Genomic DNA, 72,089 nt, shown 5'->3' on the forward strand with positions numbered 1-72,089 from the left:
ACGAATATCTGTCAGATTTTTTAACTTAAACTTCTCTTCCTTTAAGAGGGCAGCATCTGGCTCTAAACTGCACATTTAATTTAAAAATCCTTTAATAACAGCATTAATTCTCCTCGTTTTGCATTCTGGCAGTCTGTGACAAGCAAGCATGCGCTGCGTGCGTCAGGCAACCAGACTGCAAAGAGGAGAGGAGGCTGGGGAAGCCGAGGCGAGAGTTCAGGGAGGAGGCCGGGGAAGCCGAGGCGAGAGTTCAGGGGGCATTGTTTGCCTGGAGCCCTGCTCCGAGATCAAATCAGGGGCCGAGGACATGTGATAACGAAGGAATAAAAGTAAGAATTCTTTTTGTCTAAGCAGAAGGTATCTTTCAAATAGGACAATGCACTTGAAGCTTATAAAAAGCAAGCTGGGCCCTTAAGAAGGAGAACTCAGCAGTGGTGACAAAGGCCAAGAATCCTGATCTTTGGACACGAAGTTAGACTTGGCTTCAACTGCAATTTCTAATGATCTTATTTTTGTGCTCTCCCTTAACCCTGGCTCAGTGCTTATCTTTTTAAATGACTTGTTCCCTTTCGTTGAAAAAGCAAAACTGGGAACCTCTCACAAAGTAAAGGCCACACACCCTCTGTCCCCACCCTAGGGCAGGGCGTGCAAGGAGGGAGGCGCCCTACTAAGAATTGAGAATTTACTAAGAGTAAATTCCTCCCTAACGCTTAGCAGCCTGATTTAGGAAAGAGGGCGGGGTGGCTGTGATCCAGAAGCTGAGGGTGTCCCCAGAGATATGAGGAAGGGGATGTGCTGCAGTGACACACCTGGCTAAGGGGGAGCAGGCAGGAGGGGCAGAAACTAGCTGGGTTGGGGGCTGGGAAGGCAGGAAGGGAAACTGAGTTTGGAAGAAAGGGCCCCTTCTAGTGAGACTGAGTAAGCACAGAAAAAAAAAAGCCCCTGCTTTGTGTGGCCTCCCTAGAGCCTGGGGAATTTGCAGGAGATAAAAGGCCAGACATTTCCCCCTGAAGACTGCAGGGTAGCACCTTTGTTTGTGAATGGCACACACCCTGGGGTGGGGATTCCTTTGCGGTTGCCATGACGGCCTGTCACACAAAGTTACATGTCCTGCTCTCTCCTCCCTGCCGCCCCAGCTGTCTTAAAATGGCCTGGATTTTAACTTCTGCATTCAGAATGGAGGAACTTTGCTTCTTAGGGTTTCTAACGCAAATGACCTAATTTTAAAGTCAATTTCCCTCCGCCGGCCGAGCAAATCTACATGAAGGGTACCCTGAGAATATTTTATCTTTGTATTCAGTGCCTTTTCAAATTTTCTGTTTTATGTAAAGCTGTGTTTGGGGCATTAGCAATGCATAACGATAACCACTTAACAAACACTGCGGAGGGAATCTGAAGTAGGTGGCCTCTAGGGTGGGGGAAGAAAGAACAGAAAGATAATTCTCTGAGACCGAAGAAATATTTCCCTAACTATGATTTCACAGTAAAAGTTTCCTAATAAAAACATTTTGTAAAGGAGGATCTTTTAAAAAGTGGTCTGTGGTCTGACCCCTCTTCAAATTTACTTTTATGACTAATGTTGGGTGACCAAGCAATTATTATACTACTGAAAAATCTCATTAACTGGCTGAAAAATCAGCCAGTAAAGTGGACCATGTCTGGTTTCTGCTCAACCTCATAAAACCTTTGAAGTCCCATAAGCGACCACATAATGACAGTAGAACTGGGGATGCCTCGACAACCTTCTTTCCTTCAGTCCCTCAGCTCGGCTCTAGAAGGCAAGCCCTGAGCACCAGGGATTTTTGCCCACTCTATTCACAGTGTCCCTGGCACATAAGAGGTGCTCAGGAAATATTTGTTAAGTAAGAGAAATTTAATTATTGTGATATCTGAGGGATTAAAGCCAAAAGTTAACCATAATAATATCCTAGACGATTTGAGGAAAATAAAACATTTATGCTGGGAACTTTTTTTAGATAAGATGTTAACTTGTATTTTCTTTCCCTGCATATTAGATCCCTTTTCTTCTCTCTGTTGAAGCCAGTAGCATGGGCTGAGCCTGTTTCCTCAAGGGCTCCATAAAGTCATATCCCAGCAAAAAGCCTAGTATGATGTTTCTAGAATTACCTAACCTTTGTTGCAGACAAAATATCCTTGCAATAATCATGAAGAGAGAAAGATTTTCTCAAGCCGAGAAAGAGATGGTCAAGGCTGGCTGGAGGCAGGCTGGTAAGAATGGAGTTCTGTGGATCTTGGAGCAATGAATATTTGTCAGAAGCAGATCTTTGGGGCTGGCAAGAGCTCAGATTGGGGATGGTTACAGTTTGAGGAACCATGAGCAGCCTAGAGAAGACCCTTATGCACCAAGTGTGGTAGGGGAGCCCCAGAGTCAGGAGCGCCTGTCCTGTGGGCACAGTGAGCTTGAGACAGCTGTCTTGGAAGAAACAGTTGAACAGGGCTTCACACTTCCAAGGTCTTGACCTTCCTCAGACCCCCTGAATACAGGTCTCAGAGGAGGGAAGGGGAAAGTCAAGATACACTGAGGTCAAACGGTCCTGCAAGGGTATTAGTCTGTTCTTATACTGCTGTAAAGAATTTATCGAGACTGGGTAATTTATAAAGGAAAGAGGTTTAATTGATTCGCAGTTCAGCACGGCTGGGGAGGCCTCAGGAAACTTACAATCATGGCAGAAGGGGAAGCAAACACGTTCTTCTTCACACGGTGGCAGGAATGAGAAGTGCCACGCAAAAAAGGGAAACCCTCTTATAAAACCATCAGATCTCACGAGAACACGCTCACTATCACAAGAAAAGCATGGGGGGACTGCCCCCACAATCTCATCGCCTCCCACAAGGTTCCTCCCCCAACACATGGGGATTACAATTTGGATTACAATTCAAGATGAGATTTGGGTAAGGACAAAGAGCCAGACCATATCAGCCAGCTATGCAGGAAGGGGTCCCAAAATACCATTTAAATTAGCTCATAGAAAATATATTGCTCTTTCTTCTGGTACAACGTGAGTTTTTGAATGGAGAGTTGCACGGAGTATACACTATTTTAAAGCAATGCATTTTAGAGCAAACACAGATATACTTCGTATTCATATGAATTTATAAAAGCAAATTCATACTTCAAAGAAACATCACGCTCCCTTGGGCTGTGACTTCTCTCTCACTCAACTATCGGTTCGATGAAGCAGAAACTGCGTTTTGCCTGTAATGTCTTCCCAGGGCCTGACACATCACCTCACTCAGAGGAGGTACCAAACATTTGTTGAAATAATAAATGAAATGCATGACCTCCTTTGCATGCATTCAATAGAAAATTTTCAGATATTCTCAAGATGATGCAAAATATATGTACACACCAGGGACTATACCACTGTCTATTTTTAAAAACATGGTTTTCTTAGGCAGATGTGTATCATTAGCAGGTGTAACTACGAATGATCCTATGGGTCTGATGATATGGGCAGATTAAACACCCTCTCACATTCGTGTGCATTCTCTCTTGGAGCCAGACTCTGAATAAAACAAATATTAACTCTCTGCCTTTTATATGTTGTTTTCTTCTTTAGGTTCTTTCCAGCCATTCTGTGTCCAAATGGCTTTACAGTAGTGTATCTTCAAGATGCCTATTCTTTATACTTTTACTTTCCAACCGTCCCCAATCTGAGAACCTTTTTCTTATCCAGTGCATGTCAGTACTCGGTGAGATAGATATATTTGGTACATATCAGTAGAGGCATATTCTGTTGCTTTCTTCTCAGCACAAATCATAATTAACACCTGTCAGACTGGAGACAGTGATATGTGTACCTTGAGCAAGTGGCTGAAGGAAAGGGAAGACGTGAGTATAGTCAGGGATAGCATCAAAACTTTGTACTCCCTGCAAGGGCAGGGGCATCCCCAATCAGAGCAGTGACCACAGCAAAAGGCACAGCCTCCCCTTAAACTACCAGCACAGCCTCACTGGTGTGCACCACCTGAGCATCCCGCCAGGTACCCGTCATCAACCCAACTCATTACCTCCAAAGGAACAACCAAGAGATGCGGTGTTATCACTGGTAGGGATCTGCTTCCCACCTTTCACCAGAATACCTCCATGGCCTCTCCCTCAGCCCATGTGTTAACTTTGCCTGTCTTCAGCTTTGCTGCTATTTTAAACTTGGCTTTCCTGGTCAGCCTGGTGCAATCAGACCACAGGCATGAACCCTTTTACGACATACCTTCCGCCCACCCCTTCCCCTTCATTCTCCTGCCTCCACCCCAATCCAAGTCCTATCTCCTTGCACAAGAATGACTGTAACAGCTTCCGTACCCTTGGTCTCTCTGCCCCTGGTGAGTCCATTCTTCACACCTCTTGGCGTTAGTCTAATTAAAACCCTGTCTGTTCTCTCCCTCTACTATTCAAAAGATTGTAGTGGCACTAATTGCTCTAAGGAAAAATTCCAAATTCTTTGGAAACTTCCAAAGCTCCATCTTCCATTCATTCAGGCAACAAGTTTTAATTGAGCAGCCACTGTGTTGCACATACACTTTTAGGTACTGGGGATTCAGAGAGGAAAAAGGACAAAGATCCTTCCCCGTTTTATGGAGCTTTATCTACTCAGTCAGGCCCTCACTGGGACAGAAACACATACCAAGCCCATGACTGTTTGGGGCTTTTGTTTGTCTTGTTCCCCTTTCTTTCTGACTCACTTTTAATACTTTAGAATTCATCAGTATCCTTGGAGCAGTGTGCCAACCTTCCCTGTGGAGCAGCTGCCGTTCCCATGGGCTCCCTCCTCACAACAGACCTGTCCTACCAGGACCAGAAAAGAATGTGACCCTCCAGCTGACACTTTTTACCCCTTTTTCTTATTGTACTTAGGTTTTCATACTGCTTGTTGCTCCACTACAGTATAAGCCTCTGCCCATGGGACACGGCTCTGTTGGGCTTGTTCTCTGCTCTGTATCCAGCAGCGAAAACAGTGCACAGCATGTAGTGTGCGTCAACAGATATCTGTTGAATAAGTCAGGGAAGGAAGAATAAATGCATTGCCATTCTTAAATGGCTTTTCTTGCATTAAATGATTGTATTCTAGTTTTCTGTAGGAATATCTATAGGTCATAATAATGATAGCTGATATTTATGGCATGCTTACTAAGTACCAGCCATTGTTCTAAGCAATTTTACCCATACTATTTTACTTCATCCTCACTACAATCCTTTGATGTGGGTTTTGTTATTATACCCATTGTAAAGAAGAGAGCACTGAGGCACAGAGAGCAATGCACCTAGTCTAAGATTAAAATGCAATTGGTTCACCCACAATACAAGCTGTTCCCAGTATAATGGCATGTATATTCATAACCACCTTGTCTTAATTACCTTGGTGTATCATAACAAAATACCATGTATGGGCGGCTTAGAAAACAGAAATATATTTCTCACAGTTCTGGAGGATGAGAAGTCCAAGATCAAGGTCTTGGGCAACCTTATTCACATCCTGATGAGGGCCCTCTTCCTGGCTGGTGGATAGCCACTTGGCAAAGACAGAGAAAGAGAGAGACAGAGAGAGAGAGAGAGAGCACTCTGTTATTTCTCTTTATAAGAGCACTAATCCTAACGCATTAGCACCCCACCCTATGACTTCATCTTACCTTAATCACCTCCTGAGGTCCTAACCTCAATTCCAGTCACATTGGTGATTAGGGCTTCAGCATATACATTCTTTTGTAGAGGGTGAGCAAAAACATTCAGTTCATAACACTGGTTCTCCCTTCAGCCCATAAACATTTCTCAAGCACCTTCAGTGGGTTGGCACTTGAAAAGAGGAATAAATCAAGCTAACTCTCCACCTTCAAAGATATCTCTTCCTAGGGGAGAAGACACATGAGCAAAATTTCAGTATAATGACAGAAGTTCTCTAATAAAATTATGAACCTATGTTCATAGCTATGAGCACAGAGATGGAAGCACACCACCTGCAAAGGTCAGAGAAGTCTTTGCAGGGAGCCACATTTAGACTCTGTCTAGAGCAAGTGTGCCCAACCCATGTCCTGCAGGTCACATGCGACCCAGGGTGGCTTTGAATGTGGCGCAACACAAATTTGTAAACTTTCTTAAAACATTATGAGATTTTTTTTTCTTTTAGTTCACTTACTATTGTTAGTGTCAGTGGATTTTATGTGTGTCCCAAGACAATTTTTCTTCTTATAATATGGCCCAGGGGAGCCAAAAGAGTGGGCTCCCAGGTCTAGAGTAACACAGAACAGTGCCATGCAGTCGATAGGAAGTTAGAGATCCCAGACTTTAGGAGCAGCGTTTGAAAAGGCTCAAGGCCCTGGTAGCATGAACCTTTTAGAACATTTACCATTAGTTTGGTAATGCTTGAGCTGGGAGACCCATGTGAAGGGATTAGGCCAGAATTCCAAGCGAGGGGCCCACATGGACATCTGTATGCCATAGAAAGCATGGACTTCTTCCTGGTGCATTTTAAACAGGAGAGGGATGTAGTAGAGTGAGGTTGGGAACACGGATGGATGGAAACAGCATGAGTAAGTGACCACAGAGAACAGGCCAGGTGGAAGTGCTACACATTCACAGAAGAAATGGTGCCCTAGGAGGCTGAATGGTCTGAATAAGGGACTAAATGCCTTGCCGGAAAGGAAGGAGCAAGAGAGCACCCAAGGTTTCTGGTTTGAATGCTGAATAAGTGAGGGCTCCTTTAACTGACTTGGAAAATATCTTTCAACTGAGAAATGCTACCATCAAGGTAGCGATGGCTTGGAGACAATTATCTCGACTCCACCTGGAGTTTAGGAGTGACTTTTGGAATCAGAATATAGATTTTGGAGTCGTCAGCTAATAAATTGGCCATTTATTAGCAGCCCTAGACAGTGACAATAGAGGGTTAGGGAAGCACCAGGTCATTCTGGGAGTAGGGGTCCCACGTGCCTGGAGGAGTCACCTTCTCACGAAGCCTGCCCTGATGGGGAGAAGCGAGGGAGACAGAGAAATGGAGATTTGGGGAACACAGAGGGCAAAGGCAATGCTCTGGTGGATGCTGAAGAAATGATTGCAGTGAACTCACAGGCAAACAAGAGTCTGCAAATACAAATCACATGCTGAAAGAAAACTTTAGTCTATTAAATATGGGCATTTTCTCCCTTGAGATTATTTTTAACAAAACCCTGCATTAGATTAGGAAGTTTCTTAAATTCCATGTCAAAACGAACATCAGACCCATTATCTGAGCCTCCCAGGGAGGGTAAGCAATTTGTGCTATAACAATAGCTAATATAAGTGAAAACTAAATGCTGGGCCACCACCTCACAGTGATGTGTGGTTATTGCCACGAAGACCCAGGCCAGCAGCCCAGCTCCCCAAGGCCCCGTGCAGCATTACGGAGCTGAAGGATTTGCCAGGGTCCCAGGGCTGGCCCCACTTTACAAGCTGCTACTCAGGGGCAGAGGCACATTTTCTGACCTCATTAGACTAAAGTGTAAAGCAAGAATGCCAGTGTAATAATTTCGGAGAAATAAAGCTGTCACACAGCCTCAATTAGCAAGACCAAGACATTCTGTCCCGAAGGTTAAGCCATTGGACAAATCGAATCACCGTCAGGAGCCTCTTTGTTGAGATACCCCAAAGATTGACTGCATAAGGACCTGATATTCAAAGTAATGTGTGCAGCTCTTTCTCCCTGTATACCAAGCCAACTTATTCATTAACTATGAGAATTTACTGTGGCAGGAACCAAAACACTTTAAATTCACAGGCCTTCCCAGGGGAAGCCGATCCACGATCAGAATCTTCTTGTGAGCACAGACTAATCACCAAGGGGTGAGAGTACTGGGTATTTAAATGGCATCAGGCAAATGTGTGCTGAGCTGCGCATCTCACGGAAGGGACAGCTTCTGCTACTAGGAGATTATTTGGCGAAGCTCCGCCCATTGCCATTGCACTTGAGAGGTTCTTACCAAGGGAGCCAGGTGCTCAGGAGTCCCTCGGCCAGTGTGCCTCTCTTCTCTAGAGGGATGGTAGCAACACATGCCTGTGAGACTCTTCTTCATGTCCATTGCAGACACTGGGTGCCTAATGGAAACATTTTGTTTTTCTCCACATATGGAAATGAATGTAAGCTGCACTGCAGTCTCACAAGCCCTGTGGGTCTGTTGGAGGGTCGTTTTGCACATCTGTACTTGCTGCTTTAGGTGTTGATGTTGCAGCTGAACCTGCAATAGGCAAGCTTATTTCCTTCCTAAGAGAATGTGGCGATGTCTTGCTGTGTCTCTTAACTTTGCAAAATTGTAAAGTGCAGGAGTCCAGGCTGAAAGCCTGGTGTGCTGGATCCTAGTCCCTGGTTCTTTCCAAAACTCGAGTCCCTCATCCGCTCTCTCCGGAGCAGGCTCGCTCAAATGTTTTGCTCAGTTGTCCTTTCCAGCTCTGAGTCTCTGGTCTATAGTTCTGCAGTATTCACTGAGCAGCAGCCTTAAGTATGAATGATTATGAGGAAGAGATTAAAAGAAGAGGAACTATTCTCAAGAGCCTATAGTTTTAAAAATCTGCGCCCTTCAATTCTGATTTAGATTTAAATGTAGCTCCTGGTGTGAATCTTATTTTAAATTTCGTGAAAATTGGAATTGGAAACGGCACGTGCACCGGACGGTGATGATGCTGCCCATGACTTTCCCTCTTCTCCTTGCTGTAGTCCACCCCAGCGCTTCTTGTAGGGTGTTCCCTGGACCAGCAGCCTCAGCATCAACTGGGAACTGCTTAGAAATGCAAAGCCTTGGCCCTACACCATGAGCACAAAATTGGAAAGGCTGGGGCGGGACCCAGTAGTCTTGCTTTAATCACATAGAGCGGCTCTCTACTCTGATTCAATGTGTGACTTCAATGCACACTCAGTCTGAGAACCACCATTCTAGCTTTGAATACTTTAGTAAATATCAGGACTTTAAAAGAATAAGGAAAAATCAAACGAGAGCAGTTACAATAATTCTTTGGCTCTTAGGTGAAGGCGTGGCCATCTTTATGTATACTAGGTAATAGCTGGTTAAAATTAGAGTTTAACTGAAATCATCTGCTTGTTTTCACTTAGCTAAAGAATTCCTGACCCACATGATCTCGGGCTGCAAAATTAATATTCTGGAAAAGTCAACTGACATTATTTGCAAAGGCTCAGAACACTTTCTGATAGGTTTATTTTAAATCCATTGACCTGTTTTATCTGACTAGATAGACCAAACAAACATGAAATAATTGAACTTCCTCCAGTGCCACTTTCTAGCATCCCTTCTCTCAAACCCTGGAGTAAATACACGGATATACATAATTTTATATAAAGATCAAACTCCAATTAAACACAATGAGATTTCTTGTCTCAGTGTCATAGTTGCACACTTCATAGAGAGGAAGTAAGACAAAGGTCCTCAGAAAATAAAAAAATGTGAATGACATAAAAAGGAGTAATTTAATATCATGTTAACTCATTCTATATGATACCAGGTAATGCCGCATCATGGCAACGACACGGTGTAAAGTATTCCCATATGATTTTGGAACCATTAATATGAGAATTCCATATTTCACAACATCAACAAACCAGATGAACCTCATTCACTTAAAGTAGAGAACAGTGGAAAGAACAAATGTCTTGTGAAGAGTGGAAATGAGAACAATGTGTCTGAGGTTAAACAGTGGAAAGAAGTTGCGGATGTTGTGCGTGAAGTAATTATTTCTACAGTGCCATTTCTGCATTTAGTTTATGAGCATGTCAGGGTGTACGATCCAGGCATACTTGAAGAAAAGAAATGCCAATCCACATGACGTGTGGAGAAAGTCACTGCAGAAATAGCAAGTTCCATAAAAGCCTTATTAAAATTGAATCTCTGAAAAAACAAAGCTTATCTGGCCAGAGTATACATATATGAGATGTGCCTGTGACTTATTTAAGCCCACTATGAGCTTTTATGAATGAAATATTTCTTCAACTATTTGATAATCTAAAGGGATTAGGAGATAGGAATTTATATAAAAACCAAACCAAACCAAACCAAAAAAACCTCATACCATTTAAATTGCTACCACGATGAACAACAGTGTCCTAATTTTTATCTAGGCTGATTTTACACGTTCTGGATAGTTATTGTGTAGGCAAATGATGTGTCAGATGCTGTATTAAAGTTAAAAGTCTCTGTTTTTAACCTCACATAAATTTCCAAAATAATGGGCAAAAGTATGAAGACTCATTAGGCACTTAATCTTACAGAGAGAATATAATAACATTACAAAAGTAAAACAAGTCTAGAATTATTTGCACATTAAAAATTAAGGAACTGTGACTCGGACAGGTCTAGTGATTTATTCAAAGTCACAAAACCACATATAGTTGGATTTAGGACATTGCCACTCAATCTAGTACCCATTCTTAGTAGGTGGTAGATTTGATAGAGACGGGTCCATACTGTTCCGTTCCAAGGGATATTTAGGACACAGCTCATAGGGAGGTAAACTGTTGAAGGCCAACTCCTTTCAGACTGGCCTCTTCAAGAGACCCATGGAAGTCATTATGGACTAGTGCTTAGGCATTCAATATGGGTCAAGGTGTGAGCTTGCAGCTGAAACCAGTTTCTGCCACAAGTCCTTGGCTCCAGTATCCTGATCACACCAGTAGAGGGAATGGGGCAGCTCAAGTGACACTGTCCAGTGTGGGGATCCTGGCTGCAGAATCTCAGGGCTGGAGTGCGACATCTGGCCACACTAGGTATCCAGACACTGGCCTAGAGAGTAGTGTGCAACAAGCCCCTGAACTCTGCTTTTCCACTCTCCCTATTTGGAGAATTCACCCGCACATATACACATAATCCAGAATGCCCAGCATGTGGCTGCTTGCTCCTTCACACTATGGCTTCGTGACAATATCATTCCTGTGACGCTGCCATCACTCAAACACTTCCATGTTTGAAATTCCTTCTGTGAATCATTTTCTAAGCTTTTCTTTGGAATTTTGTCATTGGTAAACAATCTTCAGACTTTGTATGTGGCCTTCATTTCTGGATGGGGGGAAAAGGCAATGGCTATTCAGAGCCAAGTTTGGTGAATAAGGGTGAATAATCCACCTGCATAATGTTATTTGGTCAAAATAAGTGCTGTGCCCAGAAGAAATAGATGGATTATGTTTTTAGTTCCTAAACTGACTCCGACAGTAATTCCAAGAGAAGAGTTGTAAGCACATTTGAGTAACATCAATCATTAAACAAATTCGTAATATTAAGGAAGGTATTTGAAGAATAGTACTTATCGTCTGAATAAGTTTTAGGGTTTTGTTAAAAAAATGTAATAGATTCTATCCATATTGCAAAGGCACAACACACGTAATCGCTCAACTCGTGTCTTCAACTCAATCATTCATGTCCTCCTCATCCCCCTAGGAGAAGTTCTATACACATACCTGCTTAGCAAACTGAAAAATTTGAAACCTTGAAACGTTAAAGTAAGACTCAACATAGTGTTTCTATGCCAAAAAAAGAAGTACATTAGGAATATTACTCTTACTGAGTCAAAATGTTTAACAAATCCAGATAATACCCTCTGAATCAGTGCCTCAGTAAATCCAAATGCACGCATGTGACAACACAGTCAATAGTATTAGGTTGGTACAAAAGTAATTGTGGTTTTTGCCATTACTTTTGTACCATGTTAATATTTATAAGGGATTGTCAATCAGTCATTTGTTGAGCTACATTGCACACTGAGGTTGATGAAGCGAGCTGGTTGACCTGTTGCCTGGTGATGGCTGAGCGAGAGGACGTCAGCATGTCTTTGCATCTGGGGTTCCCAGATCAGAGCCCTGAAAAGCAGCCACAGTTGTTCCTGACCCAGTTGTTCCCAAGTTCTCCATTGCGTTTTCCCTTCTGTGGTTTTCAAAGAAACTGAACCGGGAGGAACTGATAACAAGAATGAGAAGACACAGGCAAGACACCACATATTGCACACGTGGATTGCAGTATGGTTAATAACAATAACAAAAGTCACCTGAATCAAAAGTGGTATTAACAGAAGTGGCTAAATATCAGACATCAACTAAGTAAATATAGTAAATATTAAGATTCCCTTTCTCAGGGAAATAAAACATAGAGAAATAGAGAAAGCTTAATGGAATTTAAGTTCTAGCACCTTCAAAATCCCTAACCTACCAATTAATATTCAACGATGCCTTCCTCATTCTTTCTTTTTTCTAATTTCTTTCATATCATTTTTACATTTTACTTTCTCTTCATAAAAATTTCCATGTCTATTTTGTATATATCAAAACCATTTATCATTTAGTTTGTGGTATTTTTGCACCTTCTCTTTTCACAGTAATATAATACCTCTCTCTGTATATTTGTACCTTTATCAGTTAAAATTATACATACTAATTAAATACAATTTTATATAGGTCAATATAATAAAATTATATGAATATGCATATATATATATATATAACTGTGTCAATTAAAAACACATAATTACTCTCAGAAATGCTGATACTCATGCTAAATTGTTCCTTCTCACTCATCCTCTGCAGATGGCGGCCATCAATGTTGATTCAGAAGTGAAGCCAAAACATAATTTCCTGGCACTATTCTGGAAGCAAAATAAGTGAGATAAAGTAAAAATGACTACATAGCCAATTAGAAAAAGCAACTACCACCTCCACTCCAAAAAAGTCATGTAAATAACTTCTAGTCTGTGACTTGTCTTCACCATTCTGTGCACTGGCTTTAAAGGAGCGTTTTACACTCAAATTAAATATTCTCTTTGCGCAAAACTCTATGATTTTAATTTCTAAACATGCATCTTAAAGCAAAGAACTTTACTTTGCTGATTTGTTTTTTCTGTATGAGATCTTAAAATGTCTATTTTTCATAAACTGATAAAAATTAATCCTCCATGAAATTAAAAAGATTCAGTCACACACCATTATAATACTGAATCTTCTTTTTTTTCTCATTTTTATTTCTACTTGGTCCTTCTTTAAATTTGTAATACGTCTTTTTCCAAGATATTATTTGATTCTAAACCCATACACTGATATCAAAATTAATTACTTAACAAAATCCCAAGAATGAATCTTACATCCTTAAGGAGAAGAACATTAATCTGACTCAGACTGACTGAATTTAAAATTTATTTGCAGTTAACATAAAACATTCAGTTTTAAGATCATTGTTACATTTTCAAACAGGCAAATCTTGAAAGACTTGCCTAGATTTGCTCTCAGCATAATTTATATTTTTTTCTCTAAGAAATAGAGTTTAGCTTCCACTTAAAATGCATGATGTACATATCTGCCATATTTTGTTTTATTTTAGAGAGCTAAATTCTACATTAAGTAGAATATGCAGTTTTAGATTAAAAAAACAGAAAACCTTTTAAATGACTTGGTCTCTTTTTTTATGTCCTTTCAACAAAGTGGGCTTTAGTCAGTGGGATGAAAGTAGTAAAAAAAAAAAAAAATTTAAGAAAGGAAGAAATAAAAATGTTAAAAGGACAAGGTGAATTAAAATCATGGTAGCACAAGTTCGTGGTCTACAGGGTAAAATGTGAAGACAAGGCCAGGCGTGGGGACTCACGCCTCTAATCCCAGCACTTTGCGAGGCTGAGGTCAGGAGTTTGCGACCAGCCTGACCAACATGGTGAAACCCCATATCTACTAAAAGTACAAAAATTAGCCGGGCATTGTGGTGCGTGCCTTTAATGACAGTTACTTGGGAGGCTGAGGCAGGAGAACTGTTGAAACTGGGAGGTGGATGTTGCAGTCAGCTGAGATTTTGCCACTGCTCTCAAGCCTGGGTGACAGAGCAAGACTCTGCCTTTGGGAAAAAAAATTGAAGATGATCACAGTCATACACGTTACAGGACAGTCTTCCCTACTATTTGACAAAGGCATAAGAAGCCCTCCATTGTCAGTTTTCTGTAAGGTTAGATTTGAATCAGAGATCTAACTTTCTATGACCATGTTACCCTGAATTCATTGCATCAGGTTTTAGTGGTCACCATAGGAAGCAGAATCTTGAGAGAGTGGAACCTAGAGCAGGCACCTTGTTGATGGGGTTGAAAAAGAAACAAAGAAATTGGAAATATGTGGAGTTTACGTCCAGAGGGGAGAGAGGAAGAATGACTATGTAAGGAGAAACATAATTGGTCAGTGCATTAAAGAAAAATTTCATCAGATGACCATTTTTTCCCAAGGCCAAGTCAAGAGAAGTCATGATTCAGCACAGAGAGTAAGGCTGGAAAAGACTTACAAGAAATGAGAATTATTTGAGTTGCTCATTCCAGTGTCTTGGCCTTTTTCATAGCCATTTTTGCTATTTTCCTATCCTTGCATTTCTCTCCTTTTCTTAACATACTTTTGACAAGACAAAAAAACAAAATGACCTGCAGTCAAATCACTGTTTCAAGTAAGAAAGTATAGAATGATAACAATATTTTAGATATATTGGTTTCAATAAAATATATTATACAAATTTTTTAAAAAAGAAAGTATAGAGAAATCTCTTCTAGCAAATAGTCGACTTCCTTTTTTAATTCCTTAGGATAGGCCCAAACATACTAAGTTCAATGTCTGTCTGGGACATACCATATTTACTCGTGCAGTTCTTAAGTTCATAAGGGATTCCCAATCACAGCTACTGAAATCTTGCCCATTCCTTCCCACCTGTCAGTGGTTTTAAACCTTGGAAAAATTGGGGCGGGGGTGGGAGAATTTCAAAAGAGAAAACAGAAAAATCAAAGAGAACAAAAGAGGAAGGGAAGCTGAGAAGAGAAACGTCAGAATGGGAGAGTGGGTATCTGTGGGAGACACTGCATTCACTCAGGAGGAAGGAAGAAGAACGGACATCACCAAAAATCTATCAGCGAGGCTCTCTCATTTCTTCTCTCCTTTCGTTCGTTCCAAACGTCACACAGGGAGCACGGATCCAAAGTACTTCCATTTTTTTCTCACAGTAGAATAACTTCATAGAATAAAATTCTACACTGTTACAATGAAATCCAGCACAAATTATTTTATTTTGTGACTAACGTTTGAAATGATCCCAAGAAGATAACTTCAGCCAGAGAAGAGATCTCCCTCTCCAATCTTGGATCTGGGAAAAGCACCTACCCTTTTGGCTCAAGATAGGACATAAGAATGGAGGTTTTTAAACTCTCCTTCTCAGTTTTTCCTTTTCTATATTTCCTGGAACAATTCCTGGGACTAGACATTTGAAAAGGTGAGATAAATTATACCAACCTTTTCAGGATCACATATCTACCGTATGTACAAATAATAAACTCATCTGTCATGTTTAAAGCATTCCAATAACTAAGGGTTTGCAATGTCTGACTGGGATGATTCAGAAAATACATGTCTTCCACAACTATTTTTATGGATCCCTAATTTGGATTGTTATAGCTCATCTCCCTCTTCTGATTCTTTTAAACTACATCCAAGCCACATAAAATAATATATTCTACCAGACATTCCTTATTTCCTTCAACACCTTCACTGAATTAAAATCAGAAGCTAAAGAATGCAATGTTTCTTTTCTGTACCCTAGGCATAATTCCAGTTTTGACTCATATGTATATAAAGTACGTAAGCATCTTGATTCTTCCAGATCATTTCCTGACCTAACTTCTTTGAAAACTACATAGAAGAGGTAAAAGAACAGTATTGACCCTTTTATTCTACATGGTAGGGCCCTTCAGAAGTCTAAACAGTCTTTTCTGCAGTTTGTGGTGAAGATTCCTCCTTAATTGCGGTCCTTAAAAACATCTATCAGAAGACTAATAGTTTTGTTAATTGAATTTTTTTCTTTATTCATCTATGTTTCCAATAAATATTTTGTCACTATTATAGTTAGAGAGCCTTTGACCACTTAATGTCCAAAAACCAGTCCAAGCCTGTCTTCAAAGCATTCCAACAGTATCATAATCTACACAATTATGTCTACAAAAATTGGGTTTAAAAACCACTACATTTTAGGTGACTTCTTTTTTTACATTTTTATTTATATTTTAAGTTCCGGTACACGTGCAGGATGTGGAGGTTTGTTACTTAGGTAAACGTGTGCTATGGTGGTTTGCTGCACCTATCAACCCATCACCTAGGTATTAAGCCCAGCATGCATTAGCTATTTTTCCTAATGCTCTCCCTCCCCCCACCCTACCCCCGACAAGCCCCAGTGTGCATTTTTCCCCTACCTGTGTCCATGTGTTCTCATTGTTCAGCTCCCACTTATAAGTGAGAACATACAGTGTTTGGTTTTCTGTTCCTGCTTTAGTTTGCTAAGGATAATGGCTTCTGGCTCCATCCATGTCCCTGCAAAGGACATGATCTCATTCCTTTTTATGGCTGCATAGTATTCCATCATGTATATGTACCACAAACAACCCCATTAAAAAGTGGGCAAAGGACATGAACAGATACTTCTCAAAAGAAGACATTCACACGACCAACAAACATATTAAAAAAAAAGCTCAACATTACTGGTCATTAGAGAAATGCAAATCAAAACCAAAATGAGATACCATCTCATGCCAGTCAGAATGGCAATTATTAAAAACTCAAGAAACAACAGACGCTGACAAGGTTGTGAAGAAATAGAAACATTTTTATACTGTTGGTGGGAATGCTAATTAGTTCAACCATTGTGGAAGATGGCGTGGTGATTCCTCTAAGATCTAGAACCAGAAATACCACTTGACTTAGCAATCTCATTACTGGGTATGTACCCAAAGGAATATAAATCATTCTATTACAAAGATACATGCACACGTATGTTCATAGGTGACTTCTTTTTTAATGAAAACTGGGATATGTGTATGAATTTCAATAATGGAATGGAGCTAGGGAGCACCTGAGAAGCTTTAGGATGAAAGTAGGGCAAATAAATTTACAGGGTTGAATACAGAATAAGGTAGTTTATGTTATAAAAATAAGAGTTATATGGAATATGCCTGTTCAAACTGTATGTAACCCTTCCTCCACCGTCAGAAGGGTATGCTGTCCTATTCCTCATTTAATCCCAGGTACACAATCAGGAGAATGCTCTTATAATCAGGATAAGCCTGTAATGAACAGTCTCCTAGCTATTTACTTGAAATCTGTAGCTCATTCTTTGTTTTCAGGCAAAAACACATAATAGCAATCAACTTTTGAAGGAAATAGGAGATCCAAGACAATGCAAGCATTTGAATCTCAATTTGGACATCTCTGGATTGTGATCCAGTTAAATAATGCCTCCCACTGTAGTTCCTCAGTCCACTGAAAAGTCAAGCCCCAAATGGCTGAATGAAAATCTGAAAGGCTTGGAGAAAATAAATGGACTGTCTGCTTTTCATTATGCTCCAGTCTCAGGATGAGGATACATCTGGTTTTCTGATTACACTTTCCTGTAGTAAAGAAAATTTTAGCCTAGCAGGTCAAACCAGCTGATGACTAGCCAGCTCCAATTACTGACCTGACCTGCTTCTAACCTCAAAGGGGAAAAAAGAAAACCCTCTTTACTCATTCTTAGAAACCGAAATATGGGTGTAGAAGGTTGTTGGTTTTTTTCCCTTGATTAATTAAAGTTGCTTATTCAAATTGTGCTTTAGTACATAGTCTTTAATTATAAACAAAATAATGCCTGACTTCCTTTATAAAACAACACTCAAAGGAAAAGAGAAAGAAAGGCTAGACTCTTTTATTCTTGTAATAAAAAACAACAAAAGCACAGCAATTTCAATATGGCATTTGGAACTTGATTTGTTCTATTTAATGAATAAAAGATAATAGTATTTCTCAAAGGAGACAGTGTCTATTTAGATAAGGCTTTTCAAACACTTTTTTGTTTGTTTGTTTTTGTTTTTGTTTTTTGTAAACGGGCATCATTCTAAGAGCCATTTCCAACTTACAAATAAATATCACCATGGGTTTCAACTAACTCAACTAACTCAACCAGCTTTGCTGGTATATTCCGAAATATGTTCACCAGATCTACCTATAGCTCCACCTGAAAAAATTCCGCACCGCTTCCCAATTTATGAAGGGATTGCACAATAATTTAACACAAATTCTGTCAAGCAATTTAAAGCAACAGGAAAAATCCTTAGCTCCATGTTGAGAGCAAGCTAATTCAAGCCAATCGCTTGCAGGAGAATGCACATAAACCCGCCACTTCTGTTTGCACGTTATGATTTGAAATGTAGTTTGTTTCTTAGGTGAATGTAGCTTTTGTATTAGGTTGAACCATCTGAAATTGCCAATATTTGACTTTTTGAACCTATGAAAATGACAATTTCAGATGGCTCAAACCAATTTTAAAAAGATACTGTATGTAATGGAATAATTATATTCAGTATGTCTAAATAGTCATTTCTTTAAGTCTGTAACCAGACTTTTAAAGATAATTATTTTCCAACTTAGTGGGATGATGAATCACCAGCAACATTCCTAAACTCTATTGATATGAAGAAACAGTCTCTGCAGTGTGTTTCTGCAACGATACTTTACAAAAAAGCAAACTTCATCCCTCACTTCAGAAGAAATACACAAATATTCATTTTGATTTACATTTTGTACCATCCTTGTAAAGCAGGTAGTGGTTTGCCCATTTTAGCCATAAACTAATTAAGAGAGAGAATATAAGTAACAGGGCAAGAATTACTCTGAGTCTGCTTCCAAATCCATCCCCAGAACCTGGACTTAACTCTCTTCTTTGGAGTATTTAAATCTCACTCAGCAAATGAATGCTGATTCTCTGGACACTTTTAATGAGTATAGATCTGAATAGTCCATAGGTGCTTGCTTTAAAGGCTTTTAATTAAATCATGCAAGTAAAAATACAAATAAAAAGTATGTGTGCATTCATGTTATCATGTCTGATTGCTTCTCCTCTTTTTTATTCCATATGCTAATGAACATATTTAAGTTTCAATCAACATTTTTGCTGAATTTTATGTGTCAAACTCGTCAATGGCTTCTGTTAAGTCTGAAAAGTTACTGGGTTAGGAAGAACATTGCATATTAACTAGAATCTGAAAAATCAGTAGAAGAATATTAACGGATCTAATAAACATAATGAACAGCATAGCCTTATAGAATGGTTGGCAAAAACATACACTGCAGAGGACCACGCAACATTCTCTTTAACGTGTGCACATTGAGCACATGATTGCAAAGCTCACTTCTCTTTCACTTAAGGTGAAGATGCTTCCGCTGAACCTCCTATCTGACAGCATTCCCACAGCCGAGCAAACGTTTATAATTAAAAGTTTTTAGCATGCCAAGGCAGGAAGTTGCTCTCTGGGCTGCGCTCCTGCTTTTCATTCTGTTCATTTGCCGGTTTTAAAACGACGTCCTTTCCATTTTGCCGCCTGCAGTGCAATTCAGAGCTGACCTCTTTGTCCCTCTGTGTCCCCCCACGCAAAACAAACTGCACCCACACATTGCTCAGCTGCTCGTCTGCAACCATAAACTACTTTCCCACCCGAGGGAGGAATGTCCCTTTTGTTTTAAAGAAACTGAAATGTTGAATGTTTTCAACCAACTCTACATCCTTTCGTGCTTTTGGTATTGTGTCTACCAGAGGCTGATGGTTCAATACAGTCTTGGTAACAATTATAATCTATCAAAAATAACAATATCAGCAACCATAAATGCTCAGAGGAAATCATAAAACACTACCGGCCTTGCGTGCTCAACAGATAAGCATGCCCACTCTAATCCCAGCTTTAAGCATCAGCATTTTCCCCTCTAGCGCTCTCCATTTTAGGACAAGGCTTCTTAAAGAGCTCGCTGCACTCCCTGCCTCACATCCTCACCCTCCCAAGAGTCTCCTTATCCCACTGCCTTCTGACAGGCCCTGCCACCATCCTTGTTTTAGGGATTCCCAGTGACCTCTATGTAGCCCAACCCAATGGCTCTAAGAAAGTTACCTACTGTCTTTCTTTGACACTGATGAGAATACCACTCCTGAAACTGCCTTAACCAGAACCCCTGACACTATTTTTTTCTTTTCTTTTTTTTTTTCTTTGAGACAGGGTCTTGCTCTGTCACTTGGGCCGGAGTGCAGTGGAGCAATCACAGCTTACTGTAGACTCAACCTTCTGGGCTGAAGCAATCCTCCCACATCAGCCTCCCAGGTAGCTGGGAGCACAAGTGCATGACACCACTGCCGGCCAATTATTTCTATTTTTTCTAAAGTCAGGTTCTCACTATGTTTCCTAGGCTGGTCTCAAACTCCAGGGCTCAAGTGATCCTCCCACCTCAGCCTCCCAAAGTGTAGGGATTACAGGTGTGTGCCACTGCACCTGGCCAGCTTTTCGATTGCCTTTTTTTTTTTTTCCTATCAGTCCTCAGTTTCCTGCATGGCCCCGCCTGGCCTGCCTGCTCCTTGAGTTTTGGTGTTCCTAAGATTCCTGACACGGAATCTCCTTCCTTTTACATGTATTCAATTACTCTGAGCATTCTCAAGGTCAACCACAGTGTCCTTCCCCTCCCCAGAACTTCTTCTCTTCCTGACCAGATGACCCACAGGTAGCACTGCCAAGCCCAAACCTAAATTCACCATCTTTCTCAGCATGGATTTCTTATTTCACATGAAGACACCAGTATCCACTCAGCATCTTAAGCCAAAAACATCAGCATTGTTTCTGACTGTCCCCTCTTCCTCACTCATTACAGTGAATTTGTTAAAGGCCTGTCATTTCTACCTTCAAAATGTCTTCAAACATCCTCAACCATCTCATCATGGAACTAGGACTGACTGTCCTAGTTCCAAGCTATACTCCACACGACTGTGTGAAGGGCGTAGCATGCAATGCAACCATGCTGCCACCCTATTATCACCCCTCAATGGCTCTCCCCTGGTGCTGGAGATGGTTCAATATCTTTTCCACCTACTCCAGGCTTTTCACCATCATATCCCTCAACTCGATTCAAAGCCTTCTTTCTCATGACTCTCGCATGGATCTAAACCCCAGCTATCCTAACTGTGCCATACCCCAATCATTCCAGGATGATGCTTGCTTCTGTGAATTTGCATATGAGGTTCCCTCCACTAGAAAACTCACCTCTCTTCATCTGCCAGATTAATTCCTCCCCAGCCTTCAAGCATCAACGGAGAGGACACTTTATTCAGGGAGTTTCCCACACACAGCCCACATCCATCCACCATTGTCAAGGCTGGATGCTTCCTTCTCTGAGCTATGAGAGAGCACTGTGTGTGAGAGCTTTATTTTTGGACTTATTTTATAGAATTGTAACTGTGAGCGATATGCTCCCACTAGACCAGGGTTTCTCAACACTGGAATTATTGGCAATAGGACTGGATAATTATTTGTCATGTGGACTTCTCCTGTGCCTTGTAGGATGCCAGTAAAAACTTCCCCCAACCCAAGTCATGACAATCACAAATATCTTGGGACATTGCCCAATGCCCCCGGGATAATCACCCCCAGCTGAGAAACTCGGCTGCAGACTGTAGGTTTGTTTCTCTTACCTTATCATCCTTAATATCAAGCACAGGATGTGGAAATGCAAATGCTCAATGCATGTTTATTGAATAATGTTTATTGAATACATAATGAGGTAATGTTCTATGCCTTAAGAATCAGCTACTTGAAAACATAAATCTCAAAGTGGCACTTTGAAATAACTATGAATAGGTTATTCTTTATGTATGTATTATAGACTCATGAAAGGAAATAAAATGATGATGGTATCTTAGTTGATTTGCAAAAGATGACTCAGAGTTTCTGCTCTAAAAGGACAATAACTCATTATATAAACTAATAATAATAAAGGACATTTCTTTATGGGAGTATGTTATTTATTTTGTGGGAAAATGGGCAATTAGAATCAGGATATTTCAGTATGTCATTTCCATTTTCATGCAAAGGAAAGAACACCTTAGCTGAACGTATTATGTTTCAATTGATATTTTTTCCTGCATTCAGTTAACATTAAATCTGGCTAAAGCAAAGAACTCCAAAGATAATGTGTCACACTTGGCATACATTCTCTGCACAACGTTATAACCAATCATTGGCCATGACCCTTATGTTTTACAAGATCTGTGCTTGATTAAATCTTCATTTTAAATCTTAAATGAAGCCCACCAATTTTAAATCTCTTTCCTCTTCATCCAAACCACACAGCCAATTACATATACATTTTCCTTCAAAAGCCTCATCTCTCAAAAGAATCCTGCCTTCCTTTATCCAAAAATTATGATGAGAGGCAAAGAAACATGAGTTTGATTCTCTTCTGAGAGAACTACCACGTAATTAAAAGTTTCATGAATAAAGTATCCACCTATTAGTTTGGGACAAAGTTTGGCTTCAAGCAAAGACCCAAATTAAATTAAAACCCACAGGTAATTGGTAGTAAATGTGTATTTATTGAATCTTATCCCTGGTTTTGATTCTCTATGATCAATGATAACATTCGTTTATGTTCTTTAGAACGGATTAACCAATTAAACCAAGCCCCCACCCCCCACCCCGCCCAACTTTTTTTTTCAGTTTCTCAACTGAAAGTTTTTTGAAATAAAGTTCTGTATGGTCTAGTGGAACACAGTAATATAAAGCTGTCTAATTTAGACATTGGTTAACCACTACTCAGAGAAGATCAAAGCAGTCACTATGAGGCTCTGACACTTTGAGGGTGTGTGTAGTTTTCAAACATCATTAATAGTTTCAAGTTTGAGGCATATAAAGTTTCAAGCTTTTAAAATCATACATTTATTCCTCTAGTAAAGAATAATTTATTGCCCGTCATGGTGGCTCACACCTGTAATCTCAGCACTTTGGGAGGTTGAGGAGGAAGAGTCACTTGTACTCAGGAGTCTGAGAACAAACTCCCAGCCTGGGCACCATAGGGAGACCCTATCACTACTAAAAATAAAGAAGAATGAGCTAGGCATGGTGGTACACCCCTGCAGTCCCAGCAACTCAGAAGGCTGAGGCGGGAGGATCACTTGAGCCTGGGAGATGGGGGCTTCGCCGTGTGCCATGATTGTGCCACTGCACTCCAGCCTGGGAAACAGAGTGAGACCCTGTCTCAACAACAAAAAAAATAGTTTCTTTTTAGCATTCGTGATCATAATATCACCTTAAAAAGTAACTTAAATGTCAGGTTTAATTTTATTCAAATAAGTAGGAATCTTATAAAAGAAGATTGAAAGACCTCTCACATTTTGATAATTCTTCTGCAATAAACAAACAACATTGACATAGCAATTGACTTGGGAGACAGAGATAGATGTATTATAAAATGTAAAACTTGAAAGTTAGGACAAGTAGAAAAGTAAAGAAAGGATCTGAAGAAATCCAAAACATAAATGAGCTATTTAATAAAATTTAAAAATAATGAAAGTACTTGCACTTGATAAAATAAAAAAAGCATGTAATTTCATCTCTGTGTATTTCAGAGGCAATAGCAAGATCCATGAAACCCTCAAGTTCAAGCACTTCTTATAAGGTTATCAAGACTTCGCTGGGATGTGGCCCACACTGAGCAGCTTTCTCCAACACTGTTCCCTTGCCCCATTGTGCTGGGGTTATATTCTATTCCTATGCATGTCCATGCCATCTGCATGTCTCGAATACCACTCATCACACTACAGCACTTGGAACACTGAAACTGTGCTTGAGACCTGAATGTGATCCTCCACAGGCAGGTCAGTTTGAGGAACCCACCTTTAAGCAGCACCTTTGACCTCTCCACCTGTCTCTGACAGCCCGTCTTGAAAATTCCTTTACCGCCACCAGGAACTACAGTCCCCCGGTCTCACCACTGCTCACTCCTCAGTCCCTGCAGCCCTCACTTGTCTCCTTCTTCAGCTCAGGTTCCAGCTCCTCTATGACAGGCACTTCTTTACATACACCCTTCCCTCGCTGTCCTCCTTCTTCTGACTTGGCCAAACCTCAACCCCAGGTCAATCCAAATTCCCGTTCTTTGCCAGGATAGTGAAGGCAAGTGGAGAAAACACACAAGGAAGGTGGCTGGTCTGAGTTTTCATTGACGACCACTAAGATCAAGGGGACCCTCAGTGCTGTCAGTATCCTCAACATTTCCCGGGCCCATCTCTTATCTCAACTCCTAAATGACAATTCTCACCTTCTCTGTCCTCAAATGCCTAACATTGCACCTCCTCCATCCTTTCAGTGCATCCTTGATTTCTATTTCAATGAGAAAATAAAACAAGCAGAAAAGTACTTCCACTTGCTATCAACCAAATTTACAACCCACTTCATCTGTGCCCACATACTTGCCTTCATTTTTGTAACAAAGGATGAGCATTTCTAGCAATGTGAGGCCAAGTCTTCCATGTGGGTCCCAGATTCCACACCTCTCACCTACTCAAAAACATCACCCTAGGAGGCCTTTTCTCTCCTGCATCATTGTTTCCCTACTAGACATTTTCTATCAGGAGAAAAATGCACAGGTATGGTATCAACCTAAAAACAAATCAAAACTCCAGCATTCCCACACTCCCTTCAGCTACTGGGTTATTTCCGTGATCGTTTTCACAGCAAATGTCTTTTTAGCATTCCTTGCTTTTCATCCATATCTCCCTGCTATCTAAATGGTCAAGAAAACCAGGACCCAGTCCTCAGGCCTCTTCTTCACCTACATTCACCCCCCATGAGGAGGCTCAGTGCCTTAAATACATCTATAAGACCAGCTTTCTTTCCATAATTCCAAACCTCTTGTCCAAGTGCCTATTTACACATCTCCTGGAGTCTCTAACAAGCAACTCAAATTTCATAAGTCAAAAATGAAACTCCCAATTTCCCCTGACACCCCAAAGTAACTCTTTCTCTTAATATGTCCCCATCTCAAGTGATTAGCAAGTACATCCCACCAGTTGCTCAAACCAAAAAAAAAGAATGCATACATATATACATTAATAGAGAGAGAGAAATCAGCTATTTGTTCTTTGATTATTTATGAGAATATCCCTATTCTTAGGAAATATGATATATTTAGGAGTGAAGAGCCATAATAAACGTAATTTATCCATTAATGATTCAGAATTACATGCATGTGTGTTCATCTGTGTCTGCATTGCATAAACACACATATATATGTATAGCTGTGTGTGTGTGTGTGTGTGTGTGTGTGTGTGTGTAGAGCTCTAGTGACAGAGAAATGATGAAGCAACTGGGGTAAAACATCCTCAGGTGAATCTAGGAAAGGGTATAACTGACGTTCCTTGAACTATTTTGGCAGCTTTTGTAAGTTTGAAATTATTTCCTTATAAAAACCATTTTAAAGAGGAATTACACCTGACTCCCCTCTCTCACCTGCACCCAGGTCATCAGGAAATCATGTTGACTCTGTTTTCAGGTGGAACCCAGGGTCTCGCCACTTCTTGTCATGTTCTCCACGATGACATCCTAGCCAGAGCCCCACTTTTGCAACAGATTCTCATCTGCCCTTCTTCCTCCTTCCCCTCCAGCAGTGAATGGGATTGCGTCCCTGCTGAAAGCCTGCCTGTGGCTCCTCACCTCACCCTGCCAAGGCCAAGGATCTCTTCTGGGCCTGGCAATGCCCTGTGTGATGGGCCTCCTCTCCTATGACTTACTCCAGGGCACTCACTGCCCGGGCACCTTCTGGAGCACACCAAGCTGAATCCCTCCCCGGGCACTTTGCCTTTGCTTTTCTCTTCCTGCCTAGAGTGGTCTTCCCCCAGGTGTCCACAGGGCTGCTCCTGCAATTCCCCAGGTCTCTACTCAAATGTTACCCCATCAGCACAGCTTCTTCTGATCAACCTCTCTAAAGACAAATCGGTCCTCCTGTCCCTCCCCAGGGCTCACCACTCCTCCCTTGCCTGCTTTATTCTTCTAAACTGGGGCTAGCAAACTTTTCCTTAAAGGGCCAGAAAGTAAATGTTTTCACCTTTGCAGGCCACATGGCTTCTGCATGCAATTATTCAAGGCTGTCACTATAGCGTATAAACGGCCATAGGTGATACATAAACAAATGAGCGTGGCTGTGTTCCAGTAAATCTATTTACATAAAAAGGTGGCAGGCCAGATTTTGCCAATAAGCCATAGTTTGTAGACCCCTGTTCCAAATAAAGGCTATTCCATGTTTACTTGCTATCTGGGTTCGGTTTTGTTGGTTTTTTCCGATCTCTCATTATGGAATCGAAGCTCCACTAGAGAATGCACACACTTTTCTTCACTACTGTAACTTCAGTGCTCACAAGAGCAATTGGCCATGAATTCAATATTCATTGGATGAATGAATGAATTCACCAACATGATACACTTTATTTCTACTATCCTTCATATGTCTCCTTCCTCCAACGCAATAGATACTCCTTCTGATCAATCCATCCCCTCAATATTGTTTGCTTATATTTTATTCTAACCAGACTTTGCTCTCCTTGATGGCAGAGGTGAGCTTATTCCCTTCCTTAGGTCCAATACGCATCAGACGACCTAACAGATAGAACCTACCCAACAGATTTGTATTGAATGAAGGATTCTATCAAGATAACAAGACCGACGTAAGAGAAGGGAAGCCTAAGCTGAGGTTGGTGACAGGAGCTTATAGGAAAAAGGGTATCTTAGGAGGGTAATTGCTAGCAATTCTCGCTGATTATAGAAAATGGAGATGATATTCTGTTCTACTTTTTGCTGCTCAAACAATACCTGGAAGGCTTTTTTCCAACCCAAGTCCCCATACTTAAACAAACAAACAAAAAAATTGTGGCAGCATATGATGTTTTAGAGAAATCCAGCCAGGATAGTGAAAGGAAGGAAACCTGACATGCGAAGAACAGTTGAAAAACTGGTGATGGTAAAAAATTGAGACTGCTTAGCCTAGAAAAGAAGAGACTTAGAGAGGTACATGCGAGCTGCCTTCCAATACTGAAAAGGTTGTCAGATTTAAGAGGGATTAAATTCTCTACGAATTCTCTAGAAATCGAATAAACTTGTAAAATTACAGGGAGGTAGGTTTTAGTTCAATATAAGAAAGAAATTTCTAGGGATTGGAGCCATCCGAAAACAGAGTGAGCTGTCATCAGAAGATGTATTTTCCAACACCAGAAATTTTCAAAATGAGATGGACAACTTGACCCGGGCAACCAGGAAGAGCCTGGAGGGATGTGGGCATGACGTCAAGGTCTTTGCCCAGGTAACAAGTGTTATTTTCCAACTGAGATTATATGATTCTCCAAAAAGCTACGGAGAGGAAGAAATGCATCCAAAAGTGGAAGTGATGACCCAACATGCTAGCCATTGTCTCAAAAGGTCTTTGGGGTCATGATACAGGGCTTCAAACTGGCCCAGATTTAGGCACTTTATTACCAGCTGATATATCCCCATCAGAGAAAATTTTTTAATGGATCATCTCAAAGCTAAAACAAAGAGCTGGGTAGTTTAAGAATAAGGGACCTGGGCCAGGCGCGGTAGCTCATGCCTGTAATCCCAGCACTTTGGAAGGCCAAGGAGGGCGGATCACGTGAGGTTGGGAGTTCGAGACCAGACTGACCAACATGGACAAACCCTGTCTCTACTAAAATTACAAAATTAGCTGGGTGTGGTGGTGTATGCCTGTAATCCCAGCTATTCGGGAGGCTGAGGCAGGAGAATCACTTGAACCCAGGAGGCAGAGGTTGCGGTGAGCCGAGATTGCACTATAGCACTCCAGCCTGGGCAACAAGAGCAAAACTCGTTCTAAAAAAAAGAATAAGGGACCTATTCCAGTCATAAGAAATAAAGTGTTCAAGATGCCCAACATTCACTGCAGCCTTCACAGCTGCCTGTTAATTCCTCTGTCTTCACTGTGAACAGAAATTCTAACTCCTACTCACGGATGATGCAAACTTAATTTTCTTCCTTAGAATTTCCACTTCACACCTCTAACCCACTATTTTTCAATAGATGACTTTACCTCCTACTTCTCAGAGAATTAAGTGGCCGTCAGAAAAAAACACCATCTACTTTCTACCAGTGTTTTGCAAATCTCATTCCTACCTACTACTATGTATCTTATATCAGTGAATTTTCCATCATGTGCCAACTCTTCAGCCAAGAACCTAGCTTACATTCTTGATGTTGCCCTTTCTTCCTCCCCAACACATAAACACTCGGCGAATTGCGCTGATTCAGATTAATTAAAATTCCCAAGTCAATGCATTTCCTCCTGACAGTCTCCGAACTCTTTGTAGCCTCGAGTCCTTCCTATTTCCTGAGTGACATTTCTCAAACACAAAAGCATATCACTCCCCTGCCTAAACCCATCCAGGGCTCCCCATGACTATCAGGATAAAACCCACACTGCAGAGCAGGGGATAAAATGTTCTCCTCGCCTGCCTCTCCAGTCTCACTGCTACTGTCACTGCACTTTCAATACGTTCTTCGTGTGTATTAATTTTCTGTTGTTGCTGTCACAAATTACCACAAACTGAGTGGTTTAAAACATCATACATTTGTCTTCGGGTTTCGAAGGTCAGATGTCCAACCCAGTCTCCCTAGGTTAAAATCCAGGTGTTGGTAGGGACATGTGCTACTCTGGAGGCTCCAGGGGGGAATCGATTAGGTTGGTGCAAAAGTAATTGCGGTTTTTGCCATTAAAAGTAATAGCAAAAACTGCAATTACTTTTGCACCAATCTAATATTTCTTTGCCTTTTCCAGCTACTAGTTGCTGCCTGCATTCCTTGGCTCCTGGCCCCTTCCTCCATCTCCAAAGCCAGAATCAACAGGATGAGTCCTCACGTCACATCCCCCGACCTCCTCTTCTGCCTCCATATTCCACTCTTAAGGGCTCTTGTGATCATATTGAGCTCACCTGAATAATCCAGGAAAATCTCACTATTTTCAGGTCAGCTGCTTAGCAAACATTCCATCTGTGACACAGATCTGCTTTTGCCTAATATGTAACCTAATATAGTCACAGGATTTTTTTTTGTGACCATGATTCTGCCAAACACACAATTCACACCTAACTTGTAGTCCCACATCCATCCATGGGCTATTTCACATACTGGTCCCCTACCTGGAGAGCACCTTCTCTCTTACATAAGCCCACCCCACTCCCATTGTTTGACTAATTCCTATGGCCCTTCAGGATCCAGCTATCACATCCTTCCTTCTCTGGCAAGCCTCCTGTAAGCCTGTGAGGTTGGGATGAGTAGTTCCATTCTGCATTCCAATGAGCCCTCCATGCTTACCTGTAAGGGATGCATAGTAAGCCATTACTTATTGTACTCTCCTAGAGAAACATTGTCCCATTTAACTCTATATCCAGAGTGACTAGCCCAATTCCTCTCATCTAGTATGTCCTCAACACAGACCTAGCCATTCAGATCCATTCCAGTCTGCTGTATTTAACTCCTGGGTTAAACTGCACTCCCAGGACCTCCATAATCAACCCAAAGGTTCTTTTTCTTTTCTGTTTTTCTAAACCACTTCTCATTTTTTCTCCACTTCCTTGCTTGCCTTTTATGTAAGCATATGTGTATACGGTAATGATTTTTTTCCTCTTACTTCAAGTGATTTATCTTTAAAGGCTAACTTCACATATTCTCTGTGGATTCCTAGCAATAACCTAGAAAGCAGATAGGCAATCCCTTCAGAGTGTCAATATTTATTTATGTCTACATTTTGTTGACTAAATGATACAGATTCTAAGCCTTCAGGGCAGAGCTCTTGGATAATGTGCTTTGTTTACCTATTAGTGCACCAGTGACAGTCTACAAAGAGCTACAATGATCACAATATATTATTTGTACAGGCCAATGCATGCCTTTATTATTATCACATTTGTGGCAAATGTGATATTTGCCAGAGTGGTTAGCACTTAAGTCTAATGGTCTAGAAACAAGGTCATGTTATCAAGTTTCAGAATATCTTGTTAAACATATGATTCAGTTTGGAAGCATTCTTTTCTTTTCCCTCCTCCTCCCAATATTGTAATACTTCACTGAACTCAATTTATTAATGATGTATGAATTAATAAATTCTGAGAAATATAAACAATTAACATTAATAACAATGTTACATTCCTCAAAATATCACTATTCTGTATTTTATTCCTCACAAAATCAAGCAAGAGTATAAAGAGATTATAAAGCTACAGATCAACAAATGTAAAACATTGTAGAACAACCCAGAAAATAAATGCAATGATTAATGTCAGCCATGTTTAAAATGAACATATAATTGTATGTATGCTGAAGAAAATTGGGAATAATCGTATTAGAATAGAATTACATCTAGAAATTTTTTCTCAAAGAAAAAATGTTCCTCAGGAGGTAGAGTTGTGGAGTAGGGCTGTGGGGTTGAGCTGGGTATTATATTATTTAATGACCAGAGAAATAAAAAAAAGAGAAGGAGCTAACTCCATGCATGAATCACATGTCTATAAAGTTGGAAAATACACAAAAGCACCATAGGTACAGAGAAGGACTCTGAGAAACTCTCTTATGAAATGCAAATGCATATTATTGAAGAGCATAAAGAAATAATGTTAAAGAAGTATTAGAAAACCTATTATTTAGACGTTTGCATTAGTCCATTTTCATACTGCCATAAAGAACTACCCAAGACTGGGTAATTTACAAAGGAAAAAGGTTTAATTGACTCACAGTTCAGCATGGCTGGGGAGGCCTCAGGAGACGTACAATCATGGTGGAAGGCAAAGAGAACCAATGCACCTTCTTCACAAGGCAGCAGGAAGGAGAAGGAATGCAGGAGGAACTACCAAACACTTATAAGACCATCAGATCTCATGAAAACTCACTCACTATCATGAGAAGAGGTCGAGGAACCACCCCCATGATTCAGTTACCTCTACCTGGTCTCTCCCTTGACATGTGGGGATCATGGGGATTATAGGGATTACAATTAAAGATAAGATTTTGGGTGGGGACACAGCCAAACCATATCAATGTTGTGTTTAATTTTTATGTAAATGTTTATTGAACATCTACTAATTGTCCTCATCCTATGACAAGGCAACCCCTCTTCCTATTCCATGCCTATAGTGTTGACTTCACAGGGCAAACTATAATGAGAGCCTCATATTATGTAATTGATTTGTAGAAGTTGAATTACAAGACATTACACTTAATGCCATTAAATTTTATATTTCTGATTTTGACCTATCACTGTACCTATTTACACATCTTTTCCACCTTCTGATTTAGCCATCCACTGGATTAGCACCTCCCTGCTTTGCGCAACCCACAAATGTAAGCGTGCGTTCTTTGGCTTTGTTCAAACATCAGTGAGAACATGAAATAGCACGTGGCTTCTAGTGCAGGCTCTAATCAGGAGGAGAAACACACGATGGTCTCCACTGACAGTGAAGCCCTCAGAAACAAACAGTTGCCTATTCTGCTGAAACGAGCAAAAGGAAGGCCCAAAGAGGCAGCAATCACTGAAGAAAGAGGTCAGTGCACCCGCAAACACAGGCACTCTTTTTTTTTTTTTTTTTTTCTTTGAGACGGAGTCTCACTCTGTCGCCCAGGCTGGAGTGCAGTGGCGCGATCTTGGCTCACTGCAAGCTCCGCCTCCCAGGTTCATGCCATTCTCCTGCCTCAGCCTCCCAAGTAGCTGGGACTACAGGCGTCCGCCACCACGCCCAGCTAATTTTTTTGTATTTTAGTAGAGGCAGGGTTTCACCGTGCTAGCCAGGATGGTCTCGATCTCCCGACCTCGTGATCCGCCCACCTCGGCCTCCCAAAGTGCTGGGATTACAAGCTTGAGCCACTGCACCCAGCCCACTCTTTTCTTTTCTGAGAGACAATCACTCATTTAGGACCCCTTCCCTCAGGAGAAACTGTTCCCTCCTTCTGGGATAACATTCCTTAGGCCAGTATGTCTAAGGCTCAATAAGAAGTTCCTTGCTGCAGGACTGACATTCCTAGATTATCTTGCACATACTTTGCAATATGGGTTGAAAAGCTTGGGATTCTATTGTTCTTTAGTAGACGACACCTTTTCTATAAGCCACAGAGCTCAGATCTCAGCAGGACCAATCATGCTTCTGTCCTGAGCACCCGAGGACTCCTCAGTTTGACATCAGGTAAGAATGGATCCCAGAACGGGATCCAAACCTGGAGGAATTTCTGAATTTCCTTGCTCCTCAGCTATAAATTTAATACCTGTTAACTCAGAACCCTTGAAAAGGTCTAAAACGGACTTGATTTTTTTCTTACAGCTCCTCAAACCAAGGAGAGAGGTGAAGCATCTCACCTCTGAATTATAATTGGCTGTTCAGAGAGAAGGAATACAGGGTTACATTACTATCACTAGGTCTGCATAGCTCTATTTTGCCCCAAAGAGTATCTTAAGAACTTTCTTAAACATGGTCCAAAAATTACAATATGCAAATTCAACACGTTAAAAATATAATTTGTCTTCAGGCAAGACAACACCTAAACCATTATTGAAGACCTCCGGATAAGAGTTCACCATCTCCTTCAATAAGTAGTTTCAGCATTTCTTAGCCTTACCATCAGCCAACTTTTCAATCTAACTTCAGTCCTGATTCCTGGTGTTTATGTTGGGGAATATCCTTCTATGAAGCAATTTTAAAGTTAGAATGTTACTCATTAACCCAGGTATGACTGCCAGTGATTAACGACACACAGAAATAGCTAAAGCTTGATGCTTTCAAAAATATGATTCCACTACTCACATCTTCTACAGCCAAAGACATAGATAGCCACAAGATATTATTGTAATGTACTGAGGAGACCAATCTGGCTCTCAGATCCAACCATGAGACCTAACTCCAACTTCACACTAATCTCAGTTCAGCCAGCATGTTTCAGAGAAGCAATCTCTACGTTACCATATAGAATACAGTGTTCCTTACTTTGTGAATCCCTCAGTGTGGTGGTGAGATGCTTACACATGCCAACTCCTTTTGAAGCTCAACAGAGCACTGTGTGGATGGTTATTTAGCACAGAGTCACCAGAATTTCTCCTGGGAAGCCTTTGGAATTAGAGTCCAGCTCACTATTTGTTTTCAGTTCATCTAAATGGGCCTGTGCAAGGAATATTATTCTGTTTGCTTCAAAGTCCCCTGGTGTAAACCAGGATAGCATCATCAGCTTTTCACAGTGTTTTCACAGTGAGAATATCCTTAGCTGGTGTTCTTCACAAAATTCTGAAAGAACTAATATCTATAAACCAGCGTTGCAGTGTTCGGCAACCATCCTATTGGCAAATAAATACCACTTGTAATGTTTGGTTCTACAGCTGTAATAACAGGGGCATTTTTATATCAATGTATTTATAAGGGAGTCTTTGCATATTTCCATGCAACTCTGCAAGCAAGAAAATTGCACAAACCCTTTCGGTAGGTGCTAAATACCATCAACATGTGAATCATCTTTAAATCATTTCCTTAACAATAGTACGTTTTGAATGCTACAACTTACTTGGCTAAAAGACACAAGGAGCAAGGCAGCCAGCATACTGGTAAACTTACAAACTCAAAAGAAGTCAGTGTGACTGTCACTTCATATATGCTCAGCAGGGGGATGCTTACACTTATTTCTGGGGTAAAATGACAGGTCAAAGTTGACAGGACTGCTTATTGAGAAGGCTCCTCAAACCAGAGAGTCCAATATTCCCCTGCAGGAACAGGCCTGTTCAGATGGTCTCTCCCCACCCTACCACTCATCATGGTTGGCATAGACAGAATAATGCTCCCCAAAATGTGGCCTAAGCCACAGAACCCTTGGATATGTTCTCACAGGAAGAAGAGACTTTGCAGATGGAATTAAGGGAAAAATTTTGAGAAGGGAAGAATATCCTCAATTACCCAGGTGAACCCAATGTAATTACAAAGGTTCTTTAAAAAGAAGGAAGGAGATTAAAGTCAGGTGAGCTGTGACAATGGAAGCAGTGGTTGGACTGATGAGAGGAAGGGGCCGTGAGCCAAGTGATGCGGGCAGCCTGTGATGCTGGAAAAGGAGAGTAAACAGTGTTTCCCTGGAGCTTCCAGAGAAAGCACAGCCCTGCTACACTTTGATCTTAGTCCACTGAGACTTCTGACTTCCAGAACTGATATGGTTTGGCTGTGTCCCCATGCACATCTTGAATTGTAGCTCCCATAATTCCCATGTGTCATTGGAGGGACCCAGTGGGAGGTAACTGAATCATGAAGGTGGGTCTTTTCCATGCTGTTCTCATGATAAAGTCTCAGGAGATCTGATGGTTTTATAAAGGGGAGTTCCCCTGCACATGCTCTCTCTCTTGCCTGCTGCCATGTAAGATGTGACTTTGCTCCTCATTCGCCTTCCACTGTGATTGTGAGGCCTCCTCAGCCATGTGGAACTGTGAATCAATTAAACCTCTTTCCTTTATAAATTACCCAGTCTCAGATATGTCTTTATTAGCAACATGAGAACAGACTAATACAAGAACTGCAAGGCAATAAGTTTGCATTTTTTAAGCCACTGAGTGTGTGATAATGTATTACAGCAGCAACAGGAAGGTAATACAATTGGTAAGATGAAGTGCTCACAGAATAAAAACACAAACTGGACATTCATACAGACAGACACTGGAATAGTGTCTTTTTCAGAAAATTAAAAGTTATCACATGACCTAACTTTTATTTCCATGTTTTCACTTTTCTTCCTTGTGTTCAGCTAACTCAGTGTTCTGTGATCTTAGACCTACCCACATTATCTAAGATGACGATTTGCCCATCTTCTCACACTCCACAAACAGGAGGCAGTAACGCAAAATTTTATTCAATGTCAATTTATTACAGTTGCATTAAAATTTCCCAATGGACCACGTTAAAATCTCCCACTTATCCAATAACTTTAAAATGCTGAAAGATACCTCCCTTCCCCATTAAAAGGAGCAGTATAGTTTAGAGTAGGGGGAGGCAAACTGTAGTCCACAGGCCCCATCTCCTTGTTTTTATAAATGAAATTTTATTGAAGCACAGCTGCCCCACTCATTTCCATGCAGTCTATGACTGCTTTCATGCTACAAGCACAAAGCTGAGTAATTGTGACAGAGACACTGTGATACATCAGTACCTGTATAATAGCCTTTATTTTGCCTTACAGACAACAAAGCCCAGAATATTTACTATCAGGCACTTTACAGAAAAAGTTGCCTGACTCCTACATCATAGGGCTAATTTTGGAGTCAGGCATAAAATCTAGTAACAACTCAACCACTTATGAGCTATGCTATCTGGCCAAAGTTTTTCTTTGTAGTGAGCCTCACTTTTCCCTATTTGTAAAATGGAGATATGAGCACCAACCTTCAAGAAGATTGAAGCCTAGAACTTAGTACATGGAACATCTGTCAAAATAGAACAAATATTTCCTCATTTATATCTTCTCACATATTATCTTGCAATTCTGTTAAATATTAAATGCCATCAAAAATTAGTTTACAAAACATAAAGGTACATAACAGATGAGTGTTTCTAATAATAACATGCTAGGCAGTAGATGCTCAATAAGCATTTTTTGAATGAATAGTCTGAATTTTCAAGCCGTGAAATGAAATCATGCAAATATTAAATTATGTTGCGACATTAAAAGTCATCTGCCCTAGATCTTCACCCAGCAATATCAACATTCAGGAACTCGTCCAGTATCAGCAAATAACAATCTATCAGTAAGTATCAACATTCAGCAATATAACCCAGCAATAGCAACTTTCAGAAACTCCTCCAGTATCAGCAAGAAACTCTTGGTAATGAACGGCAACAGACTGCAGTAACGTCAAGGGTCAGGAACTTTCTTAGGCAGATCATCTGAGAGAATTGCAGGGATAACTGAAGGCATTAACTGCCCTACATGAAGTAGCACTATACACCAGCAATGTCTTCATGATTTATTTATAGATGCCCCTCAACTTACAATAGGGTCAAGTCTGATAAATACACAAATACATTGTAAGCTAAAAATATTGTATATTGCTTTCAACTTACAATATGCTTAATGTATAATGGGTTTGTCAGAACATGACCCCATTGTAATTGAAGACATACTGAATGCATATTGCTGTGGCCCCATCATAAAGTCAGAAAATCATTAAGTTGAACTATCTTAAGTCGAACCATGTAAAGTCAGGGACCATCTGTGTATCATTTTAAGAAAGCACAGAGTGTTCATGAGTGAGAAGGCTAATTATGCCAACATTATATGGGGAAGGCAACCATTTCATTTTAATTCCAAGAAATCACTTATTGAATTTTTTAATACTGAAATGTGTCCTGATTGGTAAAAACTGTTTTTTCTCAATTAGAAATTTTTTCAGATTGATTGGGCATTAACCATGACTCTTTCCAATGTTTAATTGCAATGTTATCATTTTCTGGGCATGCCCTTGATCATCGCTGGTGAATAGGGTCACTTGGGCTTGCAGTCAGAACATCGCAGTCTGAAATTCATTCCTTAACTGTCTACTGTAGTTGCCTTAGGCAAGTCCCTACATTTTCTTAAATTTCAACTTTTTCATCTGCAAAATGGAGCTAAAATACTTAAATCTTGGAATTGTTGTAAATGCGGTAGTGTATATTAAAACATTGATAAAGCACTGTTTTGCATGTCTATTATTAGAATAATTTTATGGTGGAAATTAAACGAGGGAAAAATCAAATACACTCTGTAAACTCTAAAGGGCAACTCAAAAGAGGTTTCAAAAAGTTCGTGAAAAATGAAATTAAAAGATTAAAATATAAAATATAAATGCAACATATGCTCCATCAAGTTCAAGACACTTCTGTAAGTGCTGATACCAGCCATTTAGTCCATCCCTAAAGAACTGAGGATCTTGGGAATGTAACCATGTCAATGCAGTCTTAGTTACACTATTACCTGAAGAAAAATGGGTGTCCTTCACAGATTTTTTTAAGATTAAGAAACAAAAAGAAGTCAGAAGGAGCCAAATCAGGATTGCAAAATGAATGCCTAATGATTTCCCATGGAAACTCCTGCAAAATGGCCCTTGTTTTTGAGGCCATTTTGGCCTCAAAGAAAGGAATGAGCAGGAACATTGTCTCGATGGAAAAAGACTCTTTGGTGAAGCTTTCTCAGGCATTTTTCCGCCAAAGCTTTGGCTAACCTTCTCAAAACACTCTCATAGTAAGCAGTTGTCATCTTTCTTTGTCCCTCCAGAAAGTCGACAAGCAAAATGCTTTGACCATCCCAAAAAACCATTTCCATGACCTTTGCTCTTGACCAGTTTGATTTGGCTTTGATTGGCCCACTTCTACCTCTCAGTAGTCATTCCTTTGATTGTTCTTTGTCTTCGGGATTGTACTGCTAAAGCCATGTTTCATCTTCTGTTACAGTTCTTTAAAGAAATGCATCAGGACCTTGATCCTGCTTGTTTAAAATTTCCACTGAAAGCTCTGCTCTTCTCTGCAGTTGATCTAGGCATAATGGTTTTGGCACCCCTCAAATGGAGAGTTTGTTCAACTTTAATTTTCATTCAGAATTGTGTAAGCCAAAACAATTGAGATGTCTGTGGTATCGGCTATTGTTTCTGCTGTTAATTATTGGTCCTCTTCAATTAGGGAACAAATGAGAACTTTTTCCTCACAAATTGAAGTGGGTGGTCTGCCACTGGGGACTTCAACTTCAACATCATCTTTTCCCCTCTTAAAATGAGTTATCCATTTATAAACTGATGTTTGCGGGGGGGAGGTCATTGTCTTTATCAACTTTTTATGAAGCATTAGTGATGTCACCAATCTTCCATATAAGTCTCACCATAAATTTGATGTTTGTTCTTGCTTCAATTTTAGCAGAACTCACGTTGCTCTGATAGGGGCTCTTTTCAAACTGATATCCTTCCTAATGCCCCAAACTAGCTCCTCTTCAGACATAGTATAACAACTTAGAACAAGTTTATTTTGGTGCCAAAAAATTGAAATCCATGCACAGTTTTTTCATAATATACATTTTCCACAAACTTTTTGAGGATGCCCCATATAAACATTAGCCATTTGTATGTAGCAGTATATAGAGTAGAAGTGATAATACTTCAATGTGAGTTAAAAAGTCATATTAGAAGTCATCTGATTGTCATAGTTCATAGAAGCATTTCTCATATGAGATGAAAACTAGGAAAAAACCCAGAGACTCATCAACTGGTTAAGTGGATAGATCAGTGTGGGATAGTCACACTATGGAATGCAACTCAACAATATAAAGGGATAAAGGGCTAATAATACATGCAATAGCAGGAATAAAGATCCTAAACATTACGCTAAAGTGAATGAAATTGAACACAGAAATGTTGTATGATAGGGAATTTCATGTGTCAACTTGACTAGGCTATGGTGCCTGGTTGTTTGGTCAAACACCCATCTAAATGTTTCTGTGAAAAATTCTTTATAGATATGATTCACATTTAAATCAGTAGACTTCGAATGAAGAAGATTGCCATCCATAATGTGGGAAGAGTCAGCCAAACATTTGAAGGCCTTAAGAGAAAAGAATGAGGTCCTCCAAAAAAGCAGGAATACTGCTTCCACCTGCCTTTGGTTTCAGAAGTGCACTGTACCATGAATACCTGCCAGAATTTCCAGCCTGTTGGTCTACCCTGTGGATTTCAGACTTGCCAGCCACCATCAAATAACTCTATTCCTTAAAATAGACATATGCACATACATATATATATATACACATATATACATATATACACATATATACATATATATACACACATATATACATATATACATATATACATATATACACATATATATATACACATATATACATATATACACATATATACATATATATACACACATATATACATATATGTGTATATATATATACCCACACATTTTGTCTTAATTCTCTAAGAACCCTGAATAATACAGGCTATATATTGTATAATTTCATTTACATGAAATTCTAAAAAAAAAGGAGATTGGCAGTGACAGAAAGCATATCAGTGGTTCCCTGAGGCAAGGGCAGGAGAAACTTTCTAGGATAATGGAAATGTTCCATGTGTTTGTTGTGGTGATGATTAACTGACTGTATCAATCACCAAAATTTATCAAACTGTACATGTATATGCATGTTTAAAATGAATCAATTTTATTGTATTTTAAATTAGCACAATAAAATTTGAGAGGAGGAAGTCACACTACAAACCATATAGCAATCTCTAATATGATTCTCTTACACATCATGGAAAAACTTAACTGAAAGTTATTTTGCAGGTAAGTTTATTTTTTCATGAATATGGGAATACTGGAGTTCACTGAATTGGGATTATTGATATTTATCGAATGTGCTCAAGGTGAGCAAGCACTGACTAATGTATCTGTCAGGCAGAACCAAGAGTAACTCACATATTTATTATTATGAACAAGTTAATTAAAGTCATAATACTAATAAATTATAGCCACTAAGACCATTATTGTATTCATTTCTGATTTATATACAGTCCCTCTCTTGAGTAAATGGGAATTTTTATGTGGCTATAAAAACTTAATAACTAATGCATCAATTCATAGTAATCATCATTCAAAGGCAACTGTGACGAAATTTAGTCCCTAAAATATCAGGGAAGGGCAATAATATCAAAAATAAAAGTGTTTATAACTTCAAACATAGCAACTGCATTATCAGTTCTGACACAGTTCCTTTCATCTGTGGCTCTGAAAGCATTTTACAGCAGTTCACAAGTTATCATCAAGAAATCATACACTCAGGACAAAGTATTTGATGAATGTATCAGAGCAGCGAATAAACAGCCCTAAGCCTTTGCTCAGGAGTTTCACCTCTGCTCCCTCAAATGACCTTTTGTCTCAACAATTCCACGAGAAACAAATTGATCTACCCTTAGCTTGCCCTCATATTTCCTAGATATGCGTCAACTAGCAAAATCTCTAAGTGCTACCATGAATAATATTGCAATAAAGCATGATCACCCTGTGACTCAAGACGCTGCGGGTCTTTCTGCTGTCAATACAGGAAGCCTATCTAAAGCTATTAAGTAGTTCATTATTACTATTGAGGTTTACTCAGAACATAAGAAAATACCAGAAGTAGAGAACAAACTCCATGTCTAAAAATGTCCAGCTATGTAGTTTACAGTATAAAGTCCATCTCCTCACTGGCAATATAGAATGACGGGGAAGACACAGATTTTAGAGACACATTTTGATTGTAACACCAATTTTGGCACTTTCAATCTGTAGAGTTCTAGATTCTTTCATCTTTCTGAAACGCAGCCTCCTAATCTGTAAAATAAGAATGATTATACCCACCATTCATGACTGTTCTAATGTTCAAATAATGTTTGTAAAGGCTCTCTTCTAATACCCAACATATTGCAAGATCTCAATAATAATGAGAGATATTATTTCTATTATTATTATTATTTGAGATGGAGTCTCGCTCTGTCTCCCAGACTGGAGTGCAATGGCACAATCTTGGCTCACTGCAACCTCTGCCTCCCAGGTTCAAGCGATTCTCCTGCCTCAGTCTCTCAAGTAGCTGGGATTACAGCCATCCACCACCATGCCCAGCTAATTTTTGTATTTTTAGTAGAGACAGGGTTTCGCCATGTTGGTCAGGCTGGTCTTGAACTCCTGACTTTAGGTGATCCACCCACCTCGGCCTCCCAAAGTGCTGGGATTAAAGGCGTGAGCTACCGCACCCGGCCTATTATTGTTATTATTTTCTTTCTTAGTCCATTCCTGCTGCTATAGCAAATTACTTTAGGCTAGGTAATGTATAAATAATAAAAATTTATTTCTAACAGTCCTGGAGCCTAGGAAGTCCAGGATCAAGACTCCAGAGACTTCATTTCTGTTCAGGGCTGGCTCTCTGCTCTGGATGTGATGCCTGGTTGTTGCATCATTCAATCGAAATGAACACTGTGTCCTCACTTGGCAGAAAGACCTAAAAGGGAAAAACTCACTCCCTCAAACTCCTTCATAAGGCTTTTATAATCCCATTCATCAGGGTAGGGCTTTCATTGCCTAATCACCTTTCAAGGGTCCCACCTCTCAGTATCATCACCTTAGGGGTTAAGTTCCAAGTTATGAATTTTGGAGGGACACGTGCATTTAAACCACAACATTTTCTAAAAAGCTACATTAGAAAATTGGGGCTGGTATTTGATTCCTGACACAACTGCTGTTCTCCTAAAACAGTGGACTTACACCTTATAGATCCTAACAGGTTGCTATTAAAGTCACTGGAATATTGGCTGGACGTGGTGGCTCACACCTATAATCCCAGCACTTTGAGAGGCCGACACGGGTGAGTTTCTTGAGGCCAGGAGTTCGAGACTGGCCTGGCCAACAAGGCGAAACCTCATTTCTACTAAAAATACAAAAATCAGTCTGATATGGTGGCATGGATCTATAATTCCAGCTGCTTGGGAGGCTGAGGCATGAGAATCACTTGAACTCGGGAGGTAGAGGTTTCAGTGAGCTGAGACGGCACCATTGCACTCCAGCCTGGGCAATAGAGTGAGACTCTGTCTAGAAATAAAATATTACAATAAAATAAAACAAAACACCAGTGACCTAAATCTACACCAAACCCACAATTAAAATAAATAAATACGTAAAGTCATTGGAATATTGAACCAACTTTATATGGAGTTGTGCCAGAGAATGCTCTTTCCTCTGAAGGAGGCCAACATGAATCTCCGAAGTGCAGGGCTTTATTTTACATATAGAACCAACCATCTCACACGCCTCTCAACACCGGTTCCCCAACATGCCAATTTAAACTTTCATTTTCAAAGACACTAAATCAATAGATGCCCACTGAGCTTGTGACTGAACTAACTCCTAATAGAAGAAAACTTAAAAGGGTTGACAGGTGTCAATAGGTGCTGATTGACTTTTAAGAGATATATTAAAAAATGAGGGTGCCAATTTATTTTCTCTGCCAGTGACAAATAAGTTTCAATTCCCTTAAAATACAGTTGCATCCCTTTCACACACCTCTTTGATTGTTCAGGGTTTCTGTACCTCTCTCTTTTTCTGCTATTCTTTTTCTCTAGAACGTCATAACTTCCCCAATGGATAAGAGTTATGTCTTTATCTTCTGCACTGAAGCCCACTTCTCGGAACTAAACAACATACCATGAGTTAACTTACTTATCTGGCAATATCTATTATGTTAAGTGTGAGAGCAAATCAAAATATTAAAAGTCTTCTTTATAAAGATAGTAAGTCACCTGGTGAAGGTTATATCTAAAACTATGCATAATAATGCGTGAATGTGACTCATATTAACATTTAAATATTTTTTATAAAAGTAAAATACTATTTTGTAATAAGTAAAAGATATTTTGTCCTTTCTCCTGTATCCTGGTTTCCAATCTTGTCTGTTTCTTGATGGCTTCTGTCTTCACTTTTATCTTTTTCTATCTCCATCATTATAATATATGTATTATAATACTGTTGGATCTATCTCTTCTTCATTCAATTATGGACTCAATTTCTACCCTCTGAATGCCTATGTCTCCCCGAAATTTATAGGTTGGAATTCTAACCCTAAAGGTGACGGTATTAAGAAGTGATTAGGTCATGAGGGCAGAGTCCTCAGAAAGCTCCTTTGTCCCTTACACCAGGCCCTGAGGACTCTGCAAGAATGCACTTTCTACAAACCAGGAAGCAGGCCCTCGCCAGACACTAAATCTGCTGGCACCTTGATTTTGGAGTTCCCAGCCTCAAGAACTGTAAAAAATAAATTTCTATTGTTTATAAGCCACCCAATTTATGGTGTTTTGTCACAGCATCCCAAACAGACTAAGATATAAATATACTATAAGCTCTTTCAGGGTGAGCGTATTATCTTTATTTGGGTTCATGGAATTAAAAAAATACCTGGCACAGAGTAAGCGTTCAGTCAACATTTGATTAAAAAAAAAATCAGCCATGTCTCCCACTATATGTTAAAGAATGACAGAGAATGAAATAACTTTTTTTCTGTCAAAGGGAAGATTTTTGAAGAATGTACAGCGGAAAAATCAGTGACAATATGAGCGCAGAGCTGCTTGGCCTCTCTCTCATACTTGTCCAATTCCTCTGAAGATCCCGCAAGGGTCAGAGAGAACTACTAAAGCTAGTTTGTATCTTGGGTGACTAAATTAATGGGCTATATGTACAGAGAACCAAAAAATAACATTTGAGATAGAAGTAGAAAATGTATAATAATTGCAGCTCTCTGGGATCATGGAAAACAATTGATTCAATCTTTGAAACGACTGATATTCATGACTTCTTTTCAAAGTAATTATTAAGGTCAGTTTCCTATAAATTATTTATGTAGTGAAATTCACAAGCACTGAAGTAATATGGAACTTAGAAACAATCCTTTCATTTGCTACAGCTAAATTGCACCTTTTTAGTAAGTTCTTATATTTCCCCAATATTTAGAATTTGAACATCTTAGGGTGAATTATATATAATTAGGTGTGTCTATGTGCCTTCATTTTTAACCCATCACAGGCACATCCACTGATTGGCCTGTGATGTCTTAGACTTCATGTCACATCAAAAACCCTAGTTGAATTTGCCTCAACTGGAGAGAAAAGGAAAACCATTGTATCCCATCAAGATGGTGCACCTTTTATCTTATGTCTTAGCCAATGACTCCCCTATTCTCAAATTAAGAGATCCTGACAAATTTGGGGTACAAACCTAAACATAGGTAAAATTTAAATTACAAATACTTCTACCTGGGGTCTTCAGTATTTTATAATTCCTTCTTAGAGCTAAGCATAATTTTAAGTGCTAATAATGAACAAAATTATCCTTATTGCTATTTTTATCCTTTCATCTAATATCCAACTTCTAGCAGTGGGTTTTACATATCTGGCCAACAAAAAGTTTGAAGAGTAATCACAAAAGCATGTATAAACACCAAGAGGTTTAGCATGTGTATAGAATATGAATTTGGAAATGTTTACATATGCAAATATTTTGAGAGCTAGAATTTTATTCTTGGCATAGAAACTAAGGGTTTTTTTCTAAGCACATTGCTACAGAAAACCGATATCCTGGAGGGACTGTTTACTCGGAAGAGGCTTTGGGATAAGAGTTATACTAGCATTTAATGATGTTGATCTAATGTTATTTTATGGTTAAAGGAGCTGCAGAATTTTACCCTAAACTTTTACCTTTTATCTAACTGTCTTTTTTTCCACTTTAATAGTAAAAAATAAATAAATAAATTGTAGTATTATAACACAGAGTGCACTTCTTTCTCAGTTTCATTGATGCCAATGAAGGCAAAATGGAATGAAATGTCACACTGACTTGAGTCATTAAAAAAAACATGTAATTTTAGTGTTTAGTCAGTAAATGAATTCAATAATATTCACACACGAATCTTTGAAAGAGTCATTTGGATTGCTTTTTAATAAAATAGAGCCAAAGCCTCCAGCCCCAATGGCCACAGGTAAACCTCAAGGTTGCCATCAAAATGGGCTGCAGTCTCCAGCCACTGGGTTCTGTCATGAGATTTACCATCACTGTGTTTCCCTGTTTTGACTGATCACTAAATACCTGAGGTATTTTGTTTTATTCCCAGGCACTAATTTAATGCTACCTTTGAATGTTCAAAAAAATTTTGCTGGTTATGTATTTGATGTTTACCTACTCATATGTGAAAATAAATACTTGAGATTCCATTTGTGAGCTACTGTTTGAACTGGGTTTTTCTGCAGGAAAACCTGCTCAGCCGGTTTTACCAAATCCCTAGAAGAATGTTTTCTGATACAAAGAACGGATTGTTACACAGGACAAGATAGGTAATTATGAGATCATGAATAAGTTTGTCTTTCATTGTGAAAGTACATAAAATAGGAATAGAATGTGTGATTACTGATTACAGAAGTTCTTTTACTATGGAACTTATAAGAAAAAAAAAGGAAGTTACCTAAGAGGGCATTCAAAAAACGCTCAGCTTGTTGTAACCCAAGCTAATGAAAACAAGGAAATTTATAGTTAAGGCTGACTTCCAATACCTAGGCACCACAGGGTGTCTTTTCAACCACTTCCTTTATGTGGCCCTTTGAGTCCATGGATGGGAGGTCAGCTTAAACTGTGAATTTCCTTATTATTAGTTTCTAACACAACCTTAAAGTACTTTGAGTGTACTCTGAGACTTTCTGGTTAGTGCGTTTAACTTCCTCTCTTTAACAACATTGGTATGACCTTGATGGGCTAAGCTACCACAACTGAGATTCAATGATTGCCAAATGGAGATATTGCTCTAGTTTTAGTTCCAAGCCTGGTGGGTTTTCCTTCACTATCCAACACCACTGATCACCATGCATGGGGCTTTTCAGAAGTGACATCTGCATAAAATTTTTTTCCTGATATTAACTAACACGCAATTTATTTCATAATGTTAACAAAACTTTTGGAAGGCTTTCAATATCCTTATTGTTTCAAAAACAAGTTCAAGAAAGATACCTTCTGTGTAAAATTACTGCTATGATTTACAAGAAAAGATCTTCTGCAGTCTTCTGTGTTAAGTTGAGAGGGTGAGATTCCATTGGTGACAGGGAGGAAACAACGAGGCTCCCCTTTCTCATTACTGTCCATTTGAAACCTCTCTCTACAGACTTTGATCCTTAGGTGGCTGCTCAAATAGGTCACATGGTGTTTCTGGTTCGATAAGGGAAGTCCTCCAGTCATTTTTAATAGTCCAGTTTCAGCAATTTTATTGTCCAACCAACGCAACTGTCAAAATCCTAAACTTCACTTGGAGTTCTTGTTTCCCTCCTTCTCCCTCCCACCCCTTGGGCCTGCTTTGTGGAGACCTACAGTGTATTGGAGCTGGGAAACCAATACCACCAAACTGTGGTCTTCATACATGTTGAACTGACAAAGAAGCCTCAAGGTCTCTCTGACCTTCCTCCATCCCCAACTATCTCTCCCAAAGTATAGGATGAAGTCATTCTCTGAAGCTCCCTTATCTGACTAAAGTCCAGACCTACCAAAGAAGAAAAAATTACCTCTGGTCCTCTCCATAAGTTTTCATTAACTGAACTAATTTCACAGGAAAGAGGACTAAAGTCTCTCAAACTTGAACAGACTGTGTCACAAACCATTGTTCACTCTGTGGGCCCAACAGACTTTGATTCAGACCATCATAGGTTCTTCAAACTCATTGAATTCTCCCTAGGAATTATGTATTGCCCCTCAACAGAATTCCTCTTCTCCCCTCTCCTATAACCTGTTTTGCCAAGATCCAAGCCCCCATTCATTCTGTAACTTCAAGATGGTTTGTAAGCTTCTGCACCCCAATGGGAGGTGGCTTCTTCATTCTGAATGCCCGTCACCCAAAACTATGATCAAATAAATTTCTGGGGCTCTTCTCCCATTAATCTGTCCTTGGTGAGTTGATTTTCTAGCAAACCTCCTGAGGGTGAAAGGGGAACTTTCCATTTGCCTCTTATAAGTGGAAGCTTCTTCCTTTCAAAAACTTCTCCTTTTCTCACTTTACCCTGTCCCCAGTAGGCGGCCTTCTGGCTCTTCCCGGATTGGAGTGGGCTTGGGGAAGAAGGAGAGGGGAGTGGACAGAAAACCTCTATGTTCTCTGGACTTTGCTCTCTGAACTTTGGGGCTCTTCCAGGATAACTCTTTTTGTCTTCGGATGCATTTGTGAGTTCTCTGGAGACACCACCTCAATGCATGTGTCCCATTATGTTCCTTTAATGAGGTCAACATTCTTTCTCTGGCTGCCACTTAACATACCACTCAGGTTCTGTATCAGTGACACCCCTCCAAGCTCTTTCTGCTCTTTCTGCTATCAGTAAGTGTGTGCTTCCAGATGGGGTCACTGTGACAATGACCCTCCAGCTGGTGCCTTCCCCAGGGCTCACCTCTGTTCTTCTAGCTCCCCATGTAGCTATGGCCTTCAATGGGACAGGCTGCATGATTTGTAAGGCCCACTGCAAAATAAAAATGCAGGGCCTCTTGTTCAAACACTATTAAGAATTTCTAGGTGGTGACAAGAGACCATTAAACCAGGTGTGGCCCTTCTGGGTGTGGAGCAGTGTGTGACTGCACAGTCTCAGGCCTAGCTCTTCATGCTGTGACTGGTAGGGCTTCAACACCACTCCACAATGTCTCCTAAGACCTAAGTAGCTCCTTTGGAGTCCTGTTCAGTAAGCAGAGAGCCAGGAGAAACCCCCATGCCCTCTCTTTGGATTGAGGAGGCAAATGGTAAGTACTAACTTTCCTTAAGAAGAATGTGTTGAGCATACCAGCATCACTCTTTGCTACTGTAGGAGAGAAACAGTATTTTTCTCACCCATCTCAAGGTCCATGACTGAGGCCTTTACAATAAAATACAGATTAATAAGGGAAAAGCATAACACATTTATTTAATATAAATTTTACATGTGTGGCAGCCTTCAGAAATGAAGACTCCAAAGAAACAGGGCAACCTGTGTTTGTTTCTGCTTAGGTTGGAGGAAGAGGACAGAGTCGTGCAGAAGTAGGATTAGACAGAGGGGGATATGAGCTACCTGTAATAAACTGGGGGAGCTTAGCAAGGCCTGTTTGTTTAGAGTCTTTGTATTAGTCCATTCTAGCACTGCTATTAGAAAACAAACAAACAAAAAACCCTGAGACTGGGTAAATGTGTAAAGAAAAGAAGTTTAATTGGCTCATGGTTCTGCAGGCCGTACAGGAAGCATACTGGCTTCTGCTATGCAGAGGCCTCAGGAGACTTAAAATCATGGCGGAAGGTGAAGGGGACGCATGCACATCTTATATGGCCAGGGCACAAGGAAGAGAGAGAAGAGGCAGGTGCTACACACTTTTAAATGACTAGATCTCATTAGAACTTAATATTGCAACCAAGGGGGGTGGTGCAGAACCATTAGAAATGACCCCTGTGATGCAATCACCTCCCACCAGCCCCCACCTCCAGCATTGGGGATTACAATTTGAAGTAAGATTTGGGTGGGGACACAGACCCAAACCCTATCAGTCTCCTTGGCATCTCCATATCTTCATTCCTTTCCTCCAAGTGTAGACAGGAGAGGACCCCTATGGAATAAGGTCTTATGGGCAATGCTTCAGGAACAAAGGTGGAGGAGAAGGTGGGCTTCCTGTTTGTGCTGTTTCCTCATATGACAAGGTGCCCTATTTGGGAATAGCATGTCCTAAACCTTGTCACTACCTTTAAGGTGAGCCTTGAATCAGAGGTTGTCAAAAATCTTCTAAGTACTTGCCTAGTCTACACAGCCAGAACTGTCTTCTAGCAGCTGCACCCAGATCCTCTCCAGGAATCCCCCAGTGCACCACCCCCAGGCCACTTCCCTCCAGTGGCCATCCACCTGGCTCCCTATGGAGCATGCAGCCCAGCCCCCAAGCCCCAGCTCCAGCATGCTGCCTTCCACGACAGGGGCACTACAGGCTGTGGGAGCTTTGAGAGGGAGTACCAGGAAGGGGACCCTTGTTCTCTTCCCACTGAGAAAAAGCAATTATGTGACCTGCTTTAGAATCTAGATGCCACCATGTTGTGACTACAGAAGTGAAATCAAGGCCTGGAAGTAGAAAAAAAGGCTGAAAGCTGATGATGTCTTCTGAGCCGCTGTACCCAGACCACACAGCTCACAGTCAAATGAGCCAGAGGATCCCCTTTTTGCTTAAGCCAGTTTGAATTAGGTTTCCTTTAATTTACAGAAAGGATCTTAACTATTAAATTTATCAATACTACCCTTTTGTATTTCATCATTTCTGTTTTATTCCTAAGTGATAATAACTGTAAATATGAACTTTAAAATATATTAAAATACCATGAGCCTGGGAGACATGGAGAAACCGTGTCTCTACAAAAAAAAAAAAAAAATACAAAAGTTAGTCGGGCATGGTGGCGTGCTCCTGTAGATCCAGCTACTCAAGAGGCTGAGGCAGGTGGATTGATTTGATTATGATCATGTCCCTGCACTCCAGCCTGGGTGACAAAAGGAGACCCTGTCTCAAAAAAAAAAAAAAAAGTCACGTATTTTTACCATTATCCCATCTATATCTTCCCAATGTTTTGTTATTGTTCCAGGCCAGGTGACCACACTGCTTTTTCATACCCAGGCGAAAGGAAACCAACATTACACACATAACTACAACACAAGGGCACATATTGGAAGTGTGACATTTTGGAGGCAATGGTAACAAAATGTCTAAGGTCCTTGAGCCCCTCAGAGACCTATTCTAGAAAATACCAATTTATTAATGTGAACAGTGATTACAATTCATTATTTGATGTTAATGAACAAAATAGAATTTCATCACGTATATAACATTTAATGTTTTCATAGAACTTTAATAATATATATAACTTTTTTAAAATAATGGTATTTAATGTCTCTTGAATTGTAGCTATGTCATTAATAACTGTCATTTTGAAGTAAGCAAAAGATAAAGGACATAGAGAAAAAATTATTAGCAAAAGCAACAAAAAGAATATTTGAAAGCTTGACCTTCTATTTCCTCCAAATCAGTGTAACTCATAATGAATGTTAAGGGAAAACTGTAATATATTTTCTTCCATATTTTCTATCTGTCAAAGACACTGATACCTATTTTTCCTCATCAACATGAACAGTTCACTGAACGACAGCAAATCAAGCCTTATACATATAACCGAAAAGCAAGGGAAAGCCTGTTCTTAGAAGAAACATGGTATAGATGGCCTTCTGTGTCTAGAAAAGCTACTGCCTTTACTATTTCTAACCACGGGCTGACATTGTTATTTTAAAGACAAAACTGGAGGAGACCACAGTGGTGGGGATAATATTTTCAACGTTCTGCAGCTGCATTCATAAAGTGAACTCTCTTTGAAGTATAAAATTAATAGTTGAATGATACACCTCAAAGAGTGCCCCCAAAAGGTGACCAGAGCCTAACTCTGCAATTTTAAAATGTGAACATTTCCAGAGATGGGAACACATGGGTGCTGACAGCATCCCCATCTGGGGCCTATTTCTCCTGCCATCCATCTACACGTAGTCTTCTTTGAAGTCAAAAAAACCTCTGAGGGAAATTGTTCCAGGATAATAGGTTGGAGGTACTCTTGGCAAATTGCTCTAAAAATAAACAAACACAAACAAAAGACTGTGAGTCACAACTGTATTGTAACTTAAATGCAGCATTTTCCCCATGGAAACCCTGAAAGACTCTCTACAGATAGATATAAATGATAGATATATACATGTAGAAAGAAAACTTGTATATATACACATACGTAGGTATATTGTCTTAACAAGAACAAGTTAATCCTCATGAATAAGGTATCAGTTTTGAAAGTATTTCTGGAAAAAAACAGAGGAAAGAATAAGTGCTATAGTTGGGTGCCGTCTGGGTGGAGTTATAAATAGTGGAATAATTTAAAGACAGTGACAGGATTAATGATCAAGGGGCCTGAAGTCTCACAATTTCTTCACACCAGGCCACACATATACAAATTACCAAAAGGCTAGCTGGGTAACACATAGGTCTAAGTGGGTTACTCCTCTGGTTAAATCTGTAAGTTAGCTCCCCACAGCCTACAGAACAGAAGTAGAGGTATTTGGCATGGCATACAGCATCTATTTGAGGCCAGGCATAGTGGCTTACACCTGTAATCCCAGCATTTTGGGAGGCGGAGGCAGGCAAATTACCTAAGGTCAGGAGTTGAAGACCAGCCTGACCAACACAGTGAAACCACATCTCTATTAAATACAAAATTAATTAGCCAGATGTGGTGGTGCATGCCTATAATCCCAGTTACCTGGAAGGTTGAGGCAGGAGAATCGCTTGAACATGAGAGGCAGAGGTTGCAATGAGCCGAGATCGTGCCATTGCACTCCAGCCTCGGCAACAGTCTCCGTCTCAAAAACAAACAAACAAACAAACATCAACAAAAATCTATTCAAGATTGCACCGTGCCTTTTTAAAAGAAAAATTCCTTTCCTTACATATCCCACCCTGCTTTGCACATGCACGGCACACACACACACTCACACATTCACACAGGCTCACATACATCTCACTCCAATCAAGCAAAACAGCTTGCAGTTGGGCCTTTGCACATGCTGTTTTCTCTAGCTCAGGGGTCAGCAAACTTCTATGTAAAGGGACAAATACCAAATATTTTTGGCTATTGAAGGATAAAGGTTCTGTTTCACTACGATGTTGTTGGACATAAATGAATACACATGGCTGTGTTCCAATAAAACTTTATTTATGGATGCTGAACTCCAAATTTCATATACTTTTCATGTGTCATGAAATACTTTTCTCCCTCTCGCCACCATTTAAATATATAAGACCATATTTAGATCCCATGTCACACAAAAACAGGCAGCAGCAGCGGGCCTGTTTGGGCCCACAGGCCACAATTTACCACCCTGCTTCAGTCCTGCAGTCTTAGTTTATTTATCTCCAACGTGTTCTTTAAGGCAGTCTTGGGAGCCTTCCATGCCCAAGCATAGTGTTGTCAAAGCCTCTTTAATACAGCTCTCTCAAATCATTTGTTTCAATATTTTAAATATGTTGTACTATCTTTCCTCCCAACCAGGCTCTGAGTTCTTTATCAGCAGGAAAAGTCTTTTGTAACTGTGTATCCCATCAAGCTCTCAACATGTGGCAAATAAATAAATAATCACGGAAAGTGAAAGGATAGTAATTTCTATACTCCTTCTTTCTCTTCTTCTGAAAAATATTTCTTATGAGTCATTCCTCTATGGATAAAAGGCATTCGGTACAGTGGTGCAGGGAGACAGTCTACTTGGCAAATCCAAGCCCTGTCAATGTCAAGTTCCAGGTTCTTTGTCAGTGATAATTGCTCATGTACCCTGGTTCAGGGTGTGGCTGATGGTATTCATCCCACAAACATTCTGTGGCTGCTGGGTATCAGGACTGCAGCTGGGAATGGGACAAAGAGCTTCCTTGCCCTCAGGAATGTACAGAGTGGTCAGGAAGAAAGCTTTCAAAAGTCCGTCTGAGGAGAGAGTGAAAAGAAAGAGCTACAGGAGCACAGAGCAGAGGAAGCCGTTCTGTGGGAGAGAAAGAGGTTAGGAAAGGATCCCTACGGGGGTAGTCTGCACACCAAGATCCAAAGGTAAACTGGGGTTGGCTAGGTAACAGAGAGAGAGAGAGAGAGGATAATGATATGGTTTGGCTCTGTGTCCCTACCGAAATCTCATCTCTAATTGTAATCCCCACATGTCAAGGGAGGGAGGTGATTGGATCATGGGGGCAGTTTCCCCCATGCTGTTCTCATGATAGTGAGGGAGATCTCACAAGATTTGATGGTTTTATAAGGGGCTCTTCCCCCTTAGCTTACAACTTTCTCTTGCCTGCTGCCTTGTAAGACATGCCTACTTCCCCTTCCACCATGATTGTAAGTTTCCTGAGGCCTCTACAGCCATGCAGAACTGTGAGTCAATTAAATCTCCTCTCTTTATAAATTACCCAGTCTCAGAAATGTCTTTATAACAGTGAAAATGGACTAAGACAGGTGTCTAAGCAGAAGGAACAGCTTGGACAAAGGCTCAGAGGTAGTAGAGCCAGAGAGGAAGAAGGTTGCTCAGCCACTCCCTTTAGCAGTGTTTGCATTGGGCCACATAAAAGGTGTTCTCAGGGAACTAGCTGCTGTCTGGCCTGAGTAAACCATCAACTGCAAATGGAGAGCAGTGAGTTAAATACTGTGTATGGTCGTTCGTGAATACATTTTTTCTAGATGCTGCCCTTATTATTTCAGGACCCTTAGTGCTTTTTGTTTAATGAGATGTTCTGTGGGTTTGAACCCTTGTAGTCTTTCATTTGGGTTTCCTTCTCCCTCCCTTAGTTTACTGAGCACCTTAAGGGATGAGTTTGTTTGTTTTTTTGTAGAACTTATTTGACTTTACATACCTATAAGATTTCATTCTTTCAAGAAATATCTACTAAGCATCTTTTATATTCCTGCACTGTTCTAGGTGCCTGGGATACATCAGAATAAAACAGACAATGATCCCTGCACTGGAGAATCTTTCATGGGAAAGAAGGACTGAGATAAAGTCAACAATACTCACAAAATAATAAATGAGCTAATGATATACTAGACGGTTGTGAGGAAAAAAGAATGTAAGGCAAGGTAGTGGAGAATGTGAGGCTGAGGGGTGCAATTTAAAGAGGAATTTAGGAAAGTCTTCATGGTGAAAGACACTTTGAGCATAGACGATGAAAGGGAGGGAATTGGCCATAGGAATATTTTCAGGAAGAGGGAGTAGTCAATGCAAAAGGCATTGGGCAGGAACAGGCATCATTCTATCATTCTGAAAATTTCAGGTAAGACCATGTGGAAAAGTAGTGAGGAGTTGCAGGAAGTGAGACCAGGCACAGGCTGTGGAGGGTCAGATCCTGAAGTGTCCTGGGGAATCCTGTACCCACTGTGGCTTGTATTACTGTCTCCAAAGAAGAGCCATTGCAAGGGTTTGAACAGAGGCATGACATCATAACCCCACCTGTGTGTTGGAGGAATAATTTTGGCTGTGGGTTGCAATGAGATGGTAGGAACAAGAGCAGATCTCGGGAGGTGGCGAGGAGTCCCTTGTAGCAATCCAGGTGAAGCATTGTGCGGGCTCAGACCGGGGCAGGAGAAGGACAGATGCTGAGAAGCATTTCTGGAGAGCTGCGGAAGCAAAGCCAGCGGTGCCTCCTCATTGGTTGAATGCAGCATGTGAGGGAAAGAGAAGAAAGAGTCAAGGATGAATCTAATTTTTTGCCCGGAGCAACTGGAAGGTCAGAGTCAGCACTGACGAAGATGAGGGAGTCTGCAGGGGAGCACATTTTGGAAACAGAGCAGAAGTTGGATTGGCTAAGAATTCATTGTCTCTTAGACTTTTATGTAGAGATATCAGAGGCAGCTGAATATGAGTCTGTAATTCCAAAGTGAGTTTTGAGCTGGGGATATAAACTTGGGGGTCCTCTGCATATAAACAGCAAGCAGTGCCAGGAGATGGGCTGTGGCCACAGAGGGGATAAATGAAGACAGAAGAGAAGAGCGTCCTGAGAACTGAGGTCTGAGTCTCTGACATTAAGAGTGACTTACTGTCATTGTTGCTGAACGGATCCACTGGGTAACTCAGGTAAAAAAATTCAACAGTTCAAGTCATACATTAGATATGTATGTCATTGCCTTTTTGATATTACCATAAATGATATTACGTATTATTGAGAATATGTTTTGCTCATGCTACACTGGCAAAAATCAAAACAACCATCTTTCAGCAATGACTATATACAAAGTAGAAATTACACACATCTATTTCAAAAATACATATATATTTCAAAATAGTGCAGAAAACGCTACTGAGTTACTCCATCTCTAAACTCTAGCCTAACACAACAAGAACAAAATACCTAGGTACAAAAACAAAGGCTGAGTCAGACAAGCACTAACCTGCTGAAAATGACTTGCATTTGATGAACTCCAAAAGCTGAAGACTAGGAAGAGGTCAAAATTCTTGAAGAACTTTGTCTCACTATAAAAATAGATCATACAGGAATCCTAACCTTCATAGCATCAGAAAAAGAAATTATGTAAAACTATTTGCAGGAAACATTTTCCATGCTCAAATAAGTAAGGCCCAATAGCAATGTGACAACACACACAAACACAACCCACTGCCAAAATGTGAGTATTTCAACCCATTATAAAGAGGGGGCACAATTCCAGGGCAGCAGAGAGCACTGGCTGCCTGCAGGCTCAGCTCACCCTCTCCTAGATCAACTTCCTTCTCCTCTGGAAAGAACACTGCCCTTTCCACTAATGCACACTGCAGAATGAAAGGGGGAAAGAGGAAGAGAAAAGCTTGAATGTGAGTTCTCTATGCACTTAGAGAAAATTGCATGGTACTTCAGCAGAAATCTTTGAGCAGTACTCAAAGATATAAAAGCAGTATGTCCTACTAGAATCCTAAACCTTTCAAATGAAAGTTGCCTTACTTTTTTTTTTCTTTTCTTTCCTTTTTTTTTTCTTTTAAAGTATAACCCTGCAATTTACTGGAGCTGAAGGCCCCTTTTTTTTCTGACATGGCAGATTACTTTTTTTTTTTTTTGTAGGGGGATTGAGGGTTGTTGTTAGTTAGAATAAAGGCCTAGACACAAATTCTCAGGCTCTGTTCCTAGTTCTGACCATAGTAATGGGGAAACATCATGTATTGGAGCAAATAAATAAACGCACATAAATGCATCAGTTCCACTTAAACCCTGTAGGAATGCTGCTATCTCTTGGGAGATACCATAATGACAATGCATACAAGGCCAGTTGTGATTTCCAAAATTCAAAGAAATACAATAGAAGTTGTAAGGGAAATGCCCCGAATGGGAGAAACTGTGTTCACTCTGGGAGTAATTGCTTAAACAACATTTATTTAATCAGCTCCATGACCACTCATAAGCTACAGTATCCTTCAGAATAAACTTCAAAGCTCCATATTGTATTACTACTTTCACTTCAATTTTGGAAAAAGAGGTATACCAGTAGGTTTTATGATGCTTCCTTATTCAAATGAAATACAATATTATCCAAAAAATTCCTTGAATCAGTTGCTAATTAACTTGTCTACTTCATAATTTACTTTTGAGTAACAACCGCATACTCCACTCTGCTTATACTTTTTTACAAATACTATTTTATTGTGTAACTGGTGCACACGTATCATAACATATGCACCAACAAAACGAGTACTTGCTGGAATTTTTCCCATCCAAGTACTAACAAGGCCCGACCCTGCTTAGCTTGTGAGATCAGACGAGATTGGGCATGTTCAGGGTGGTTTGGTGGTAGACACATGTCGGGGTTTCTATTTCAATCAGAAGACAGAAAAATAAGACAGGGAGCATGGGAAATCACCTCCAAAATGGAAAAGGATTCTCCTAGGGTGTCTTACTCATTGTCAATTTCAGGAAATTCCCCAAGGGATATTCCTGAATGTTGAGTCCGTCTAGCTTAAAATGACTGAAGTCATGTAGCAGTTCTCCCAGAATTCTGTTTCATAGACTATTTCTCATGTTCACTGGAATCACAAGAACTGTTTTTTCTTTAAGATATGAATTAATATCAACCAAAATTTAAATTAACCTAATACATTTCTTCCACGGTCTAGCCTCCAACATAACTTTCAAGCATAACTAAGACATTACTTTATTGAATTCCTTAAAAATTGAAAAATTAACTGATGCTATTTTTAATAAATGTCAAGTCATAAATGGAGTCTACATTGTAGACATTGAAAACAATTTGATTTAAAAGGCATAAACTAGCTTTGGTCTTTCTGTTTAATCCCTTTAGTGTAAAAAATGTCCTGTTCCTGACTCGTTTCTACACTATATTCAACAAATAGCTTGGAAAATAAATTTTAATGACTCCTTTTGTGCTTGTATATTTTTCTTTAATATCTTCTTATTCATTTTTGAACAAAGAGAAATTGACAGAGCCAAAGACATGACCTTTAATTTTAAAAGAATTTTCTTTTCTTACAAATCTGCTATCATCGTAATCCTAAAAGCACAAAAGAAAGCTGAATTATCTCTCCTTTTTTCTTTGACCACAGCAACTTTTAAAATTTAACTTTGATCCAGATTAAATGATAGTTCAGCCAAAAATGTCAAGAGGAGCCTTCTGGAGTTGGGTCCTATGTGTGAGTAGGTGGTTCATGCTGTTTAAAAGGCAGGACTGAACTGCAGTGTGGGGTTGCTATGTAAGGCAGTAAATAATGATTATAAAATGCATTGTAAACATTTTTAATGTGACACATCAATGCTCTATGATAAAAGCTAAAATTCTCCAGTAAAGTATAAGGGGACCCTGTGCTGGCAGAGGCGCTGGCCTCTGGATGAGTAATAGCCACTATTAGTAAAACCTCATAGCTCCTTTGAGAGAGAGGGATTGTGCCATCTTGCTACACTTGTTACCTCCAAATATGGGAAAGTTATTCCTTATTTCCTTTTCAAAGCTTGACTACTGATTGAGAACAGCGGTGTAAATACTTGTTCTCTTACACCAGCCCAGTGAGTCACAGCCACAGAAATTACAGGAGTTAAGAAAGTGCATCATCTCCTTCCTTGGAGAACACTGAGGGATGGTGACTTGCAGTATGGTCTGGTTCTCAAGCTCACAGTGCACCTCTTTTCCTCAGGGCGTCTTCTTCTGTCTATTCATTGCTTATTAAGCTGATACTCACTTAATGTATTTTCTGGTCTCATTGTAACCTATTCTGCTAGGCCTCACGAAATAACTACCTTTAACGCCATGTTGCCTTTCTGAATGAAAGCAGCCATCTATTCTCACAAACAGTACTCTTAGACCATGACATCTCACCTAAAAAATATTTCTTTATTTTTTTTAATCAATAGTTTAGCATTTATCCCTATCAAAATTACCTCTCTTCAATTTTATACAACCAAAGTTTGGACTAATTTTTGCTTACTGTTCTAGATTGTGCCCTATTGGTAAATTTTAAAAGCCATTGTTCCCATATCATTGCCTCTATTTATATAAAGCCTAATATAACTTGTCCCATGATATATTGTGTAATACAGTGATGATATCTGTCGTAAACTTTAAACAAATGGCCTATCCACCCATATCCCATGCTGTTTATACCACATGTGCCCTGTTTTGTTGCTTCATATTTTTTCATAGAATCAGTGAACCTACTACACTACTACATTTCTTATTCAAACTCTGTCGTGATTGGGGTCAGTCTGCAATTAGTACTCTCATATAGGTCCTGGGAAAGGGAAGAGAGGAAAAAGTGGAGGATGAGGGTAGGTGTATGATTCTTTGGAAGGCACAATATTTTGATTTTCTGGGACATGTTTTCAATACATGCACAAACCACATAGATTTTGATACGCTCCCCATTTTGACTCATTTGTCAATTTGGGCAATATGTATCTAGCGTCTCCTATAATCCAGGCTCTGTCCTCCGTACAAGTGAACGTCATTAGCAGAAACTGGAACTACTGAGAGGTACAGGCCATAGGTAAAAACCAGCGGAAGGCCCCCTGAGGCCAAGCCCCATCAATGTCATTGATTTTTATTTCAGTGTTTCTCTGCCAATTGTTCATCCTTCCTGAAATTTATTTTCCTAAAGAGAAGAGAGCTTGGATAAGTCATGTAAAATCTCTGGCCTTTTGTTTTTCTTAGCTATATAATCAAGCAGTTGACTTGTGAAAAAATATTCAAATATGGACCACATAGAGTTGTATTTGCCAAATGCTTTTTTTTTTTTTTTTTTTACATCAGGCTAATCGGTCAGTCTACATCGCTATCTTTAACACAGAGTAGCTAAATTATCAATGTGCCTCAAAAAGCAGTGCCAAGGAGGCAGCAGTGTGAAATAGAGCCCCCCGCATGTGGCAGAGTTGGGTCAGACCACCTCCCAGGGTCTCTGCACATAATTCCACATACGCTGAAATGTTCTAAACACCCACCTAGCCTCTCACCTTTTCCTTGCACTGGAAAAGGATGAGCTATATTTTGGTCAGCTCTGGAAAAATTAAAACAAGTAACATTGTTGAGTGCTGGGAAGGATTTACGGAAACAGAAGCCCCCAGGCAAACTGGCAGGGATGTATTAGTCATAGCCACTCTGGACAGCAATTTGGCAATATTTAGGACAGTTGAAAATGGGCATGATCAATGATCAGGAAACACTAGGGAAACACTTGGAAAATGCACGAGAATATTTACCGTGATGTCCTCTGGAAGAGCCAAAATCATAAATGAACATTTAGAAGGGACTATCCAGAAAACATGCGGATTGTGCACACCATGTCTCACTGCATGATGGTGAAAAAGACCAAACTAGGCCGTGGGGGGTGGCTCACGCCTGTAATCCCAGTACTTTGGAAGGCTGAGGCGGGCAGATCACAAGATCAGGAGATCGAGACTATCCTGGCTAACACGGTGAAACCTCGTCTCTACTAAATATACAAAAAATTAGCCAGGCGTGGTGGCGGGCGCCTGTAGTCCCATCTATTCGGGAGTCTGAAGCAGGAGAATTGCTTAAACCTGGGAGGCGGGGCTTGCAGTGAGCCGAGATCGCGCCACTGCATTCCAGCCTGGGCGACAGAGCGAGACTCCATCTCAAAAACAAAACAAAACAAAACGAAACAAAAAAAAAAAAAACACCAAACTAAAGGGCTGTGTGTTTTGTCTCATCCAATGATGGTAAGTGAAGAAGTCAAGTGTCAGGATGACCCATCACACGTGACATTGAAACACATTTAAGACGACAGTGCACACTGTTTATGGATATCAGTGCACAGGTAATATTGAAAAAATTCTCATCAAACTCAAATTGATTGTTGTTTTGTTCTCAAGAGGAAAAGAAGGAGAGGAATAATATTGTAATGGTGGTCAAAAGGAGCTTGGCTTTATCTACAAGGTTTACTTCCTTTCTCCTTTCTGCCCTTCTGTTAAAAGAATAAATGCATTTGTTTTCCTTTTTTGTGCCTCCTTTTTCTCATAGGAAAACCACACACACATACCTTTCCCGTGTAGCTTTGAAAAAATATAAGCAGAAAAAAAAAGCAGCAAATATTACATAAGGTATTCAGTTTTAAATGTGGGTGGTGAGAATATAGCTGATTGTTACATTATTCTTTGTCATTTTTCCGTGTTTTTCACATTTCTCCAAATGAAAAAAAAAAAACTACTCTAAAAGAAAGCAACCAACGCTCTAGTCTGTGTCACATTCACACAAACACACACGCACCTACACACACAGCCCTCCACTGTTCATTAGCTGTGAGATTTGGATCACTTAACCTCTCGAGGACCTGGGTGCCTCTCGGGTGTAATGAAGCCTCACCCAGCTGAAAGCCAAGGGCTGGACTAGACAGCCTCTTGGGAGGGTTTAGTTCTCAGCGCTATAATATTAGCTTTACCTGCCTCTCCAGAGACAGAAGTCAAAAAGCGCATGAACCTCCCCTACCTTCATTTGCCATTTAGTTCTGGGACCTGTCACGGTGTGCATCAGAGAGCCTGGAAATGCAGCCCTGTTCCAAACCGGCTGTGTCGCTGCTGCAGTGACCCCTTGCCAAGCTCTTCTTCTCGACCTGGGAGGGACGCTGGAGCCAGGGCTGTGCGCATGAGGACTAAGAAGGAACCTTCTCCACCAGACAGGCGCAACAGCAGGCAGTTGGTGGACAGCGGGTAACAGTCAGGGACAAAGGGGAGGTAAAGTCAGCACTGGGGGCAGATGGAAACCAGGGAGAGGGAACAGTGAGAGCAAAGGAGCAGCTGTGGGACCAGCACAGATCCAGACGTCAGGAAACGGGGACGTCAAGCCAGAAAAAACACAGCTCTCTAGGTTGACATTCCAGCAAGCATGTCATCTCTGGATGGGAACACGATGGTTATAATAAAAGGGAGCTTGACTAGTCAGTGTCTGAGCAAAAGAGATAAGAACCGTCCAAAATGCATAGACACTATTCTTACTGGCACTGATTCTTTCACAAGAGCAAACACCTGCATGCTTTGTGCATCTTGGTGTGACGATATTAACAACTGACCAGTAAATGAACCATTCATCTCCTCTGTCTGTACTCTTCTCATTTCGCTCCAGTACCATGCCTTAAATTTAGGAGAGCAAAATATCCCCTGCTGTAGCTGTGGTACCTAACGCCATGATTAATTCCAATTGAGAAAATTAGCTCCTTCAGATCTTATGAACAGCTCTATATTTTTTTTTCACCCATTCCACGGAGTAGGGGAAAAACATGGAATAATCACTTTCTGTTACATGTTTTTAAAATATCATCCTTTTATATAAATATGAAAATTTGCTATTTCATACTTTTAAAAAAGCTAGAACATCAATCTCTTCCCACCCCACCCAAATAGGTGTGTTGGTTGCAGTGGCAATTGAGTCAATATGAATTTCTAATCACCTAGAATAAATTATTAGACTAAGCAAGTATTCAAAGAACTATTTCTTAGCCAGACTTATACCAACCTCTCTTTAGCAGCAACCTCTCTTACTGTATAATATGTAACAGTAAGAACTAGACAGGAGTTATTTCAACAAATCCCAGGTGATTGGCCTCAAGTGAGTGTTACAAGTGAAATTTCACAACATGGAAGCTTTGCTCTGTGAATTGGCTTTTCTACACTGATTTAAAAATTCTTTTACCAGATGTAGGTTTTAACTACACTTAGATATACCATTTTCATATATATAATTTTCCCTTAGTTCTCAAATTCCATCATAAAATGGGAAGGGTGATACAGACACTGTTTCTCTATGTGGAATTTAATATGTAAGATAGAGGGTTTCTTTTTTTTTCCTTCTGGAAAAATGTGAATCCACATTGTTCCAACAGTTGGAAAATTATTCCTCTCATGCCAAACCTATAACAGGGCAATAAAATGTGTAGCAGTTGGGTGGAGCTCCCCAGATTCCAGAAGTCTCCGAAATTTAGGGGCCCCCAAGTTTAAAAAATAAATGCCTGTTTATTTTGTTCTTAACACATTTCTAATTTGTTTTTGCAGATTGTTCTTTATTAACAAGAGAAAGCTATTTTTGTATTGTTGCCAAGAGACTTCAGAAACCAACAGCCTGATCAAAATAGTAACTTCCTGTAATGAGCAGTCTTGCTGGTTCAAAGATATTTAATTCTATAATTTTTTTTTTTTTCTGAAAATGTAAGTGAAGGGCTTTTAGCATTAGTGACACGACTTGCTGCTGTGGAAACCTGCCCGAAATCAGCCTGGCCTACTTTCATTGCTATATCAGGCAAGTTAAGAATAATGCTTTTCTCTTTAAAACACTATAGCACTTTTGAATATACTGACAGATTTATGTATTAGTTCCAAATGCTATTTGCTTGAAGTTTCTTTAAAAATGATAGGCTAACAGAAACTGTAATACAAAAAAAAAAAAAACACAAAACCCTGACTTATTGACAGTATAATGTAATTTACAATCCATTCTAAAATAAAGTTTGAAATTTAAATTTTCCTTCATTTTTTCCCCTGAAACTTCACATACGTAAAATAGAAAATAAGTTACCAGTGACACAAGCTATGCTATTATTAATTCTTTTCTCACAAGAAAATAAAATACATTTCTTGTGGTAAGTTTTCTGCACTAAGTATGCTAGCTCTTCTAATATATACCAAGTTACTTTGTGAGATACAATCATTTATCTATTGTAATTGTAAATTGTATTGCGGTGAAGTTCTAAAGATACTTAACATAGAATTTTCTCTTTAATATTCAGATAGACTAATTTTGTGTGTTTGTTTTACTGTACGTTTCTCTAAGTTTATTTGAAATATGCTCATTGGCTCTGTATCAGTTGAGAGGCAGTGCTATGAGGCAGGAGAAAAAGGCAAATTATAGTGTAGAGTACCTTTCAATGTCAAATGATAAGTTAAAAGCTAAGCAATTGGAAAGAGATAGTTTGGGGCCGGTGCAATATCAATATGCAATGATACCAGAGAAGGGATTTTATAACCTTAGGAATGGCTCACCTGGAATTACTGAGGCATGGAAAATGTAACAAAGTGACACTTGTTTCTCCACGGACAATCCCTGCGCCCTGCCGTCACTTTGGTATTGAAGCAAAAAGGAATATTCACCCAAAGTATTTTTAAAATTACAGAAAAGTACTGTCATTAGAGGTTGAAGAAATAATTGAATTTATTTTTTTGATCCAGGAATCCCTTTCATTCAGAGGGTCTTTCTTTTATGAAGTCAATGAAAATTAATCCTTGGAAATTCATACTGTTTTTTTTTTCTTTTGCAAACTTATTATATGAAATCACAACTTTATAGTCCGGATTAGACTATGTCTTATCCAAATGTCTGTGAAGTCAGAGCTGATGAATACATCTTCTCACCTCATTTTCTCTAAGAAGGTATTCCGGTCCTAATTCAAAGGGCCGTAACAAAAAGTTCTAGCAAATTGTCGCTATTTTTGAGAGTAGTGAGTAGCTCCACTGAGACCCAGTCTTGGAACAGTGATTCTCACGGCACCTGAGAGCTTTGCTCCTGCTCCTGCACTCAGAAAAATGACACTGACCAGCAAATTATTACAATCTAAAGGCATCATGTTTGTTCAGTATCTGAAGACACTAAATAACATTTAAAAGGAAAAATTTTGCCATAGGACCACCTTTCTTTATCCAAAAAGTTTAAAAATTGACTTACCAGCCATAAGCCATGTCAAATAAAGGAGACATTGAAATCAATAACATTGGGGAGACTGGCTATTTGGAAACCAAATATGTTGAGCTCCTTATCCCTCATCATACATTAAAATTAATTACAGGTGGATTGGAGAGTTTAACATATATTTGTTTTCTAAATTAAAAAGCTGTAAGATATATTTTAATATTTTTCTGACCTCTACTGTAAAGAGAGGAAACTTTCTAAGCACAAAGGTGATATAAGAAATTAAAAGAAATTAAAATTTTTGACATTTTAAAATAAATTTCAAAAAGATCACTAGCAAAATTGAAAGACTAACACACTAGAAACTACATGCACAATAAATATTCAAAAATTCATTATTTATAAATGGGTTAATATTTTGAATTTTTAAAGAACGTTTATAAATCTTTAAAAAGAATCATAAGACCTCACATGGAAAAACTGGCAAAATTACAAGCATGAAAGTTACAAAGGAGAAATACAAATGGATGATAAACAAACGTAAGCAAATGTTCAACTAATGAAGATGGAAGAAATAGGAAGTAAATTGCAATGCATTCTTTAGCTAGCAAATAAGCAAAGAGTTTGTTTGCATAATGACACTAAGCAATACTGGTGAATATTTACTGAAAAGTATATGTTATGGCATTATTAGATAGAATGCACATTAGCAAAGTCCAAGTTTAATAACTGGGTTAGTATGAGCCTGACCAATCAGAACGGACACAGGCCACGGAGGTGGGGCGAAGGTCCCAGAACTCTTGCTATGATTCAGTTCCTGGCCATGGGGAAGTCTGATAATTCCCAGAAAGGAACAGGATGGCCTGGGGCACTGGAGGAGAGGCTTGTCCAGCGGCTATTTACACACTGATAGAGAAGAATTTTGATTTTTGAAAATAAATATGGCCATCCCAGTGTGTAATAGCTGGAAATCAGTTCAAGCATATATTTTTTAACTTAATAGCCATTTATTTAAAAGAGACAAAGCTTAAGTCACTGTTTGACATTGTAAATGTGTATGGGAATTCTTTTTTTAAAAAAATACCTTTTATTATTATTACTATTATACTTTATGTTCTGGGATACATATGCAGGATGTGCAGGTTTGTTACATAGGTATACACGTGCCACAGTGGTTTGCTGCACCCATCAACTCGTCACCTACATTAGGTATTTCTCCTAATACTATCCCTCCCCTAGCCCCCCCACCCCCAACAGGATCCATTGTGTGATGTTCCCCTCCCAGTGTCCATGTGTTCTCATTGTTCAATTCCCAGTTATGAGTGAGAACATGCAGTGTTTGGTTTTCTGGTTCTGTGTTAGTTTGCTGAGAATGATGGTTTCCAGCTTCATCCATATCCCTGCAAAGGACATGAACTCATTCTTTTTTATGGTTGCATAGTATTCCATGGTCTATACGTGCCACATTTTCTTCATCCACTCTATCATTGATGGGCGTTTGGGTTGGTTCCAAGTCTTTGCTATTGTGAACAGTGCTGCAATAAATATACATGTGCATGTGACTTTATAGCAGAATTATTTATTATTCTTTGGGTATATAACCAGTAATAGGATTCCTGGATCAAATGGTATTTCCGGTTTTAGATCTTTGAGGAATCACCACACTGTCTTCCACAATGGTTGAACTAATTTACACTCCCACCACCAGTATAAAAGCATTCTTATTTCGCTGCATCCTCTCCAGCATCTGCTGTTTCCTGACTTTTCCAGGATCGCCATTCTAACTGGTGTGAGATGGTATCTCATTGTGGTTTTGCTTTGCATTTCTCTAATGACAAGCGATGATGACCTTTGTTTCATATGTTTGTTGGCCACATAAATAAGTGTCTGTTCATATCCTTTGCCCACTTTTTGATTTTTTTCCTTATAAATTTGTTTAAGTTCCTTGCAGATTCTGGATATTAGCCCTCTGTCAGATGGATAGATCGCAAAAATTTTCTCCCATTCTGTAGGCTGCCTGTTCACTCTGATGATAGTTTCTTTGCTGTGCAGAAGCTCTTTAGTTTAATTAGATCCCATTTGTCAATTTTGGCTTTTGTTGTCATTGCTTTTGGTGTTTTAGTCATGAAGTCTTTGCCCATGCCTATGACTCAAATGGTATTGCCTAGGTTTTCTTCTAGGATTTTTATGGTTTTAAGTCTTACATTTAAGTCTTTAATGTATCTTGAGTTAATTTTTGTATAAGGTGTAAGGAAGTGGTCCAGTTTCAGTTTTCTGCCTATGGCTAGCCAGTTTTCCCAACACTATTTATTAAATAGAGAATCCTTTTCCCATTGCTTGTTTTTGTTAGGTTTGTCAAAGATCAGATGGTTATAGATGTGTGGCATTATTTCTGAGGCCTCTGTTCTGTTCCACTGGTCTATACATCTGTTTCGGTACCATGCTGTTTTGGTTACTGTAGCCTTGTGGTATAGTTTGAAGTCAGGTAGCATGATGCCTCCAGCTTTGTTCTTTTTGTTTAGGATTGTCTTGGCTATATAGGCTCTTTTGTGGTTCCATATAAAATTTAAAGTAGTTTTTTCTATTCTGTGAAGAAAGTCAATGGTAGCTTGATGGAGATAGCATTGAATCTGTAAATTACTTTGAGCAGTATGCCCATTTTCATAATATTGATTCTTCCTATCCATGAGCATGGAATTCACCAAGGTTGACATGAAGGAAAAACTGTTAACGGCAGCCAGAGAGAAAGGTCAGGTTACACACAAAGGGAAGCCCATCAGACTAATAGTGGCTCACTCTGCAGAAACCCTACAAGCCAGAAGAGAGTGGGGGCCAATATTCAACATTCTTAAAGAAAAGAATTTTCAACCCAGAATTTCATATCCAGCCAAACTAAGCTTCTTAAGTGAAGGAGAAATAAAATCCTTCACAGACAAGCAAATGCTGAGAGATTTTTGTCACCACCAGGCCTGCCTTATAAGAGCTGCTGAAAGAAGCACTAAATATGGAAAGGAAAAATTGGTACCAGCCACTGCAAAAACATACCAAATTGTAAAGACCATCAGCACCATGAAGAAACGGCATCAACTAATGGGCAAAATAACCAGCTACCATCATAATGACAGGATCAAATTCATGTACAACAATATTAACCTTAAATGTAAATGAGCTAAATGCCCCAATTAAAAGACACAGACTGGCAAATTGGATAAAGAGTCAAGACCCATCAGTGTGCTGTATTCAGGAGACCTATCTCACATACAAAGTATTCTTCTATTTAAATAAATAAATTGCAAAAACTATAAACACAAAATGATGGCTGTACTCTTTGATCTAGTAATTGCAATGCTGTATATCTAATTTAGAAAAGTTGACAGAGATTTATGAAAATAGACTTATCATGGACTAATGATGACATAATAATAATAGCTTGATTTATGATGTGCTTAGTATAAGCCAGGTGTTCTGAGTGATATACAGGTCAGCTCTTTTCATCCTAGCAAGGATGCTGCAACATAGGTTTTATTGTATCCCTATTTTATAGATGAGGAAACTGAGTTATGAAAAATGAAAGCAGTTTTCACAAGGTCCCACAGTTAATAAGTGAAAGAGCTAGAATTCACTGACCTTGAAGTCTGCATTTACCCACTAGTGTGGAGGTTAATACCATAATTGTGTGTGAATTAGCAGGCTTCATCACTTCTTAAATAAAAAATGATCATAATTAGTCTGCCTAAATTATATAGAGTCCACTTAAATTTTCATTATTTGGCCGCATTTGCTAATGTTACCTCCTACTCACATTATTTTTATGCTATTCTCACACATTGTCTCACAGCTATTATCTATTAGAAAACATGATACTTTATCTATAAATTGTGATGTGGTTACAATTCAAACTAGCTGCCTACAATAATGCATTTCTTTTTGTTCCCAAGAAAATAGTAAACATATTACTATTAGATTTATAATGAAAGGGATCAGAATCAAGTTTCACTAAAAGCAATAGCATAGACACCATTATACTTTTAAAAAAATGTTTTACATATACCATTGTGTTTGAAGCTACATTCACAAAATTGGCATTTCCTTTTCACTCAACATTTCTGTCACACTGTACCATTTTCAGCCCTGCACAGAGATAGGGAGGTACTCTGGCCTTTTGTCTGTTAACTCATTTGTTTAGAAACGCCAACCGTAACAGTGATACAGTCTAAAATCAGATGGTTTTCCTACACCCTAACGTATGACATATGGTTTTCACTGAGATGGTCCATATGACCAATAATCTCCAGGTCACTAAATTAAATGGGCTCTTTTCAGTGTTTCAATGTTGTGAACCACCCAATGACTGGAAACACCTTTCTCCCTTGGACTCTGAAATGACCCTCCCCTGCCTCGCCTCTTTCTTCTCTGCCCATTCTTTCCTACTTTCCTTCACCAGCCTATTTTCTTCAACACAGACTTTAGATAGTGAGGGGCCATTCTTGGCCCAGCCCCTTCTCTTCTCATCTTGTCCTGTCTCCCAGGCACCCTGTGACATTTCCCTTGCCATCTAGACCTTAAGTCCCTGATTTCCATCTCCAGCTGTTTATAGCTCAGAGCCCTGCTCCATATCACTACTCACACATTTCAAAGATGCTACAAACGCACCAGGTCCCAACTAAACTGACTTCCCTCAGACCTGATAGTTCTCCAGTGTGCCTTCCACAAGGCACTGCTATCCCTCCAGACATGTGGGCCAAAGCCTATGCCATCGTCAACATCTCCCTCTGCCACACAACCTCACATACAAACAAATGTGCAAGCACTAAAACCTTTACCCCCAAAAGAGCTCAAAGTTTCTGTCCATCTCCGCTGCTGGCCCCAGCACAGGTGGTTGATGTCCTTCCCTGGACAACTGCACTCTTGATGCCTTTTACCACCACTCACACTGCCTGTTAGTTTACTCACACCATTGCTCTTCCCAGAACACCTGTGTGGCTAAGGCGGCCTCCACCCACTACGTGATCTGGCCCTGCCTCCATCTGCCAGCTCACCTCGCACCCCTGTCCTCTTTGGTCCTTGAGTCCTGGCCATGCTTCATTCCTTCATTCTTCGTTCCATTTCCAGAGCACCAGATTCCCTTCGGCCTCAAGGAGGCCTTGAGCATATAGTTCCTTCTTCCCCGAAATCTTTTACCTTCCCTCTCCCCATCTCCATGCCAGCCTTGCTCCTGAATGTCTTTCAGCTCTAACGTCATTGCCGCATAAGAAACCTCCCTGGTCTAGACGGTCCTGTTATGCTCTCTTAGATGCCCTGTCATTTTCCTCCAGAGGACCTGACAGAGTTTGCACTACACATTCCTGGGAATATTCCGTTTTGTTTCCCACTAGACTGTGAGCTCCACATCTACAACGATCATTGCCATATTCCCAGGACCAGGAGAGTGCATGACATATGGCACACATTTGATACATATTTGTTGAAAGCATAACTTGATACTTGCAAAGGCAAGTTCAGTGAGCTTAAGGCTTCTTTACAAATCTTACTCCCTTCGTTGACACTGAGCGGTTTGTCCCAGTTAAGGTGGCCTATTGCATGTATTACAAGTCCCCAGTACAAGTCCCTTGACCTGCAGCCCTCAGCATACCGGGGTGGGCCCCCAGTTCTCTGTCTTACCAGCCACTGGCTCCCGTCTGGCTCCCAGCCCTCCAGCTAATTTAACAACTTAGCACTCTCCTGCTGCCCTTGTCCTCTAACACTGCCAGATCTTCTTGGCAATCAAACCTAACCTGGGTGGAGCCCACATTGGCTATCTCATCTCAGGGGGCAGCCCACAGCCTGCTCGGCCTGTCTTCCCCAGACAGGGTCCCTCTATAACACCCTGCCTGTGCACTCAGCTGCCCAGCCCCTGACTTCCCAGCATTGCCTTAGGGTTGAGCTACTGTGGATTTCAAGAGTTGGTGGCATTCCTATTTTACTAATGAATTTCCGAAAGACATTTTTCGACCTAAGAGAACTTTAATAATTTAGCTAACTTTCTTCTTGGTTTTAGGGGAAAATGCAGACAATACTATCTCAGTGTTAAACTACATCATATAGCAGAGTTCATGGTTTTACAGCACTTAGGTAATCTTCATGCAGATTTGTTCTTAGCAGTGGCCATTTCTTTTTAAATCTCAAGTATATATAAATATATACATATGTTATCATATAAACCACATATATGTGTGTATATATTTAATATTTTCCAAAGATGTATATATATATATGTGTGTATATATATATATACATACATGCATATACATACATATAAATATCTGGAGAATTATTTATATACACATATAAATATCTGGAGAATTATTTTACTGAAATTATATTTTTCTTTTCCAAATTTTAAGCCAAAATTGTTTTTCACAATTGCAACCATAATTCAGTTTTTCTGAATGTTTGTGATTGCAAAAATTTGTAGCAAGTCTCTTCAAATTCATCGTGGTCTTGTTTTATTCTCTGCCTTCACATAGCTAATGCAACTAATAATTCTATAATATGGAGAGGTCTCCTATGGGGAGTGCATTAGAAGAGCTAGCTTCTGCGTTAAAAAAAAAAAAAAGTGGTTCATCAAGAGTCTCATCTGATATCCCCTGTGGGAACTTCCCTCATGAGAACTACTTAGTCCATTAATATACCCTTGAGAAAATGATACAAGGAACTCATGTCAATCTCATTCCACAGATTTTACAAAAAGTTCCCCAGGCTGGTTGTGTGTTTGTAGATGAAAAAGCTCAATGTCACAAACCTGGTTTTTCCCTCTTCCTTTGAGCCAATGAGTTCTGCAGCTGCTCCTGAGCAATGTGGGACCCATATACGGCCAAGAAGAGACACCACACTTAATCTACCACACTTAATCTCAGTCTCTTCCCATTTACTCTTTACTCAGCACCACCCAGAAAGTTTCCACACCCAAAATCACGTTGGAAAACCGCCCAGAAAGCTGATTGACAAGAGGCGGTGGGGTGTGGACCTCCAGGGAGTGATATGAATGCAGGCTCTCCACCACAGTCTGCATCAGACTGAGGAGAAGACTCAAAAACCAGGGAGAGAGATGGCCATGCCCTCAAAGGTGAGAGCCATACTGAAAGAGGGTAAAGCTGACTGAAAAGTGGTGATGGTAGTGACGACAACAGCTCACCTGAGTGTTTACCAAGCATCAGGCACCCAAGAACTTGATGTGGACTGATACATTTAGGTCTCCCAGCAGCCCTGTACATACTAGGTACTGTTATTAGCCCCATTGTATAAATCAGCATACATAGGCCCTAAATATTAAGTAACTCACAAACACTCAGGGCGCAGAGCCCAAGCTCCCAACCAGCCATGGAGCATGGATGCTCACCTTCCGTCCCAGTGTCAGCTGTGTGGAGCCTGCTCAGCTCCATTAAGTGTGTGATTTGTGCAAGGACCTCCCAGTTCCCTCCAGAAAGCCCCAAAATTATTCCAGTGTTATCTCTGAAGAAAAAAGCACCAGGTCATAGCAGGATCCTGATAAGACTTGCAAGCAGGCTCAAAAATGGCCTTGCTCTTCCTGAACACCCCCGTTTCTTGCCTTAAACAAGAAAATAAAAGCCAATGTATGATAAAATTATAGGTGTTCAACTATCAAAATCCCTACTTCTTGAAGAGATGTACAGAGATGTACATCTCTATACAAATATCTCTATACACATGCCATGTATTTGTTTGGCAAGCATTTACCGAACACCTGCTGTGTGCCAGGCCAATGCTAAACTAAAGGCTGTACACAAAGAATATCATCTCTAGTAGCTGATCGCAGGGTTTTTCTAATCTAGTGCAAGCCTCGGATAAGTAAACTAGCATTTATAGTACCATACTCCATGCGGATAAGCCCAGAGCATCAAGCAAGGATGGAGAAGTTCCTAGTCTAGACAAGGAAGATCAGGGAAGGCTTTTCAGGGAAGAAAGATAAAGACTGGGATAGGGAGAGGACAATGGGACAGCTGGATTGAGACCTGAAGGCACATCAGGAGTTCAGAAAGGTCTGGGAAGGGTGTTCCAGAAAAAAAGAAGGCATTCTTAGATGCCAGGGAGGGCCTGGCTTTCCATAAAAGGTTGCACATGGTAGGAGAGTACATTGAGAAGGAAGAACCCCAGAGGAAGATGGCTGGAGGCAGCCCAGTGGGGTTTGCAGAGCTAGGCATTTGGGCATTCCTGAAGGTTCTGAGGAAGTGACTTGAGTTTTTTTCCCCTTCAGAAGCATAGCAACATCAGGTTTGGTTTGTAACAAAGGCACACTGATGATGGCGAAATAGTTTTTAAAAGGATTTGAGAAGGTAAATTAAAGGAGATCTGTGAAAACCCACTTTGAGTTTTTCAGGCAAGAAATGATGAAAGCAAAGGTTGAATATTTTTTAATAAATAAGGACAGAACAAAAAGGCATTTTTTTGAATAGGAGCAAGTAATATTTCTCCTATTCACTGCATTAGGTAAGAATGATTACCTCTATACCTTGACTATAACCTTTGGTAAATTAAAGTGTTTGAATCCCACGAGTGTTTCTGTGTTACCACCCACTCATCCTCAAAATAAAGCCCTGACCCGTGAAATATTTTGATAGGAGAAAAAAGTGAGTTGTGTTTATTTTTGGTCTTCCATACCTAAAATTAACTAGATCTACCTTTTTATTCTAAACTGTTAACTTATCTCAATGTAGAAATGAATATAAGCCAGACAGATGCAACATGTAGTAGAAGAGTAAATAGAAAAGGTACAGGCACAGTGGCTCATGTCTGTAATCCCAGCACTTTGGGAGGCCGAGGTGGGAGGATCACTGAAGGCCAGGAGTTTGAGACCAGCCTGGCCCACACGACGAAACCCTGTCTGTACTAAAAATACAAAAATTAGCTGGGTGTGGTGGCGGGAGACGGTAATCCCAGCTACTTGGGAGGTTGA

The sequence above is a fragment of the Gorilla gorilla genome, chromosome 14 (assembly GCF_029281585.2).
Source record: "Gorilla gorilla gorilla isolate KB3781 chromosome 14, NHGRI_mGorGor1-v2.1_pri, whole genome shotgun sequence".
NCBI classification, from domain to species: domain Eukaryota; kingdom Metazoa; phylum Chordata; class Mammalia; order Primates; family Hominidae; genus Gorilla; species Gorilla gorilla.